Below are 72,089 nucleotides of genomic sequence, written 5' to 3' on the forward strand. Positions count from 1 at the left end.
TGGGACACTGAGACACTGAGACACTGGGGCACTGAGACACCGGGACACTGAGACACTGGGACACTGAGACACTGAGACACCGGGACACTGAGACACTGAGACACTGAGACACTGGGACACTGAGACACTGAGACACTGATACACTGAGACACTGAGACACTGGAACACTGAGACACTGAGACACTGGGACACTGGGACACTGAGACACTGAGACACTGGGACACTGAGACACTGAGACACTGGGACAATGAGACACTGAGACACTGAGACACTGGGACACTGAGACACTGAGACACTGGGACAATGAGACACGGAGACACAGAGACACTGAGAATCTGAGACACCGAGTCTCAGATACACTGAGACTCTGGGACACTGAGACACTGAGACACTGGGACACTGGGACAATGGGACACTAAGACACTGGGACACTGAGACACTGGGAAAATGAGACACTGAGACACTGGGACACTGAGACACTGAGACACTGGGACACTGAGACAATGGGACACTGGGACACTGGGACACTGAGACACTGGGACACTGAGACACTGAGACACTGGGACACTGAGACACTGAGACACTGGGACACTGAGACACTGGGACACTGAGACACTGAGACACTGGGACACTGAGACACTGAGACACTGGGACACTGAGACACTGAGACACTGGGACACTGAGACACTGAGACACTGGGACACTAAGACAATGAGACACTGAGACACTGGGCCACAGGGACACTGAGACACTGAGACACTGAGACACTGGGACACTGAGACACTGAGACACTGGGACACTGAGACACTGAGACACTAGGACACTGAGACACTGAGACACTGGGGCACTGAGACACCGGGACACTGAGACACTGGGACACTGAGACACTGAGACACTGGGACACTGCGACACTGAGACACTGAGACACTAGGACACTGAGACACTGAGACACTGGGGCACTGAGACACCGGGACACTGAGACACTGAGACACTGGGACACTGAGACACTGAGACACTGAGACACTGGGACACTGAGACACTGAGACACTGAGACACTGGGACACTGAGACACTGGGACACTGAAACACTGGGACACTTTGACACTGAGACACTGAGCCACTGGGACACTGAGACAATGAGACACTGAGACACTGGGACACTGAGACACTGGGACACTGAGACACTGAGGCACTGGGACACTGAGACATTGAGACACTGGGACACTGAGACACTGAGACACTAGAATACTGAGACACTGAGACACTGATACACTGGAGCACTGAGACACCGGGACACTGAGAAACTGAGACACCGAGACACTGGGGCACTGGGACACTGAGACAATGGGACACTGGGACACTGGGACACTGAGACACTGGGACACTGAGACACTGATACACTGGGACACTGAGACACTGAGACTCTGAGACACTGAGACACTGAGACAATGAGACACTGAGACACTGAGACACTGGGACATTGAGACACTGGGACACTGGGACACTGGGACACTGAGACACGGAGACACTGGGACACTGAGACACTGGGACACTGGGACACTGGGACACTGAGACACTGATACACTGGGAAACTGAGACACTGAGACTCTGAGATACTGAGACACTGAGACAATGAGACACTGAGACACTGGGACACTGGGACACTGAGACACTGGGACACTGGGACACTGAGACACTGGGACTCTGGGACACTGGGACACTGAGACACTGGGACACTGAGACACTGGGACACTGAGACACGGAGACACTGGGACACTGAGACAATTCGACACTGAGACACTGGGACCCTGAGACACTGAGACTCTGAGACACTGAGACATTGAGACACTGGGACACTGAGACACTGAGACACTGGGACAATGAGACAATGAGACACTGGGACAATGAGACACTGAGACACTGATACACTGGGACACTGAGACACTGAGACTCTGAGACACTGAGACACTGAGACAATGAGACACTGAGACACTGAGACAATGAGACACTGGGACACTGAGATACTGGGACACTGAGACACTGGGACACTGGGACACTGGGACACTGAGACACTGGGACACTGAGACACTGAGACACTGGGACACTGAGACACTGAGACACTGGGACACTGAGACAATGGGACACTGAGACACTGAGACACTGGGACACTGAGACACTGAGACACTGGGACACTGGGACACTGAGACACTGGGACACCGAGACACTGAGACACGGGGACACCGAGACACTGGGACACTGGGTCACTGAGACACTGGGACACTGAGACACTGAGACACTGGGACACTGAGACACTGAGACACTAGGACACTGAGACACTGAGACACTGAGACACAGGGACACTGAGACACTGAGACACTGGGACACTGAGACACTGAGACACTGGGACACTGACACACTGAGACATTGAGACACTAGGACACTGAGCCACTGATACACTGGAGCACTGAGACACCGGGACACTGAGAAACTGAGACACCGAGACACTGGGGCACTGGGACACTGGGACACTGGGACACTGAGACACTGGGACACTGAGACACTGATACACTGGGACACTGAGACACTGAGACTCTGAGACACTGGGACACTGAGACATTGGGACACTCGGACACTGGGACACTGAGACACTGATACACTGGGAAACTGAGACACTGAGACTCTGAGACACTGAGACACTGAGACAATGAGACACTGAGACACTGAGACACTGGGACACTGGGACACTGAGGCACTGGGACACTGGCACACTGAGACACTGGGACACTGGGACACTGGGACACTGAGACACTGGGACACTGAGACACTGAGACACTGGGACACTGAGACACTGAGACACTGGGACACTGAGACAATGAGACACTGAGACACTGGGACACTGGGACACTGAGACACTGAGACACTGAGACACTGAGACACTGAGACACTGGGACACGCGACACTGAGACACTGAGACCCTGGGACACTGAGACACTGAGACACTGGGACACTGAGACACTGCGCACTGAGACACTGGGACACTGAGACATTGGGACAATGGGACAGTGAGACACTGGGACACTGAGACACCGAGACACAGAGACACTGAGAATCTGAGACACCGAGTCTCAGAGACACTGAGACACTGGAACTCTGAGACAATGAGACACTGGGACACTGAGACACTGAGACACTGGGACACTGAGACACTGAGACACTGGGACACTGAGACACTGAGACACTGGGACACTGGGACACTGAGACACTGGGACACTGAGACACTGAGACACTGGGACACTGAGACACTGAGACACTGGGACACTGAGACACTGAGACACTGAGACACTGGGACACTGAGACACTGAGAAACTGGGACACTAAGACAATTAGACACTGAGACACTGGGCCACAGGGACACTGAGCCACTGAGACACTGAGACACTGAGACACTAGGACACTGAGACACTGAGACACTGGGGCACTGAGACACTGGGACACTGCGACACTGGGACACTGAGACACTGAGACACTGGGACACAGCGAAACTGAGACACTGAGACACTAGGACACTGAGACACTGAGACACTGGGGCACTGAGACACCGGGACACTGAGACACTGAGACACTGAGACACTGGGACACTGGGACACTGAGACACTGAGACACTGAGACACTGGGACACTGAGACACTGAGACACTGGGACACTGAGACACTGGGACACTGAAACACTGGGACACTTTGACACTGAGACACTGAGCCACTGGGACACTGAGACAATGAGACACTGAGACACTGGGACACTGAGACACTGAGACACTGGGACACTGAGACACTGAGGCACTGGGACACTGAGACACTGAGACACTCGGACACTGAGACACTGAGACACTAGAACACTGAGACACTGATACACTGGAGCACTGAGACACCGGGACACTGAGAAACTGAGACACCGAGACACTGGAGCACTGGGACACTGAGACAATGGGACACTGGGACACTGGGACACTGAGACACTGGGACACTGAGACACTGATACACTGGGACACTGAGACACTGAGACTCTGAGACACTGAGACACTGAGACAATGAGACACTGAGACACTGAGACACTGGGACATTGAGACACTGGGACACTGGGACACTGGGACACTGGGACACTGAGACACGGAGACACTGGGACACTGGGACACTGAGACACTGGGACACTGGGACACTGGGACACTGAGACACTGATACACTGGGAAACTGAGACACTGAGACTCTGAGATACTGAGACACTGAGACAATGAGACACTGAGACACTGGGACACTGGGACACTGAGACACTGGGACACTGGGACACTGAGACACTGGGACACTGGGACACTGGGACACTGAGACACTGGGACACTGAGACACTGGGACACTGAGACACGGAGACACTGGGACACTGAGACAATTAGACACTGAGACACTGGGACCCTGAGACACTGAGACTCTGAGACACTGAGACACTGAGACAATGAGACACTGAGACACTGGGACACTGGGACACTGGGACACTGGGACACTTAGACACTGGGACACTGAGACACTGGGACACTGAGACACTGAGACACTGGACACTGAGACGCTGGGACACTGAGACACTGAGACACTGGGACACTGGGACACGCGACACTGAGACACTGAGACCCTGGGACACTGAGACACTGAGAAACTGAGACACTGAGACACTGAGACACTGGGACACTGAGACACTGCGCACTGAGACACTGGGACACTGAGACATTGGGACACTGGGACAGTGAGGCACTGGGACACTGAGACACCGAGACACAGAGACACTGAGAATCTGAGACACCGAGTCTCAGAGACACTGAGACACTGGAACTCTGAGACAATGAGACACTGGGACACTGAGACACTGAGACACTGGGACACTGAGACACTGAGACAGTGGGACACTGAGACACTGAGACACTGGGACACTGGGACACTGAGACACTGGGACACTGAGACACTGGGACACTGAGACACTGGGACACTGGGACACTGAGACACTGAGACACTGAGACACTGGGACACTGGGGCACTGAGACACTGGGACACTGAGACACTGGGACACTGAGATACTGAGACACTGGGACACTGAGACACTGAGACACTGAGACACTGGGACACTGAGACACTGGGACACTGGGACACGCGCCCCTGAGACACTGAGACCCTGGGTCACTGAGACACTGAGACACTGGGACACTGAGACACTGCGCACTGAGACACTGGGACACTGAGACATTGGGACACTGGGACAGTGAGACACTGGGACACTGAGACACCGAGACACAGAGACACTGAGACACTGGGACACTGAGACACTAAGACACTGGGACACTGAGACACTGAGACACTGAGACACTGGGACACTAAGACACTGAGACACTGGGCCACAGGGACACTGAGACACTGAGACACTGAGACACTGGGACACTGAGACACTGAGACACTGGGACACTGAGACACTGAGACACTAGGACACTGAGACACTGAGACACTGGGGCACTGAGACACCGGGACACTGAGACACTGGGACACTGAGACACTGAGACACTGGGACACTGAGACACTGAGACACTAGGACACTGAGACACTGAGACACTGGGGCACTGAGACACCGGGACACTGAGACACTGAGACACTGAGACACTGGGACACTGAGACACTGGAACACTGAGACACTGAGACACTGGGACACTGGGACACTGAGACACTGAGACACTGGGACACTGAGACACTGAGACACTGGGACACTGAGACACTGTGACACTGAAACACTGGGACACTTTGACACTGAGACACTGGGACACTGAGACACTGGGACACTGGGACACGCGCCCCTGAGACACTGAGACCCTGGGCCACTGAGACACTGAGACACTGGGACACTGAGACACTGCGCACTGAGACACTGGGACACTGAGACATTGGGACACTGGGACAGTGAGACACTGGGACACTGAGACACCGAGACACAGAGACACTGAGACACTGGGACACTGAGACACTGAGACACTGGGACACTGAGACACTGAGACACTGAGACACTGGGACACTGAGACACTGAGACACTGGGACACTAAGACACTGAGACACTGAGACACTGGGCCACAGGGACACTGAGACACTGAGACACTGAGACACTGGGACACTGGGACACTGAGACACTGAGACACTGAGACACTGGGACACTGAGACACTGAGACACTGGGACAATGAGACAATGAGACACTGGGACAATGAGACACTGAGACACTGAGACACTGGGACACTGAGACACTGAGACACTGGGACAATGAGACACGGAGACACAGAGACACTGAGAATCTGAGACACCGAGTCTCAGATACACTGAGACACTGGAACTCTGAGACAATGAGACACTGGGACACTGAGACACTGAGACACTGGGACACTGAGACACTGAGACACTGGGACACTGAGACACTGAGACACTGGGACACTGGGACACTGAGACACTGGGACACTGAGACACTGAGACACTGGGACACTGAGACACTGAGACACTGGGACACTGAGACACTGAGACACTGAGACACTGGGACACTGAGACACTGAGAAACTGGGACACTAAGACAATTAGACACTGAGACACTGGGCCACAGGGACACTGAGCCACTGAGACACTGAGACACTGAGACACTAGGACACTGAGACACTGAGACACTGGGGCACTGAGACACTGGGACACTGCGACACTGGGACACTGAGACACTGAGACACTGGGACACAGCGAAACTGAGACACTGAGACACTAGGACACTGAGACACTGAGACACTGGGGCACTGAGACACCGGGACACTGAGACACTGAGACACTGAGACACTGGGACACTGGGACACTGAGACACTGAGACACTGAGACACTGGGACACTGAGACACTGAGACACTGGGACACTGAGACACTGGGACACTGAAACACTGGGACACTTTGACACTGAGACACTGAGCCACTGGGACACTGAGACAATGAGACACTGAGACACTGGGACACTGAGACACTGAGACACTGGGACACTGAGACACTGAGGCACTGGGACACTGAGACACTGAGACACTCGGACACTGAGACACTGAGACACTAGAACACTGAGACACTGATACACTGGAGCACTGAGACACCGGGACACTGAGAAACTGAGACACCGAGACACTGGAGCACTGGGACACTGAGACAATGGGACACTGGGACACTGGGACACTGAGACACTGGGACACTGAGACACTGATACACTGGGACACTGAGACACTGAGACTCTGAGACACTGAGACACTGAGACAATGAGACACTGAGACACTGAGACACTGGGACATTGAGACACTGGGACACTGGGACACTGGGACACTGGGACACTGAGACACGGAGACACTGGGACACTGGGACACTGAGACACTGGGACACTGGGACACTGGGACACTGAGACACTGATACACTGGGAAACTGAGACACTGAGACTCTGAGATACTGAGACACTGAGACAATGAGACACTGAGACACTGGGACACTGGGACACTGAGACACTGGGACACTGGGACACTGAGACACTGGGACACTGGGACACTGGGACACTGAGACACTGGGACACTGAGACACTGGGACACTGAGACACGGAGACACTGGGACACTGAGACAATTAGACACTGAGACACTGGGACCCTGAGACACTGAGACTCTGAGACACTGAGACACTGAGACAATGAGACACTGAGACACTGGGACACTGGGACACTGGGACACTGGGACACTTAGACACTGGGACACTGAGACACTGGGACACTGAGACACTGAGACACTGGACACTGAGACGCTGGGACACTGAGACACTGAGACACTGGGACACTGGGACACGCGACACTGAGACACTGAGACCCTGGGACACTGAGACACTGAGAAACTGAGACACTGAGACACTGAGACACTGGGACACTGAGACACTGCGCACTGAGACACTGGGACACTGAGACATTGGGACACTGGGACAGTGAGGCACTGGGACACTGAGACACCGAGACACAGAGACACTGAGAATCTGAGACACCGAGTCTCAGAGACACTGAGACACTGGAACTCTGAGACAATGAGACACTGGGACACTGAGACACTGAGACACTGGGACACTGAGACACTGAGACAGTGGGACACTGAGACACTGAGACACTGGGACACTGGGACACTGAGACACTGGGACACTGAGACACTGGGACACTGAGACACTGGGACACTGGGACACTGAGACACTGAGACACTGAGACACTGGGACACTGGGGCACTGAGACACTGGGACACTGAGACACTGGGACACTGAGATACTGAGACACTGGGACACTGAGACACTGAGACACTGAGACACTGGGACACTGAGACACTGGGACACTGGGACACGCGCCCCTGAGACACTGAGACCCTGGGTCACTGAGACACTGAGACACTGGGACACTGAGACACTGCGCACTGAGACACTGGGACACTGAGACATTGGGACACTGGGACAGTGAGACACTGGGACACTGAGACACCGAGACACAGAGACACTGAGACACTGGGACACTGAGACACTAAGACACTGGGACACTGAGACACTGAGACACTGAGACACTGGGACACTAAGACACTGAGACACTGGGCCACAGGGACACTGAGACACTGAGACACTGAGACACTGGGACACTGAGACACTGAGACACTGGGACACTGAGACACTGAGACACTAGGACACTGAGACACTGAGACACTGGGGCACTGAGACACCGGGACACTGAGACACTGGGACACTGAGACACTGAGACACTGGGACACTGAGACACTGAGACACTAGGACACTGAGACACTGAGACACTGGGGCACTGAGACACCGGGACACTGAGACACTGAGACACTGAGACACTGGGACACTGAGACACTGGAACACTGAGACACTGAGACACTGGGACACTGGGACACTGAGACACTGAGACACTGGGACACTGAGACACTGAGACACTGGGACACTGAGACACTGTGACACTGAAACACTGGGACACTTTGACACTGAGACACTGGGACACTGAGACACTGGGACACTGGGACACGCGCCCCTGAGACACTGAGACCCTGGGCCACTGAGACACTGAGACACTGGGACACTGAGACACTGCGCACTGAGACACTGGGACACTGAGACATTGGGACACTGGGACAGTGAGACACTGGGACACTGAGACACCGAGACACAGAGACACTGAGACACTGGGACACTGAGACACTGAGACACTGGGACACTGAGACACTGAGACACTGAGACACTGGGACACTGAGACACTGAGACACTGGGACACTAAGACACTGAGACACTGAGACACTGGGCCACAGGGACACTGAGACACTGAGACACTGAGACACTGGGACACTGGGACACTGAGACACTGAGACACTGAGACACTGGGACACTGAGACACTGAGACACTGGGACAATGAGACAATGAGACACTGGGACAATGAGACACTGAGACACTGAGACACTGGGACACTGAGACACTGAGACACTGGGACAATGAGACACGGAGACACAGAGACACTGAGAATCTGAGACACCGAGTCTCAGATACACTGAGACTCTGGGACACTGAGACACTGAGACACTGGGACACTGGGACAATGGGACACTGAGACACTGGGACACTGAGACACTGGGAAACTGAGACACTGAGACACTGGGACACTGAGACACTGAGACACTGGGACACTGAGACAATGGGACACTGGGACACTGGGACACTGAGACACTGGGACACTGAGACACTGAGACACTGGGACACTGAGACACTGAGACACTGGGACACTGAGACACTGAGACACTGGGGCACTGAGACACCGGGACACTGAGACACTGGGACACTGAGACACTGAGACACCGGGACACTGAGACACTGAGACACTGAGACACTGGGACACTGAGACACTGAGACACTGATACACTGAGACACTGAGACACTGGAACACTGAGACACTGAGACACTGGGACACTGGGACACTGAGACACTGAGACACTGGGACACTGAGACACTGAGACACTGGGACAATGAGACACTGAGACACTGAGACACTGGGACACTGAGACACTGAGACACTGGGACAATGAGACACGGAGACACAGAGACACTGAGAATCTGAGACACCGAGTCTCAGATACACTGAGACTCTGGGACACTGAGACACTGAGACACTGGGACACTGGGACAATGGGACACTAAGACACTGGGACACTGAGACACTGGGAAAATGAGACACTGAGACACTGGGACACTGAGACACTGAGACACTGGGACACTGAGACAATGGGACACTGGGACACTGGGACACTGAGACACTGGGACACTGAGACACTGAGACACTGGGACACTGAGACACTGAGACACTGGGACACTGAGACACTGGGACACTGAGACACTGAGACACTGGGACACTGAGACACTGAGACACTGGGACACTGAGACACTGAGACACTGGGACACTGAGACACTGAGACACTGGGACACTAAGACAATGAGACACTGAGACACTGGGCCACAGGGACACTGAGACACTGAGACACTGAGACACTGGGACACTGAGACACTGAGACACTGGGACACTGAGACACTGAGACACTAGGACACTGAGACACTGAGACACTGGGGCACTGAGACACCGGGACACTGAGACACTGGGACACTGAGACACTGAGACACTGGGACACTGCGACACTGAGACACTGAGACACTAGGACACTGAGACACTGAGACACTGGGGCACTGAGACACCGGGACACTGAGACACTGAGACACTGGGACACTGAGACACTGAGACACTGAGACACTGGGACACTGAGACACTGAGACACTGAGACACTGGGACACTGAGACACTGGGACACTGAAACACTGGGACACTTTGACACTGAGACACTGAGCCACTGGGACACTGAGACAATGAGACACTGAGACACTGGGACACTGAGACACTGGGACACTGAGACACTGAGGCACTGGGACACTGAGACATTGAGACACTGGGACACTGAGACACTGAGACACTAGAATACTGAGACACTGAGACACTGATACACTGGAGCACTGAGACACCGGGACACTGAGAAACTGAGACACCGAGACACTGGGGCACTGGGACACTGAGACAATGGGACACTGGGACACTGGGACACTGAGACACTGGGACACTGAGACACTGATACACTGGGACACTGAGACACTGAGACTCTGAGACACTGAGACACTGAGACAATGAGACACTGAGACACTGAGACACTGGGACATTGAGACACTGGGACACTGGGACACTGGGACACTGAGACACGGAGACACTGGGACACTGAGACACTGGGACACTGGGACACTGGGACACTGAGACACTGATACACTGGGAAACTGAGACACTGAGACTCTGAGATACTGAGACACTGAGACAATGAGACACTGAGACACTGGGACACTGGGACACTGAGACACTGGGACACTGGGACACTGAGACACTGGGACTCTGGGACACTGGGACACTGAGACACTGGGACACTGAGACACTGGGACACTGAGACACGGAGACACTGGGACACTGAGACAATTCGACACTGAGACACTGGGACCCTGAGACACTGAGACTCTGAGACACTGAGACACTGAGACACTGGGACACTGGGACACTGAGACACTGGGACACTGAGACACTGAGACACTTAGACACTGGGACACTGAGACACTGGGACACTGAGACACTGAGACACTGGGACACTGAGACGCTGGGACACTGAGACACTGAGACACTGGGACACTGGGACACGCGACACTGAGACACTGAGACCCTGGGACACTGAGACACTGAGACACTGGGACACTGAGACACTGCGCACTGAGACACTGGGACACTGAGACATTGGGACACTGGGACAGTGAGACACTGGGACACTGAGACACCGAGACACAGAGACACTGAGAATCTGAGACACCGAGTCTCAGAGACACTGAGACACTGGAACTCTGAGACAATGAGACACTGGGACACTGAGACACTGAGACACTGGGACACTGAGACACTGAGACAGTGGGACACTGAGACACTGAGACACTGGGACACTGGGACACTGAGACACTGAGACACTGGGACACTGAGACACTGGGACACTGGGACACGCGCCCCTGAGACACTGAGACCCTGGGCCACTGAGACACTGAGACACTGGGACACTGAGACACTGCGCACTGAGACACTGGGACACTGAGACATTGGGACACTGGGACAGTGAGACACTGGGACACTGAGACACCGAGACACAGAGACACTGAGACACTGGGACACTGAGACACTGAGACACTGGGACACTGAGACACTGAGACACTGAGAACCTGGGACACTAAGACACTGAGACACTGGGCCACAGGGACACTGAGACACTGAGACACTGAGACACTGGGACACTGAGACACTGAGACACTGGGACACTGAGACACTGAGACACTAGGACACTGAGACACTGAGACACTGGGGCACTGAGACACCGGGACACTGAGACACTGGGACACTGAGACACTGAGACACTGGGACACTGAGACACTGAGACACTGAGACACTAGGACACTGAGACACTGAGACACTGGGGCACTGAGACACCGGGACACTGAGACACTGAGACACTGAGACACTGGGACACTGAGACACTGAGAAACTGATACACTGAGACACTGAGACACTGGAACACTGAGACACTGAGACACTGGGACACTGGGACACTGAGACACTGAGACACTGGGACACTGAGACACTGAGACACTGGGACACTGAGACACTGGGACACTGAAACACTGGGACACTTTGACACTGAGACACTGGGACACTGAGACACTGTGACACTGGGACACGCGCCCCTGAGACACTGAGACCCTGGGCCACTGAGACACTGAGACACTGGGACACTGAGACACTGCGCACTGAGACACTGGGACACTGAGACATTGGGACACTGGGACAGTGAGACACTGGGACACTGAGACACCGAGACACAGAGACACTGAGACACTGGGACACTGAGACACTGAGACACTGGGACACTGAGACACTGAGACACTGAGACACTGGGACACTGAGACACTGAGACACTGGGACACTAAGACACTGAGACACTGAGACACTGGGCCACAGGGACACTGAGACACTGAGACACTGAGACACTGGGACACTGAGACACTGAGACACTGGGACACTGAGACACTGAGACACTAGGACACTGAGACACTGAGACACTGGGGCACTGAGACACCGGGACACTGAGACACTGGGACACTGAGACACTGAGACACTGGGACACTGAGACACTGAGACACTGAGACACTAGGACACTGAGACACTGGGGCACTGAGACACCGGTACACTGAGACACTGAGACACTGAGACACTGGGACACTGAGACACTGAGACACTGATACACTGAGACACTGAGACACTGGAACACTGAGACACTGAGACACTGGGACACTGGGACACTGAGACACTGAGACACTGGGACACTGAGACACTGCGCACTGAGACACTGGGACACTGAGACATTGGGACACTGGGACAGTGAGACACTGGGACACTGAGACACCGAGACACAGAGACACTGAGAATCTGAGACACCGAGTCTCAGAGACACTGAGACACTGGAACTCTGAGACAATGAGACACTGGGACACTGAGACACTGAGACACTGGGACACTGAGACACTGAGACAGTGGGACACTGAGACACTGAGACACTGGGACACTGGGACACTGAGACACTGAGACACTGGGACACTGAGACACTGGGACACTGGGACACGCGCCCCTGAGACACTGAGACCCTGGGCCACTGAGACACTGAGACACTGGGACACTGAGACACTGCGCACTGAGACACTGGGACACTGAGACATTGGGACACTGGGACAGTGAGACACTGGGACACTGAGACACCGAGACACAGAGACACTGAGACACTGGGACACTGAGACACTGAGACACTGGGACACTGAGACACTGAGACACTGAGAACCTGGGACACTAAGACACTGAGACACTGGGCCACAGGGACACTGAGACACTGAGACACTGAGACACTGGGACACTGAGACACTGAGACACTGGGACACTGAGACACTGAGACACTAGGACACTGAGACACTGAGACACTGGGGCACTGAGACACCGGGACACTGAGACACTGGGACACTGAGACACTGAGACACTGGGACACTGAGACACTGAGACACTGAGACACTAGGACACTGAGACACTGAGACACTGGGGCACTGAGACACCGGGACACTGAGACACTGAGACACTGAGACACTGGGACACTGAGACACTGAGAAACTGATACACTGAGACACTGAGACACTGGAACACTGAGACACTGAGACACTGGGACACTGGGACACTGAGACACTGAGACACTGGGACACTGAGACACTGAGACACTGGGACACTGAGACACTGGGACACTGAAACACTGGGACACTTTGACACTGAGACACTGGGACACTGAGACACTGTGACACTGGGACACGCGCCCCTGAGACACTGAGACCCTGGGCCACTGAGACACTGAGACACTGGGACACTGAGACACTGCGCACTGAGACACTGGGACACTGAGACATTGGGACACTGGGACAGTGAGACACTGGGACACTGAGACACCGAGACACAGAGACACTGAGACACTGGGACACTGAGACACTGAGACACTGGGACACTGAGACACTGAGACACTGAGACACTGGGACACTGAGACACTGAGACACTGGGACACTAAGACACTGAGACACTGAGACACTGGGCCACAGGGACACTGAGACACTGAGACACTGAGACACTGGGACACTGAGACACTGAGACACTGGGACACTGAGACACTGAGACACTAGGACACTGAGACACTGAGACACTGGGGCACTGAGACACCGGGACACTGAGACACTGGGACACTGAGACACTGAGACACTGGGACACTGAGACACTGAGACACTGAGACACTAGGACACTGAGACACTGGGGCACTGAGACACCGGTACACTGAGACACTGAGACACTGAGACACTGGGACACTGAGACACTGAGACACTGATACACTGAGACACTGAGACACTGGAACACTGAGACACTGAGACACTGGGACACTGGGACACTGAGACACTGAGACACTGGGACACTGAGACACTGAGACACTGGAACACTGAGACACTGGGACACTGAAACACTGGGACACTTTGACACTGAGACACTGAGACACTGGGACACTGAGACAATGAGACACTGAGACACTGGGACACTGAGACACTGAGACACTGGGACACTGAGACACTGAGGCACTGGGACACTGAGACACTGAGACACTGGGACACTGAGACACTGAGACACTGAGACACTGGGACACTGAGAGACTGAGACACTGAGACACTGGGACACTGAGACACTGAGACACTGAGACACTGAGACACTGGGACACTGAGACACTGAGACACTGGGACAATGAGACAATGAGACACTGGGACAATGAGACACTGAGACACTGAGACACTGGGACACTGAGACACTGAGACACTGGGACAATGAGACACGGAGACACAGAGACACTGAGAATCTGAGACACCGAGTCTCAGATACACTGAGACTCTGGGACACTGAGACACTGAGACACTGGGACACTGGGACAATGGGACACTGAGACACTGGGACACTGAGACACTGGGAAACTGAGACACTGAGACACTGGGACACTGAGACACTGAGACACTGGGACACTGAGACAATGGGACACTGGGACACTGGGACACTGAGACACTGGGACACTGAGACACTGAGACACTGGGACACTGAGACACTGAGACACTGGGACACTGAGACACTGGGACACTGAGACACTGAGACACTGGGACACTGAGACACTGAGACACTGGGACACTGAGACACTGAGACACTGAGACACTGGGACACTGAGACACTGAGACACTGGGACACTAAGACAATGAGACACTGAGACACTGGGCCACAGGGACACTGAGACACTGAGACACTGAGACACTGGGACACTGAGACACTGAGACACTGAGACACTGAGACACTAGGACACTGAGACACTGAGACACTGGGGCACTGAGACACCGGGACACTGAGACACTGGGACACTGAGACACTGAGACACTGGGACACTGCGACACTGAGACACTGAGACACTAGGACACTGAGACACTGAGACACTGGGGCACTGAGACACCGGGACACTGAGACACTGAGACACTGAGACACTGGGACACTGGGACACTGAGACACTGAGACACTGAGACACTGGGACACTGAGACACTAGGACACTGAGACACTGAGACACTGGGGCACTGAGACACCGGGACACTGAGACACTGAGACACTGAGACACTGGGACACTGCGACACTGAGACACTGAGACACTGAGACACTAGGACACTGAGACACTGAGACACTGGGGCACTGAGACACCGGGACACTGAGACACTGGGACACTGAGACACTGAGACACTGGGACACTGCGACACTGAGACACTGAGACACTAGGACACTGAGACACTGAGACACTGGGGCACTGAGACACCGGGACACTGAGACACTGAGACACTGAGACACTGGGACACTGGGACACTGAGACACTGAGACACTGAGACACTGGGACACTGAGACACTGAGACACTGGGACACTGGGACACTGAGACACTGGGACACTGAAACACTGGGACACTTTGACACTGAGACACTGAGCCACTGGGACACTGAGACAATGAGACACTGAGACACTGGGACACTGAGACACTGGGACACTGAGACACTGAGGCACTGGGACACTGAGACACTGAGACACTGGGACACTGAGACACTGAGACACTAGAACACTGAGACACTGATACACTGATACACTGGAGCACTGAGACACCGGGACACTGAGAAACTGAGACACCGAGACACTGGGGCACTGGGACACTGAGACAATGGGACACTGGGACACTGGGACACTGAGACACTGGGACACTGAGACACTGATACACTGGGACACTGAGACACTGAGACTCTGAGACACTGAGACACTGAGACAATGAGACACTGAGACACTGGGACATTGAGACACTGGGACACTGGGACACTGGGACACTGAGACACGGAGACACTGGGACACTGGGACACTGAGACACTGGGACACTGGGACACTGGGACACTGAGACACTGATACACTGGGAAACTGAGACACTGAGACTCTGAGATACTGAGACACTGAGACAATGAGACACTGAGACACTGGGACACTGGGACACTGAGACACTGGGACACTGGGACACTGAGACACTGGGACACTGGGACACTGGGACACTGAGACACTGGGACACTGAGACACTGGGACACTGAGACACGGAGACACTGGGACACTGAGACAATTCGACACTGAGACACTGGGACCCTGAGACACTGAGACTCTGAGACACTGAGACACTGAGACACTGGAACACTGGGACACTGGGACACTGGGACACTGAGACACTGGGACACTGAGACACTGAGACACTTAGACACTGGGACACTGAGACACTGGGACACTGAGACACTGAGACACTGGGACACTGAGACGCTGGGACACTGAGACACTGAGACACTGGGACACTGGGACACGCGACACTGAGACACTGAGACCCTGGGACACTGAGACACTGAGACACTGGGACACTGAGACACTGCGCACTGAGACACTGGGACACTGAGACATTGGGACACTGGGACAGTGAGACACTGGGACACTGAGACACCGAGACACAGAGACACTGAGAATCTGAGACACCGAGTCTCAGAGACACTGAGACACTGGAACTCTGAGACAATGAGACACTGGGACACTGAGACACTGACACACTGGGACACTGAGACACTGAGACAGTGGGACACTGAGACACTGAGACACTGGGACACTGGGACACTGAGACACTGGGACACTGAGACACTGAGACACTGGGACACTGAGACACTGAGACACTGGGACACTGAGACACTGAGACACTGAGACACTGGGACACTGGGACACTGAGACACTGGGACACTGAGACACTGGGACACTGAGATACTGAGACACTGGGACACTGAGACACTGAGACACTGGGACACTGAGACACTGGGACACTGGGACACGCGCCCCTGAGACACTGAGACCCTGGGCCACTGAGACACTGAGACACTGGGACACTGAGACACTGCGCACTGAGACACTGGGACACAGAGACACGGAGACACTGGGACACTGGGACACTGAGACACTGGGACACTGGGACACTGGGACAGTGAGACACTGGGACACTGAGACACGGAGACACTGGGACACTGGGACACTGGGACACTGAGACACTGATACACTGGGAAACTGAGACACTGAGACTCTGAGATACTGAGACACTGAGACAATGAGACACTGAGACACTGGGACACTGAGACACTGGGACACTGGGACACTGGGACACTGGGACACTGGGACACTGAGACACTGGGACACTGGGACACTGGGACACTGAGACACTGGGACACTGAGACACTGGGACACTGAGACACGGAGACACTGGGACACTGAGACAATTCGACACTGAGACACTGGGACCCTGAGACACTGAGACTCTGAGACACTGAGACACTGGGACACTGAGACACTGAGACACTTAGACACTGGGACACTGAGACACTGGGACACTGAGACACTGAGACACTGGGACACTGAGACGCTGGGACACTGAGACACTGAGACACTGGGACACTGGGACACGCGACACTGAGACACTGAGACCCTGGGACACTGAGACACTGAGACACTGGGACACTGAGACACTGCGCACTGAGACACTGGGACACTGAGACATTGGGACACTGGGACAGTGAGACACTGGGACACTGAGACACCGAGACACAGAGACACTGAGAATCTGAGACACCGAGTCTCAGAGACACTGAGACACTGGAACTCTGAGACAATGAGACACTGGGACACTGAGACACTGAGACACTGGGACACTGAGACACTGAGATAGTGGGACACTGAGACACTGAGACACTGGGACACTGGGACACTGAGACACTGGGACACTGAGACACTGAGACACTGGGACACTGAGACACTGAGACACTGGGACACTGAGACACTGAGACACTGAGACACTGGGACACTGGGACACTGAGACACTGGGACACTGAGACACTGGGACACTGAGATACTGAGACACTGGGACACTGAGACACTGAGACACTGGGACACTGAGACACTGGGACACTGGGACACGCGCCCCTGAGACACTGAGACCCTGGGCCACTGAGACACTGAGACACTGGGACACTGAGACACTGCACACTGAGACACTGGGACACTGAGACATTAGGACACTGGGACAGTGAGACACTGGGACACTGAGACACCGAGACACAGAGACACTGAGACACTGGGACACTGAGACACTGAGACACTGGGACACTGAGACACTGAGACACTGAGACACTGGGACACTGAGACACTGAGACACTGGGACACTAAGACACTGAGACACTGAGACACTGAGACATTGAGACACTGGGCCACAGGGACACTGAGACACTGAGACACTGAGACACTGGGACACTGAGACACTGAGACACTGGGACACTGAGACACTGAGACACTAGGACACTGAGACACTGAGACACTGGGGCACTGAGACACCGGGACACTGAGACACTGGGACACTGAGACACTGAGACACTGGGACACTGAGACACTGAGACACTGAGACACTAGGACACTGAGACACTGAGACACTGGGGCACTGAGACACCGGGACACTGAGACACTGAGACACTGAGACACTGGGACACTGAGACACTGAGACACTGATACACTGAGACACTGAGACACTGGAACACTGAGACACTGAGACACTGGGACACTGGGACACTGAGACACTGAGACACTGGGACACTGAGACACTGAGACACTGGGACACTGAGACACTGGGACACTGAAACACTGGGACACTTTGACACTGAGACACTGAGACACTGGGACACTGAGACAATGAGACACTGAGACACTGGGACACTGAGACACTGAGACACTGGGACACTGAGACACTGAGGCACTGGGACACTGAGACACTGAGACACTGGGACACTGAGACACTGAGACACTGAGACACTGGGACACTGAGACACTGAGACACTGAGACACAGGGACACTGAGACACTGGGACACGGAGACATTGAGACACTGAGACACTGGGACACTGAGACACTGAGACACTGGGACAATGAGACAATGAGACACTGGGACAATGAGACACTGAGACACTGAGACACTGGGACACTGAGACACTGAGACACTGGGACAATGAGACACCGAGACACAGAGACACTGATAATCTGAGACACCGAGTCTCAGATACACTGAGACTCTGGGACACTGAGACACTGAGACTCTGGGACACTGAGACACTGAGACACTGGGACAATGAGACACTGGGACACTGAGACACTGGGACACTGAGACACTGAGACACTGGGACACTGAGACAATGGGACACTGAGACACTGAGACACTGGGACACTGAGACACTGGGACACTGGGACACTGAGACACTGGGACACCGAGACACTGAGACACGGGGACACCGAGACACTGGGACACTGGGACACTGAGACACTGGGACACTGAGACACTGAGACACTGGGACACTGAGACACTGAGACACTAGGACACTGAGACACTGAGACACTGAGACACAGGGACACTGAGACACTGAGACACTGGGACACTGAGACACTGAGACACTGGGACACTGACACACTGAGACATTGAGACACTAGGACACTCAGACACTGAGACACTGATACACTGGAGCACTGAGACACCGGGACACTGAGAAACTGAGACACCGAGACACTGGGGCACTGGGACACTGAGACACTGGGACACTGGGACACTGAGACACTGGGACACTAAGACACTGATACACTGAGACACTGAGACACTGAAACTCTGAGACACTGAGACACTGAGACAATGAGACTCTGAGACACTGAGACACTGAGACACTGGGACACTGAGACATTGGGACACTGGGACACTGAGACACTGGGACACTGGGACACTGGGACACTGAGACACTGGGACACTGAGACACTGGGACACTGAGACACGGAGACACTGGGACACTGGGACACTGAGACACTGGGACACTGGGACACTGGGACACTGAGACACTGGGACACTGAGACACTGATACACTGGGACACTGAGACACTGAGACTCTGAGACACTGAGACACTGAGACAATGAGACACTGAGACACTGAGACACTGGGACACTGGGACACTGAGACACTGGGTCACTGGGACACTGAGACACTGGGACACTGGGACACTGGGACACTGGGACACTGAGACACTGGGACACTGAGACACTGGGACACTGAGACACGGAGACACTGGGACACTGAGACAATGAGACACTGAGACACTGGGACACTGAGACACTGAGACTCTGAGACACTGAGACAATGAGACACTGAGACACTGAGACACTGGAACACTGAGACACTGGGACACTGGGACACTGGGACACTGAGACACTGGGACACTGTGACACACACCACACCACACACACACCACACCACACACACACCACACCACACACACCACACCACACACACACCACACCACACACACACACCACGCCAAACACACACCACACGCACACCACACCACACACACACCACACCACACACACACACCACACCACACCACACACATATCACACCACACACACACCACACCACACACACACCACACCACACACACACCAAACCACACACACACCATACCACACACACCACACACCACATCACACACCACACCACACACACACCACACCACACACACACCACACACACACCACACACACACCACACCACACACACACCAAACCACACACACCACACCACACACACACCACACCACACACACACCACACCACACACACACCACACCACACACACACCACACCACACACACACCACACCACACACACCACACCACACACACCGCACACACACCACACCGCACACACACCACACCGCACACACACCACACCACACACACCACACCACACACACACCACACCACACACACACCACACCACACACACACCACACCACAGACACACCACACCACACACACCACACACACACCACACCACACACACATCACCCCACACACACATCACCCCACACACACACCACACCACACCACACACCACACACCACACCACACCACACACCACACACCACACCACACACCACACACCACACCACACACACACCACACCACACACATCGCACCACACACACACCACACACACACCACACCACACCACACACACCACACCACACCACACGCACACCACACCACACACACACCACACCACACACAAACCACACCACACACACACCACACCACACACACACCACACACACACCATACCACACACACACACCATACCACACACACACACCATACCACAAACACACACCATACCACACACACACCATACCACACACACACACACACCATACCACACACACACACCATGCCACACACACACCATACCACACACACACACCATACCACACACACACACCATACCACACACACACACCATACCACACACACACCATACCACACACACACACCATACCACACACACACACCATACCACACACACACACCATACCACACACACACACCATACCACACACACACACCATACCACACACACACCATACCACACACACACAACATACCACACACACACCATACCACACACACACCATACCACACACACACCATACCACACACACACCATACCACACACACACACCATACCACACACACACACACCATACCACACACACACACCATACCACACACACTCACCATACCACACACACCATACCACACACACACACACCATACCATACCACACACACACCATACCACACACGCACACACCATACCACACACGCACACACCATACCACACACACACACACCATACCACACACACACAAACACCATACCACACACACACACACCATACCATACCACACACACACACCATACCACACACACACCATACCACACACACACACCATACCACACACACACCATACCACACACACACACCATACCACACACACACCATACCACACACACCATACCACACACACACCATACCACACACACCATACCACACACACCATACCACACACACCATACCACACACACCATACCACACACACACACATCATACCATACCACACACACACACACACACCATACCACACACACCATACCACACACACCATACCACACACACCATACCACACACACCATACCACACACACCATACCACACACACACACACCATACCATACCACACACACACACCATACCACACACACACACACACACCATACCACACACACACACACCATACCACACACACACACACCACACCACACACACACCACACCACACACACACCACACCACACACACACCACACCACACACACACCACACACCACACCACACACACACCACACACACACCATACCATACCACACACACACACACCATACCACACACACACACCATACCACACACACCATACCACACACACACACCATACCACACACACACAAAGACAAAGACAAAGATCCCCCATATAGCCTTAACAGACTGTAGGGGCAAGTGCTGTTAGCGAGCACCTATGAAGGCCGGAACGGTACACGAGGGGGTGGGTTGCCAGCACCACGCTCGACCGCCTTTGTCTCCCTAGTGGCAATGTTTACACACCGCACCAGGTACTAATTTGAGGCTGAGTTGACCTAGGGGAGGCCCGGGACCGGTTCAGATAATCGTCACTGGTGTTGGCCGTGAGCCGGATTCGAACCCGAGTCGCCAGGTTCATAGCGCAGCGCGCTAACCGCTACACTATCGCTCCCCACCAATACCACACACACACACACACCATACCACACACACACACCATACCACACAAAGATAAACAAAGATCCCCCATATAGCCTTAACAGACTCTAGGGGCAAGTGCTGTTAGCGAGCACCTATGAAGGCCGGAACGGTACACGAGGGGGTGGGTGGCCAGCCCGCACTAGGTACTCATTTGAGGCTGAGTCGACCTAGGGGAGGCCCAGGACCGGTTCAGATAATCGTCACTGGTGTTGGCCGTGAGCGAGAATCGAACCCGGGTGGCCAGGTTCATAGCGCAGCGTAGCGCTAACCGCTACACTACCGCTCCCCCACACACTCACTATCACACACTAACACACACTCACTAACACACACTCACTAACACAAATCACTTACACACACTCACACACACTCACTATCACACACTAACACACACTCACTAACACACACTCACTAACACACACTCACTTACACATACTCACTAACACACACTCACTAACACACACTCACTAACACACACTCACTTACACACACTCACACACACTCACACACAACAACAACAACAACAACCGCCATTCGCCACTAAGTGGCGGTGACGTCACCACGACGCTTGTGCCAGGCTATGTGCACCCTGAGGCCACGTGAAGTGTCGAACGCCCGCTGGCAGGAGGTCACGGGGCAGACCCAGGTGCCACGGGTCGACTGACTGAGATGACTGGCTGATGCACCACCTGTGCCCCCTACTGTGCCAACCTGCTGTGCTTTAGCCACCCGGCGCTCCGCTCGCTGTTGTGAGCGTCGCTCCTCCGCCCTCCGTTGTTGTTGGAGGGCGACTGCCTCCAACTGCCCAGTAGCATCCTTCACGAGCCTCCTCCACAGAGGCCGATCTTGACACCGCTGGTACCAGTCATCGGCAAGTCCACTCAGCTCCACGTCCTCCTGTACCACATCACTCCATCTCTTCTCTAGCCCGTGCCGCGCCCGCTTAGCCCCCTCAATCCGGCCAAACAAAAGCTGTTTCGGCATGCGGTGGCTGGGCATGCGGGCTACATGACCCAGCCATCGCAGCCTTGCCTGCCGGAGGAGCTCACCAATGGGACCCTGCCCAGATCTTTCAAGGATTTGTGAGCTCCTCACACAATCCAGTCTGGTTAAACCCAGGATGGATCGTAGGCAGGCCAGCCTAAATGTTTCTAACCGGCGAAGATGTTCCATTAGGGGGGTCCACGTTTCGCAAGCGTAGAGAAGGGAGGGAATGACCGTGGCCGAGAAGACCTGAAGCTTAGTGCGGAGCGACAGACCAGGTAGCTTCCACACAGCGTTACGCAACCGATGAAAAGATATTGCCGCTCGACTGATTCGGAGTGAGACCTCTGCTGTTAAACTGGAGCCAGTCGTAAGCACACTGCCCAGGTATGGGAAACTCTCCACTCTCTCCACAACTGCCCCATCACCGATTGGGAGTTGTGGGGGTGGAGTGTCCGATGGTACAAAATACCCAGGCAGGTGCTTAGTTTTGGTGGGGCTGATGGTAAGGCCCCACCTCTTAGTGGCACGCTCAGCAGCAGCGTCTCCAACTCCTCCTCTGACTGAGCAGCTATTACCAAGTCATCAGCATACATAACGTGGTTGAGCAATAGGGAGCCATCCCTTGACCGCACCCGGGCATCGATTAGCCTCCCATTATATCTGTACCATATGGAGATTCCCCCGGTACAGCTATTGAAGGCTTCACGAACTACGTGGTCAAAATAGATGTTAAATAATGTGGGAGCCAGAGGACATCCCTGTCGCACCCCAAGGTGTACAGGGAATGGCTCTGACTCCCGGCCACGTAGTTTTACCCGGGCCTGCTCACCATCATGAAGGTTCTTAATGATCGTGAGCAGAGGGTCAGGTACTCCAAAAGCACGAAGAACGACCCAGAGCCCAGCACTACTGATGGTATCATAGGCCTTGACCAGGTCAATAAAGCAGAGATGTAGGTCTTGTTGGAATTCCCTACACCTCTGCTGTAGCAGACGGACAGAAAATATGGCATCTGTGCAGGACCGCCCTTTCCTGAAACCGCATTGGGGCTCCGCAAGCCTCTCCTCAGCGTGCCTGGCAAGGCGATGCTGAATAATCCTTGCCAGGACCTTTCCCGGCACACTGAGGAGTGAGATGCCCCTGTAGTTGTTACAGTCTGTGCGGTCCCCCTTATTAAAAAGGGGGACCACCAGGGCATCCTTCCAATCCTGCGGAACCCGTCCAGTGGTCCAGACTGTTGTTATGATGTCATATAGGGCAGTCTGTGCACAAACGCCACCCTCCCTCAGCATTTCGCTTGGGAGATCATCTCTGCCCGCTGCCTTTCCTGGTCTCAGACTCCGGATCGCCTTCAATACTTCATCAGCAGCTGGCACCTCAGCCAGCCACTCACAGGGGGTGACTTCATCCAATATTTGAGGCACCGCAGCCTCAGCAGGGTCATCCTCACTTTGTGCCACGATGTTTTCCTGGCTGAGGGATTTTCCCTCCCCCAGGACCTCACAGAAATGCTCAGCAAATCTGCGAACCTGTTCCTGGGGGTCGGAAATTGGATCACCGTTTTTTCCCCTAATGATGGTAATAGGTGTGGCGCTGCAGGTTACTTTTTTGATGGAGTTAAATAGAGATTTGTGATCACGGGCCACTGAGGCAGACTCCATCTCCTCAGCAACCCGCGACCACCACCCATCCTTGCAGCGCCTCACGGCTCTCCGAACCTCCGAGCGAAGGCTGCGGTAAGCCTCCTCATTCTCTGACGTGGGATTCTGTAGCCGATGACAGTGGGCCTGTCGCTTTTTCCCAACCATCTTGAACAACTCCTCTGTCATCCAGGGTGTCTGGGGAGGTCTGGACCGTGTACCCAAAGCAGCCATTGCAGCTGCATGAGTCACAGTCCTAAACCTCGCCCATTTACCCTCGACATCAGGAGGAGTCGGGGACGATGCCAATCCCAGCCGCAAGCGATGATGAAATTCTCGCTTGCAACTTTCATCAGATAACTGAGACCAGGCCACTTTAGGTTGGAATGGGGTCCTGGGTGTACACCCACCACCGGAGTGGAAGAATGGCAGGCGCATCTTACAGATGACTAGTCGATGGTCAGAGGGCAGATCAGCTCCACGGTAGGTCCTGGTGTCAAGGACATGGGCTCGCATTCGCTGGTCCGTCACTATGTAGTCCAGCAGATGTTCTTGCTTGGACCCGGCATGCATCCATGATGTTGTGTGGATGCGCCGATGCCGGAACAGCGTGTTGGTAATTACAAGCCCATGGGCTGCACAAAAATCTAGCAGCCTCCTACCGTTGTTATTGAGCTGATCTGGCCCATGCCCTCCAATCACTCCAGACCAGGTGCCAGTATCATGACCAACTCGGGCATTGAAGTCACCCAACATGATGACTCTATCCCGAGGGGCCACTTTAGCCAGCACCTGTGACAGGAGGTCATAGAAGGCATCTGACTCATCGGCTTTGCCTGCATCCCTCCACGGATGTTCATCTTCGGTGGGGGCATAAGTAACCACGACCACCATTCCTCGCCTCCGGTTGATGGGAAGGCGAGCCCAAAGTAGCCTGGGGCTTACAGCTTCCCACACCTCACCGCCACGCTCCCACGCCCCCTTCATTCTTTTGTTCAAAAGAAGACCCACACCCTGTTGTTTGGCAGTCTGCTGCCCCGAGTAGAGGACTGTCCACCCCTCATGGTGGCAGGAGCCAGAGCCGGTCCACCGGACCTCCTGAATGCCGCATAGATCCAGGCGGTACCGGTCCAGCTCCCGACAGAGGAGTGGCAGCCTCTCCTCTGCAGTGAGCGTTCGAACATTCCACGTGGCCAACCGTAGTGGCTTTTCGTTGTTTCTGGAGTAGCCCCGAGGGTAGGTATTCAATCTCCTGGCTCCGCCAATTGGGGTTTGGCCAGGAGACGTCATAGACGCCTGGCCCCCCGGGGCCTCCGGCACAAGCTTAGTTGTTACATATTTCAGTTTAATTCGTAGTTTCGTGGTAATTAATTGAAGGTGGAGGGGTTACCAGCCCCTCGCACCCGTCCAGAGCCCCCGTTTAGCCCCTGTGGTGGACACATATGCCATGAGGGGAGGAGCCAATCAAAATTGGATCTCCCCCCACAGCGCTGTCCACGACAGAGTTGCCCGTCCGGCACCGCGAGGAGGTAGGGGGATGTTTTGCCGGACTCACACACACACACTCCCACACACTCACTATCACACACTAACACACACTCACTATCACACACTCAATTACACACACTCACACACACTCACTAACACACAATCACTTACACACACTCCCACACACTCACTATCACACACTAACACACACTCACTAACACACACTCACTATCACACACTCAATTACAACAACAACAACAACAACCGCCATTCGCCACTAAGTGGCGGTGACGTCACCACGACGCTTGTGCCAGGCTATGTGCACCCTGAGGCCACGTGAAGTGTCGAACGCCCGCTGGCAGGAGGTCACGGGGCAGACCCAGGTGCCACGGGTCGACTGACTGAGATGACTGGCTGATGCACCACCTGTGCCCCCTACTGTGCCAACCTGCTGTGCTTTAGCCACCCGGCGCTCCGCTCGCTGTTGTGAGCGTCGCTCCTCCGCCCTCCGTTGTTGTTGGAGGGCGACTGCCTCCAACTGCCCAGTAGCATCCTTCACGAGCCTCCTCCACAGAGGCCGATCTTGACACCGCTGGTACCAGTCATCGGCAAGTCCACTCAGCTCCACGTCCTCCTGTACCACATCACTCCATCTCTTCTCTAGCCCGTGCCGCGCCCGCTTAGCCCCCTCAATCCGGCCAAACAAAAGCTGTTTCGGCATGCGGTGGCTGGGCATGCGGGCTACATGACCCAGCCATCGCAGCCTTGCCTGCCGGAGGAGCTCACCGATGGGACCCTGCCCAGATCTTTCAAGGATTTGTGAGCTCCTCACACAATCCAGTCTGGTTAAACCCAGGATGGATCGTAGGCAGGTCAGCCTAAATGTTTCTAACCGGCGAAGATGTTCCATTAGGGGGGTCCACGTTTCGCAAGCGTAGAGAAGGGAGGGAATGACCGTGGCCGAGAAGACCTGAAGCTTAGTGCGGAGCGACAGACCAGGTAGCTTCCACACAGCGTTACGCAACCGATGAAAAGATATTGCCGCTCGACTGATTCGGAGTGAGACCTCTGCTGTTAAACTGGAGCCAGTCATAAGCACACTGCCCAGGTATGGGAAACTCTCCACTCTCTCCACAACTGCCCCATCACCGATTGGGAGTTGTGGGGGTGGAGTGTCCGATGGTACAAAATACCCAGGCAGGTGCTTAGTTTTGGTGGGGCTGATGGTAAGGCCCCACCTCTTAGTGGCACGCTCCAGTCTCAGCAGCAGCGTCTCCAACTCCTCCTCTGACTGAGCAGCTATTACCAAGTCATCAGCATACATAACGTGGTTGAGCAATAGGGAGCCATCCCTTGACCGCACCCGGGCATCGATTAGCCTCCCATTATATCTGTACCATATGGAGATTCCCCCGGTACAGCTATTGAAGGCTTCACGAACTACGTGGTCAAAATAGATGTTAAATAATGTGGGAGCCAGAGGACATCCCTGTCGCACCCCAAGGTGTACAGGGAATGGCTCTGACTCCCGGCCACGTAGTTTTACCCGGGCCCGCTCACCATCATGAAGGTCCTTAATGATCGTGAGCAGAGGGTCAGGTACTCCAAAAGCACGAAGAACGACCCAGAGCCCAGGCCTACTGATGGTATCATAGGCCTTGACCAGGTCAATAAAGCAGAGATGTAGGTCTTGTTGGAATTCCCTACACCTCTGCTGTAGCAGACGGACAGAAAATATGGCATCTGTGCAGGACCGCCCTTTCCTGAAACCGCATTGGGGCTCCGCAAGCCTCTCCTCAGCGTGCCTGGCAAGGCGATGCTGAATAATCCTTGCCAGGACCTTTCCCGGCACACTGAGGAGTGAGATGCCCCTGTAGTTGTTACAGTCTGTGCGGTCCCCCTTCTTAAAAAGGGGGACCACCAGGGCATCCTTCCAATCCTGCGGAACCCGTCCAGTGGTCCAGACTGTTGTTATGATGTCATATAGGGCAGTCTGTGCACAAACGCCACCCTCCCTCAGCATTTCGCTTGGGAGATCATCTCTGCCCGCTGCCTTTCCTGGTCTCAGACTCCGGATCGCCTTCAATACTTCCTCAGCAGATGGCACCTCAGCCAGCCACTCACAGGGGGTGACTTCATCCAATATTTGAGGCACCGCAGCCTCAGCAGGGTCATCCTCACTTTGTGCCACGATGTTTTCCTGGCTGTGGGATTTTCCCTCCCCCAGGACCTCACAGAAATGCTCAGCAAATCTGCGAACCTGTTCCTGGGGGTCGGAAATTGGATCACCGTTTTTTCCCCTAATGATGGTAATAGGTGTGGCGCTGCAGGTTACTTTTTTGATGGAGTTAAATAGCGATTTGTGATCACGGGCCACTGAGGCAGACTCCATCTCCTCAGCAACCCGCGACCACCACCCATCCTTGCAGCGCCTCACGGCTCTCCGAACCTCCGAGCGAAGGCTGCGGTAAGCCTCCTCATTCTCTGACGTGGGATTCTGTAGCCGATGACAGTGGGCCTGTCGCTTTTTCTCAACCATCCTGAACAACTCCTCTGTCATCCAGGGTGTCTGGGGAGGTCTGGACCGCGTACCCAAAGCAGCCATTGCAGCTGCATGAGTCACAGTCCTAAACCTCGCCCATTTACCCTCGACATCAGGAGGAGTCGGGGACGATGCCAATCCCAGCCGCAAGCGATGATGAAATTCTCGCTTGCAACTTTCATCAGATAACTGAGACCAGGCCACTTTAGGTTGGAATGGGGTCCTGGGTGTACACCCACCACCGGAGTGGAAGAATGGCAGGCGCATCTTACAGATGACTAGTCGATGGTCAGAGGGCAGATCAGCTCCACGGTAGGTCCTGGTGTCAAGGACATGGGCTCGCATTCGCTGGTCCGTCACTATGTAGTCCAGCAGATGTTCTTGCTTGGACCCGGCATGCATCCATGATGTTGTGTGGATGCGCCGATGCCGGAACAGCGTGTTGGTAATTACAAGCCCATGGGCTGCACAAAAATCTAGCAGCCTCCTACCATTGTTATTGAGCTGATCTGGCCCATGCCCTCCAATCACTCCAGACCAGGTGCCAGTATCATGACCAACTCGGGCATTGAAGTCACCCAACATGATGACTCTATCCCGAGGGGCCACTTTAGCCAGCACCTGTGACAGGAGGTCATAGAAGGCATCTGACTCATCGGCTTTGCCTGCATCCCTCCACGGATGTTCATCTTCGGTGGGGGCATAAGTAACCACGACCACCATTCCTCGCCTCCGGTTGATGGGAAGGCGAGCCCAAAGTAGCCTGGGGCTTACAGCTTCCCACACCTCACCGCCACGCTCCCACGCCCCCTTCATTCTTTTGTTCAAAAGAAGACCCACACCCTGTTGTTTGGCAGTCTGCTGCCCCGAGTAGAGGACTGTCCACCCCTCATGGTGGCAGGAGCCAGAGCCGGTCCACCGGACCTCCTGAATGCCGCATAGATCCAATTACACACACTCACACACACTCACTAACACACAATCACTTACACACACTCACACACACTCACTATCACACACTAACACACACTCACTAACACACACTAACACACACTCACTATCACACACTCAATTACACACACTCACACACACTCACTAACACACAATCACTTACACACACTCCCACACACTCACTATCACACACTAACACACACTCACTAACACACACTCACTATCACACACTCAATTACACACACTCACACACACTCACTAACACACAATCACTTACACACACTCACACACACTCGCTATCACACACTAACACACACTCACTAACACACACTAACACACACTCACTATCACACACTCAATTACACACACTCACTAACACACAATCACTTACACACACTCCCACACACTAACACACACTCACTAACACACACTCACTATCACACACTCAATTACACACACTCACACACACTCACTAACACACAATCACTTACACACACTCACACACACTCACTATCACACACTAACACACACTCACTAACACACACTAACACACACTCACTATCACACACTCAATTACACACACTCACACACACTCACTAACACACAATCACTTACACACACTCACACACACTCACTATCACACACTAACACACACTCACTAACACACACTCACACACACTCACTAACACACACTCACTTACACACACTCACACACACTCACACACACTCACACACACTCACTAACACACACTAACACACACTCACTTACACACACTAACACACACTCACACACACTCACACACACTCACTATCACACACTAACACACACTCACTAACACACACTCACTTACACACACTTACACACACTCACACACACTCACTATCACACACTAACACACACTCACACACACTCACTAACTCACACACACTAACACACACTAACACACACTCACTAACACACACTTACACACACTCACACACACTCACTATCACACACTCACACACACTCACTTACACACACTCACTAACACACACTCACTATCACACACTTACACACACTCACTTACACACACTCACACACACTCACTTACACACACTCACACACACTCACTAACACACACTCACTTACACACACTAACACACACTCACTATCACACACTCACACACACTCACACACACTCACTTACACACACTCACACACACTCACTTACACACACTCACACACACTCACTTACACACACTAACACACACACACTTACACACACTCACACACACTCACTTACACACACTCACACACACTCACTTACACACACTCACACACACTCACTTACACACACTCACTATCACACACTAACACACACTCACACACACTCACTATCACTCACTATCACACACTCACACACACTCACACACACTCACTATCACTCACTAACACACACTCACACACACACTCACTATCACACACTCACACACACTCACTTACACACACTCACACACACTCACTTACACATACTCACACACATACACACATACAAGGAGGGGGTGGGTGGCCAGCACCACGCCCGCCCGGCCGCCTTTGTCTCTCCCACAGTGCTGGCGATGTTGACCACCGCGCACGTGGCACCGGCGTGCCCATTTGAGGCTGAGTCGACCTAGGGGGGGCGAGGAGGCGGAGACCTCGCGCCTGACAAACCGGAAGTAGCGGCGGGGGATGGGGGCGGGGCGGTAATTGGGGGCGTGGCGATGGGCGGTGGCTATTGGTGGGGGCGATGCTGGTGGGCGGGGGCGGTTGGATGGGGTGGTGGGGCGGGGCTGTTGGGCGGGACGGGGGCGGTTGGCTGTGGCGGTGGGCGGGGCTGGGGGGCGGTACGGGGGCGGTTGGCTGGGGTGGTGGGCGGGGCCGGTGGGCGTGGCGAGCATTGCGCCGTCATCGACTTGGGGGCGGGGTTACGTGACGTCGGGGGAAGTGTCGTCAGAGCCCTGGTCACGTGCGCAGCAAACGGCCGCTTCTTGAGATTGCTCCCCGTCGTGGTCGTCGTGATCCGAGCGTTACCACTCAGACAGGTGGGAGCGTGAGTCCGTGATGTGAGTCCGTGATGTGAGTCCGTGATGTGAGTCCGTGATGTGAGTCTGTGTTGTGAGTCTGTGTTGTGAGTCTGTGATGTGAGTCCGTGATGTGAGTCCGTGATGTGAGTCCGTGATGTGAGTCTGTGTTGTGAGTCTGTGTTGTGAGTCTGTGATGTGAGTCTGTGATGTGAGTCCGTGATGTGAGTCTGTGATGTGAGTCTGTGTTGTGAGTCTGTGATGTGAGTCTGTGATGTGAGTCTGTGTTGTGAGTCCGTGATGTGAGTCTGTGATGTGAGTCTGTGATGTGAGTCTGTGTTGTGAGTCCGTGATGTGAGTCCGTGATGTGAGTCTGTGATGTGAGTCTGTGTTGTGAGTCCGTGATGTGAGTCCGTGATGTGAGTCTGTGATGTGAGTCCGTGATGTGAGTCTGTGATGTGAGTCCGTGATGTGAGTCTGTGATGTGAGTCTGTGTAGATGATGTGAGTCTGTGGTTGGTGATGTGAGTCTGTGTTGATGATGTGAGTCTGTGTTGTGAGTCTGTGGTTGGTGTTGTGAGTCTGTGTTGTGAGTCTGTGTTGTGAGTCTGTGTTTGGTGATGTGAGTCTGTGTTGTGAGTCTGTGTTGTGAGTCTGTGATTGGTGATGTGAGTCTGTGATGTGAGTCTGTGATGTGAGTCTGTGTTGTGAGTCTATGTAGATGATGTGAGTCTGTGTAGATGATGTGAGTCTGTGTTGTGATTCTGTGTTGTGAGTCTGTGTTGTGATTCTGTGTTGTGAGTCCGTGTTGATGATCTTGAGTCCGTGATGTGAGTCTGTGGTTGGTGATGTGAGTCTGTGTTGTGAGTCTGTGGTTGGTGATGTGAGTCTGTGTTGTGACTCTGTGTTGTGAGTCCGTGATGTGAGTCTGTGGTTGGTGATGTGAGTCTGTGTTGTGAGTCTGTGTTGTGAGTCTGTGTTGTGAGTCTGTGTTGTGAGTCCGTGATGTGAGTCTGTGGTTGGTGATGTGAGTCTGTGTTGTGAGTCTGTGGTTGGTGATGTGAGTCTGTGTTGTGAGTCTGTGTTGTGAGTCCGTGATGTGAGTCCGTGATGTGAGTCTGTGGTTGGTGATGTGAGTCTGTGTTGTGAGTCTGTGGTTGGTGATGTGAGTCTGTGTTGTGAGTCTGTGTTGTGAGTCCGTGATGTGAGTCCGTGATGTGAGTCCGTGGTTGGTGATGTGAGTCTGTGTTGTGAGTCTGTGTTGATGATGTGAGTCCGTGATGTGAGTCTGTGGTTGGTGATGTGAGTCTGTGTTGTGAGTCTGTGTTGATGATGTGAGTCCGTGATGTGAGTCTGTGTAGATGATGTGAGTCTGTGTTGTGAGTCTGTGGTTGGTGATGTGAGTCTGTGTTGTGAGTCTGTGTAGATGATGTGAGTCCGTGATGTGAGTCTGTGATGTGAGTCTGTGGTTGGTGATGTGAGTCTGTGTTGTGAGTCTGTGATGTGAGTCTGTGTTGTGAGTCTGTGGTTGGTGATGTGAGTCTGTGTTGTCAGTCTGTGTAGATGATGTGAGTCTGTGTTGTGAGTCTGTGGTTGGTGATGTGAGTCTGTGTTGTGAGTCTGTGTTGTGAGTCTGTATTGTGAGTCTGTGGTTGGTGATGTGAGTCTGTGTTGTGAGTCTGTGTTGTGAGTCTGTGGTTGGTGATGTGAGTCTGTGGTTGGTGATGTGAGTCTGTGTTGTGAGTCTGTGGTTGGTGATGTGAGTCTGTGGTTGGTGATGTGACTCTGTGTTGTGAGTCTGTGTTGTGAGTCTGTGTTGTGAGTCTGTGTTGTGAGTCTGTGTAGATGATGTGAGTCTGTGGTTGGTGATGTGACTCTGTGTTGTGAGTCTGTGTTGTGAGTCTGTGGTTGGTGATGTGAGTCTGTGTCGTGAGTCTGTGGTTGGTGATGTGAGTCTGTGTAGATGATGTGAGTCTGTGGTTGGTGATGTGAGTCTGTGTTGTGAGTCTGTGTTGATGATGTGAGTCTGTGTTGATGATGTGAGTCTGTGTTGATGATGTGAGTCTGTGTTGTGAGTCTGTGGTTGGTGATGTGAGTCTGTGTTGTGAGTTCGTGTTGTGAGTCTGTGTTGTGAGTCTGTGTAGATGATGTGAGTCTGTGTTGATGATGTGAATCTGTGTTGATGATGTGAGTCTGTGTTGTGAGTCTGTTGTGAGTTTGTGTAGATGATGTGAGTCTGTGGTTGGTGATGTGAGTCTGTGTTGTGAGTCTGTGTTGTGAGTCTGTGGTTGGTGATGTGAGTCTGTGTTGTGAGTCTGTGGTTGGTGATGTGAGTCTGTGTTGTGAGTCTGTGTTGTGAGTCTGTGTAGATGATGTGAGTCTGTGGTTGGTGATGTGAGTCTGTGTTGTGAGTCTGTGTTGTGAGTCTGTGGTTGGTGATGTGAGTCTGTGGTTGGTGATGTGAGTCTGTGTTGTGAGTCTGTGGTTGGTGATGTGAGTCTGTGGTTGGTGATGTGAGTCTGTGTTGTGAGTCTGTGTTGTGAGTCTGTGTAGATGATGTGAGTCTGTGGTTGGTGATGTGACTCTGTGTTGTGAGTCTGTGTTGTGAGTCTGTGGTTGGTGATGTGAGTCTGTGTCGTGAGTCTGTGGTTGGCGATGTGAGTCTGTGTAGATGATGTGAGTCTGTGGTTGGTGATGTGAGTCTGTGTTGTGAGTCTGTGTTGATGATGTGAGTCTGTGTTGATGATGTGAGTCTGTGTTGATGATGTGAGTCTGTGTTGTGAGTCTGTGGTTGGTGATGTGAGTCTGTGTTGTGAGTCCGTGTTGTGAGTCTGTGTTGTGAGTCTGTGTAGATGATGTGAGTCTGTGTTGATGATGTGAATCTGTGTTGATGATGTTAGTCTGTGTTGTGAGTCTGTGTTGTGAGTTTGCGTAGATGATGTGAGTCTGTGGTTGGTGATGTGAGTCTGTGTTGTGAGTCTGTGTTGTGAGTCTGTGTTGTGAGTCCGTGTTGATGATGTGAATCTGTGATGTGAGTCTGTGTTGTGAATCTGTGATGTGAGTCTGTGTTGTCAGTCTGTGTTGTCAGTCTGTGTTGATGATGTGAGTCTGTGTTGTGAGTCTGTGTTGTGAGTCTGTGTTGATGATGTGAGTCTGTGTTGTGAGTCTGTGTTGTGAGTCCGTGTTGATGATGTGAGTCTGTGTTGTGAGTCTGTGTTGTGAGTCCGTGTTGATGATGTGAGTCTGTGTTGTGAGTCTGTGTTGATGATGTGAGTCTGTGTTGTGAGTCTGTGTTGTGAGTCCGTGTTGTGAGTCTGTGTTGATGTTGTGAGTCTGTGTTGATGATGTGAGTCTGTGTTGATGATGTGATTCTGTGTTGTCAGTCTGTGTTGATGATGTGAATCTGTGTTGATGATGTGAGTCTGTGTTGATGATGTGAGTCTGTGTTGATGATGTGAGTCTGTGTTGATGATGTGATTCTGTGTTGTCAGTCTGTGTTGATGATGTGAATCTGTGTTGATGATGTGAGTCTGTGTTGATGATGTGAGTCTGTGTTGATGATGTGAGTCTGTGTTGTCAGTCTGTGATGTCAGTCTGTGTTGATGATGTGAGTCTGTGTTGTCAGTCTGTGATGTCAGTCTGTGTTGATGATGTGAGTCTGTGTAGTGAGTCCGTGTTGATGATGTGAGTCTGTGTTGATGATGTGAGTCTGTGATGTGAGTCCGTGTTGATGATGTGAGTCTGTGATGTGAGTCTGTGTTGATGATGTGAGTCTGTGTTGATGATGTGAGTCTGTGTTGATGATGTGAGTCTGTGGTGTGAGTACGTGTTGATGATGTGAGTCTGTGTTGATGATGTGAGTCTGTGATGTGAGTACGTGTTGATGATGTGAGTCTGTGTTGATGATGTGAGTCTGTGTTGTCAGTCTGTAATGTCAGTCTGTGTTCATGATGTGAGTCTGTGTTGATGATGTGAGTCTGTGATGTGAGTCCGTGTTGATTGTGTGAGTCTGTGTTGATGATGTTAGTCTGTGTTGATGATGTGAGTCTGTGATGTGAGTCTGTGTTGATGATGTGAGTCTGTGTTGATGATGTGAGTCTGTGGTTGACGATGTGAGTCTGTGTTGATGTGAGTCTGTGTTGATGTGAGTCTGTGTAGATGATGTGAGTCTGTGTAGATGATGTGAGTCTTTGTTGATGATGTGAGTCTGTGTTGATGATGTGACTCTGTGCTGTGAGTCTGTGTTGATGATGTGAGTCTGTGTTGATGCACAGTCCGTGTTGTGAGTTTGTGTAGATGATGTGAGTCTGTGGTTGGTGATGTGAGTCTGTGTTGTCAGTCTGTGTTGTCAGTCTGTGTTGATTATGTGAGTCTGTGTTGTGAGTCTGTGTTGTGAGTCCGTGTTGATGATGTGAGTCTGTGTTGTGAGTCTGTGTTGTGAGTCCGTGTTGATGATGTGAGTCTGTGTTGTGAGTCTGTGTTGTGAGTCCGTGATGGTGATGTGAGTCTGTGTTGTGAGTCTGTGTTGTGAGTTCGTGTTGATGATGTGAGTCTGTGTTGTGAGTCTGTGTTGTGAGTCTGTGTTGATGATGTGAGTCTGTGTTGTGAGTCTGTGTTGTGAGTCCGTGTTGTGAATCTGTGTTGTGAGTCTGTGTTGATGTTGTGAGTCTGTGTTGATGATGTGAGTCTGTGTTGATGATGTTATTCTGTGTTGTCAGTCTGTGTTGATGATGTGAATCTGTGTTGATGATGTGAGTCTGTGTTGATGATGTGAGTCTGTGTTGATGATGTGAGTCTGTGTTGATGATGTGATTCTGTGTTGTCAGTCTGTGTTGACGATGTGAATCTGTGTTGATGATGTGAGTCTGTGTTGATGATGTGAGTCTGTGTTGATGATGTGATTCTGTGTTGTCAGTCTGTGTTGATGATGTGAATCTGTGTTGATGATGTGAGCCTGTGTTGTGAGTCTGTGTTGATGATGTGAGTCTGTGATGTGAGTCCGTGTTGATGATGTGAGTCTGTGTTGTCAGTCTGTGATGTCAGTCTGTGTTGATGATGTGAGTCTGTGTTGATGTGAGTCTGTGTTGATGTGAGTTTGTGTTGATGATGTGAGTCTGTGTTGATGTGTCTGTGTAGATGATGTGAGTCTTTGTTGATGATGTGAGTCTGTGTTGATGATGTGACTTTGTGTTGTGTGTCTGTGTAGATGGTGTGAGTCTGTGTTGATGATGTGAGTCCGTGTTGTCAGTCTGTGTTGATGAGGTGAGTTTGTGTTGTGGGTTTGTGTTGATGAGGTGAGTTTGTGTTATGGGTTTGTGGTGATGAGGTGAGTTTGTGTTGTGGGTTTGTGGTGACGAGGTGAGTTTGTGTTGTGAGTCTGTGGTGACGAGGTGAGTTTGTGTTGTGACCCTCTCCCCCCCCCCACCGCTCTCCACACAGAGACCCTGTGGATTACAGCGAGAGACGCCATGAACGCCGCACAACACAACGACGCTGCTCTGGGCATTCATGTCATGGGTGGGTGGGTCGGAGGGTGGGTGGGTGGGTGGGTCGGTGGGTGGGTCGGTGGGTGGGTGGGTGGGTCGGTGGGTGGGTCGGTGGGTGGGTGGGTTGGTGGGTGGGTGGGTCGGTGGGTGGGTGGGTCGGTGGGTGGGTGGGTGGGTGGGTCGGTGGGTGGGTGGGTGGGTGGGTCGGTGGGTGGGTGGGTGGGTGGGTCGGTGGGTGGGTGGGTCGGTGGGTGGGTGGGTGGGTGGGTCGGTGGGTGGGTGGGTCGGTGGGTGGGTGGGTCGGTGGGTGGGTGGGTGGGTGGGTCGGTGGGTGGGTGGGTCGGTGGGTGGGTGGGTCGGTGGGTGGGTGGGTCGGTGGGTGGGTGGGTGGGTCGGTGGGTGGGTGGGTCGGTGGGTGGGTGGGTGGGTCGGTGGGTGGGTCGGTGGGTGGGTGGGTGGGTTGGTGGGTGGCTGGGCTAGTTGGTGGGTGGGTGGGTGGGCTTGTGGCTGGGCTTGTGGGTGGGTGAATGTGCGAGTGGGTCGGTACGTGGGTGGGTTGGTAGGTGGGTGAATGGGCGAGTGGGTCGGTACGTGGGCGGGTCGGTAGGTGGGTGAATGGGCGAGTGGGTCGGCACGTGGGTGGGTTGGTAGGTGGGTGAATGGGCAAGTGGGTCGGTACGTGGGTGGGTAAGTGGGTCGGTGTCTGAGTCTTTCTGTCTCTCTGTCTCTCTACAGATCATCAGGTCCGCCACTGCTGCCTGAACAAGAAGGAAAAACCGAGATGCTTCATCCTGAAGCGCCCCCCAATCGGCACGGGCACCTTCACAAGCCAAAGGCTCAACCCCATGATCACCACCACCACCGCCGCCGCCGCCGCCGCCGCCGGCACCTCCAGGGAAGCCAATGTCGTCATCAGCACTGCTGGTGCTCTGCAGGCCTCTGGGGTTTCTGATCCACGGTGAGACTCCCTCTGTGTGCTCATAGGGCTGGGGGTGTTGGGGACGAGATGTCGACTCCCTTTCCCGGTACGCAGGAGTTCATGGGCTCGATCCCGACCGCTGACGACGCCTGCCGCTGCTGCTGTATATTTGAAGTCTGCGTCTGTCTGTCTCTCTGCCCGTGGTCGTACCTACGTGGGTTCTCTCCGGGTCCCTCCGGGTTTTCACCTCCACATTTAGAATCGACATCACCACGCGGTTAGAGTGTTTGGCTGCGATACATTTCTTACGTGGGGATGATGATCACGATGATATCAGCCACTGCCTTGAGCCATCATTTGCGATGGCGACGCTGCTTCTGATCAAGAGCTACAAAAATCAGTGGAAGCCTTAGACCTGGTGAAATAAAAAAAAGAGTTTAGTTTTTGCATGGGTCTCTGCGGGTCTCTGTGGGTGTCTATGCTTCTACACGAGTCTCTGCATCTCTATGGGTCTCTGTGCGGGCCTTCTGAAAGAGGGCTACACAGTAGCTCTGTGGAAGCCTTAGACCTGGTGAAATAAAAAAAAGAGTTTAGTTTTTGCATGGGTCTCTTCGGGTGTGTCTACATTTCCACGCGATGATGATGATGACCACGGTGATATCAGCCACTTGATCGAGCTGCTATCTCTCGTGGTGGCCAGGTCGCTTCTTACACCCGGTAAAATAGAGTGATAGTTTTAGATTTTGTTTTTAAATCCGCCACCGTGCGTTGAGTCCGTTAGTCCACCCACGGGAGGATCTGGTGGTGGTGGTGGTGGTGGTGGCGGTGGCGGTGATGATGCAGAGCGACTACGGCCTCTGGCTATTGTAGCGAGAGGCTAAAGTGGTGGCGCCGTGCTGCTGTGGTGCTGCTGCTACCTCCACAGAGCTGATCCGGAGGAGATGCCCCCATCAACATCATCCTCCTCCTCCTCCTCCTCATCATCCTCATCGTTCTCACCGCTCATCTACACCAATGTGGAGTGGACGGAGTTTGTGGGGGCGGAAGAGGTGGCGGTGAAGGAGGTGGAAGGGAAGGCAGAGTTGGGTACGGAGGAGGTGGAGAAGATGGAGGAGATGGAGGAGGAGGAGGAGGAGGTGGTGGTGGAGCCGGAGCAGGTGGTGGTGGAGTTGGACGAGGAGGTGAAGGAGCTTGAAGAGAAGGCGGAGGAGGTGGACGCGGAGGAGGTGCAGCATCCGCAGAGCAAGAAGAAGCAAGGGGCGTGCCTGGCGCAGGTGGCCAGCGCGCTCCGCTCGCTCCTCCGCCGCCTGCTGATTTGTGGTGGCCGGCCCATGGCGCATTAGCGGGGTCGTGGTGGTGGTGGTGGTGGCGTCGGTGCCAGCTGCCACCACAAGCAGCACCACCCAGCCACCCACCCACCCACCCCATTATGTATCGCGTTGTAAATAATTTCATAGCTTTGTAAATAATTATTGTAAATATTGTCATGGCAAATACAGACAGCAGGAAGTGAAATGACGTTGCAGACTTTGTGGTGTTTGGTGCCTTCGATTGTCAGTGCTGTGTGGGGTCTGGGATCATAATGGCCGTGTCAGGGGTGCACCTCCTCCACAACCTCTTCCACCTTCCGCCTCCTCCTCAGACTCATTCACCCACCCACTGATTCACTCACCAACCCATTGATTCTCTCACCCACCCACTGAATCACTCACCCACCCACTGATTCACTCACGTACCCACCGATTCACTCACCCCCCCCCACCGATGCACTCACCCACCGATTGATTCACTCACCAACCCACTGATTCTCTCACCCACCCACTGATTCACTCACCCACCCACTTATTCAATCACCCACCCACTGATTCACTTACCCACCCACTGATTCACTCACCCACCCACTAATTCACTCATCAACCCACTGATTCACTCACCCACCCACTGATTCACTCACCCACCCACTGATTCACTCATCCACCCACTGATTCACTCACCCACCCACTGATTCACTCACCCACCCACTGATTCACTCACCCACCCACTGATTCACTCACCCACCCACTGATTCACTCACCAACCCACTGATTCACTTACCCACCCACTGATTCACTCACCCACCCACTGATTCACTCACCAACCCACTGATTCACTCACCCAGCCACTGATTCACTCACCCACCCACTGATTCACTCACCAACCCACTGATTCACTTACCCAGCCACTGATTCACTCACCAACCCATTGATTCTCTCACCAACCCACTGATTCACTCACCCACCCACTGATTCACTCACCCACCCACTGATTCACTTACCCACCCACTGATTCACTCACCCACCCACTAATTCACTCATCCACCCACTGATTCACTCACCCACCCACTGATTCACTCACCCACCCACTGATTCACTCACCCACCCACTGATTCACTCACCCACCCACTGATTCACTCACCAACCCACTGATTCACTCACCCACCCACTGATTCACTCACCCACCCACTGATTCACTCACCAACCCACTGATTCACTCACCCACCCACTGATTCACTCACCCACTCACTGATTCACTCATCCACCCACTGATTCACTCACCCACCCACTGATTCACTCACCCACCCACTGATTCACTCACCCACCCACTGATTCAATCACCCCCCCACTGATTCACTCACCCACCCACTGATTCACATACCCACCGATGCACTCACCCACCCACTGATTCACTCACCCACCCACTAATTCACTCACCCAGCCGCTGATTCACTCACCCACCCACTGATTCACTCACCCACCCACCGATCCAATCACCCACCCACTCATGAATTCGTAGCGACTGAACCGGAGACACTTGAAGAGTTGGAGGCGCCCTGTTTATTAACGCCAACGGGTTAACACTTTCTAAATAATCCGTCTATAGTCGACTACGGTTGCCAGTCAGGACAGCTGGTAGGCTGCCTGTGTGCCGACGCCGAGATGGTGAAGACGGAGACGACGGTGAGGACTTAGCAGCACGACGCGGATCCCATTTCAAACGACAGCCCGGACCGAGGTCCTCTCTCGAGGGCCCCTCTTATACCGTCAGCGTGGCCTGGCCCCGCCCCCGGCCACGCCCCCTTTCTTGAACCTACCCGCGGGTTCCTGGTGGGTCCCTTCCGTTTCCTTTCCCCGAGATCCCCCTTTGGTCTGTCACCGGGCCTGCTGATGTCAGGGCTGCTGTAAGCTGCGGATCCCCGTCGCCGCCAGCAGTCAGCGCTACGCTGCTACATAGCGAATTCTATATCACTACACATTAATTCACTCACCCACGTGTTCGCTAACCCACTCGTTCACTCACCCACTCGTTCACTCACCCACGCGTTCACTCACCCACTCGTTCACTCACCCACTCGTTCACTAACCTACTCGTTCACTAACCCACTCGTTCACTCACCCACTAGTTCACTAACCCACTCGTTCACTCACCCACTCGTTCACTCACCCACTAGTTCACGAACCCACTTGTTCACTCACCCACTCGTTCACTAACCCACTCGTTCACTCACCCACTCGTTCACTCACCCACTCGTTCACTAACCCACTCGTTCACTCACCCACTTATTCACTCACCCACTCGTTCACTAACCCACTCGTTACTCACCCACTAGTTCACGAACCCACTTGTTCACTCACCCACTCGTTCACTAACCCACTCGTTCACTAACCCACTCGTTCACTCACCCACTCGTTCACTCACCCACTTGTTCACTCACCCACTCGTTCACTAACCCACTCGTTCACTCACACACTCGTTCACTCACCCACTCGTTCACTCACCCACTCGTTCACTAACCCACTCGTTCACTCACCCACTAGTTCACGAACCCACTTGTTCATGAACCCACTTGTTCACTAACCCACTCGTTCACTCACCCACTCGTTCACTCACCCCCTCGTTCACTCACCCACTCGTTCACTAACCCACTCGTTCACTCACCCACTCGTTCACTAACCCACTCGTTCACTCACCCACTCGTTCACTAACCCACTCGTTCACTAACCCACTCGTCCACTCACCCACTCGTTCACTCACCCACTCGTTCACTCACCCACTCGTTCATTAACCCACTCGTTCACTCAGCCACTTATTCACTAACCCACTCGTTCACTCAGCCACTTATTCACTCACCCACTCGTTCACTCACCCACTTATTCACTAACCCACTCGTTCACTCAGCCACTTATTCACTAACCCACTCGTTCACTCAGCCACTTATTCACTCACCCACTCGTTCACTCACCCACTTATTCACTAACCCACTCGTTCACTCAGCCACTTATTCACTAACCCACTCGTTTACTCACCCACTTATTCACTAACCCACTCGTTCACTAACCCACTCGTTCACTCACCCACTCGTTCACTCACCCACTCGTTCACTCACCCACTCGTTCATTAACCCACTCGTTCACTCAGCCACTTATTCACTAACCCACTCGTTCACTCAGCCACTTATTCACTCACCCACTCGTTCACTCACCCACTTATTCACTAACCCACTCGTTCACTCAGCCACTTATTCACTAACCCACTCGTTCACTCAGCCACTTATTCACTCACCCACTCGTTCACTCACCCACTTATTCACTAACCCACTCGTTCACTCAGCCACTTATTCACTAACCCACTCGTTCACTCACCCACTTATTCACTAACCCACTCGTTCACTCACCCACTTATTCACTAACCCACTCGTTCACTAACCCACTTATTCAGTAACCCACTCGTTCACTCACCCACTTATTCACTAACCCACTCGTTAACTCACCCATGTATTCACTAAACCACCCACTCGTTCACTCACCCACTTATTCACTAACCCACTCGTTCACTCAGCCACTTATTCACTAACCCACTCGTTCACTCACCCACTTATTCACTAACCCACTCGTTCACTCACCCACTTATTCACTAACCCACTCGTTCACTAACCCACTTATTCACTAACCCACTCTTTCACTCACCCACTTATTCACTAACCTACCCACTCGTCCACTCACCCACCTCGTTCACTCACCCACCTCGTGCCAATTTCAGGACCTCGTGCACCTAGCCTGGCACAGCAGTCACGTGACCTCCTCGTGCACCTACCCTGGCACAGCAGTCCCGTGACCTACTTGTGCACCTAGCCTGGGACAGCGGTCAACCCATGGCACCTGCTGGGTCTGTCCCGTGACCTCTTCCTCCTCCTGCACCTAGCCTGGCACAGCAGCCAACCCATGGCACCTGCTGGGTCTGTCCCGTGACCTCCTCCTCCTCCTGCACCTAGCCTGGCACAGCAGTCAACCCATGGCACCTGCTGGGTCTGTCCCGTGACGGAGAGACAGGTATGGAGGTAAGGAGAGAGATTCACGTCGGATCCCTTAGGACTGCGAGAAGGGCTGGGTGCAGATCCAGCACTTGTGTCGTGAACAAAATGAAAACTAAAAAAGATACATAATAATACAAATATTACATAGAAAACATAGCAGGAACATAAACATGGAGTAGGGAGAGAGGGGGTAGAGGGAGAGAGAGGGGGGGTAGGGAGAGAGGGGGGTAAAGAGAGAGGTGGAATGGGTAAGGAGAGCAGAGCGTGAAATCTTTCGTTAAATCTTCTTGTTTCCTCTGATCGTGCAAACCAAGAGGGAGAGACCTCAGAAGAGAGGCAAGGGGAGAGCGAGAGAGGTAAGGAGATAATGAGAGATGGAGAGAGAGAGAGAGAGACAATTGCGACCCGGTAACAAGGAGACGCAGGGTTAAGACGAATCCATCGTGGACCAGGTGATGACATTCGTGGAAACCGGCAGAGGCCCGACCTCATGGAGTTTCAGGAGATCGCATTGGCAACGGGCAATGGGCTTTGCCATCATGGGCTTCATCGGCTTCTTTGTGAAACTCATCCGTTGTGTGGAGCTTGCAGTCCGCCTTACCCCCCTACCCCACACCCGCACCCCCTCGATCACTCCTCCCTGGCTCCCCCCCCCCCCCCCCACTCTTACATACAAGTATATGTAGTGTTTATAATGACTAATACACTTCTTATAATAAGCGGGGTTTTTCCCCTTTTTTAAGGCAAACAAAACACATACTATGATAATATGATGCATTGTCCTTGAAACTGATTGGTCCACACCAAGGGACGGTTTTCTTTTGAGCCTCGACCCTAATTGGTGCTCGACCAGATGACGCCAAAAGGCGTCACACAGCTCAAAGACAACGCCGCTATCAAAGTAGTAATGAGGGCTCGGGGTGAGCATCTACATCATCATTAGACCTCCTTTGCCAGTACCACAATATAATGAAAGGGTTTTTCCTCCTTTTTTCTGGCAACAAAACTGAAACCGTTTTACAAGGATCCATGTCGCTGCATTGAGCACAACACCTGCAGTCAAAGTGCAAACAAAAACACACATACTATGATAATATATGATGCATTGTCCTTGAAACTGATTGGTCCACATCAAGGGACGGCTTTCTTTTGAGCCTCGACCCAATTGGTGCTCGACCAATCAGTTTCAAGGACAATGCATCATATATTATCAGAGTGTGTTTTTGTTTGCATTTTGACTGCAGGTATTGTGGTCAATGCAGTAACATAAATCCTCGTAAAAAGGTTTCAGTTTTGTTGAACTTAAAAAGGGGAAAAACCCCTATTATCATTATATTGTGGTACTGGCAAAGGAGGTCTAATGGCATACACTTCTTATGAGGCACACTCTGTTTATTGTAATACTTCTCTTACACAGTCCTTGACACACAGAGGGGGTATACGGTCCCCTCACCCGTCACCCTAAGGACGTACGGCCTCCTGTCCTGGCGGGACTTACACGTCTACCGCTAACCTGGAGTCCTCTGGCTGGGACCTAGGGGAGGCTATCTGACCCACCGCTGGCCCGGTGTAGATGCCACTGGTTCTTGACGTTCTGCAGATGTAGATGCCACTGGTTCTTGACGTTCTGTAGATGTAGATGCCACTGGTTCTTGACGTTCTGCAGATGTAGATGCCACTGGTTCTTGACGTTCTGCAGATGTAGATGCCACTAGTTCTTGACGTTCTGCAGATGTAAATGCTACTGGTTCTTCATGTTTTGTACATGTAGATGCCACTGGTTCTTCACGTTCTGCAGATGTAGATGCCACTGGTTCTTCACGTTCTGCAGATGTAGATGCCACTGGTTCTTCACGTTCTGTAGATGTAGATGCCACCGGTTCTTCACGTTCTACAGATGTAGATGCCACTGGTTCTTAACGTTCTACAGATGTAGATGCCACTGGTTCTTGACGTTCTGCAGATGTAAATGCCACTGGTTCTTCACGTTTTACATATGTAGAAACCACTGGTTCTTCAGGTTCTACAGATGTAGATGCCACTGGTTCTTTACTTTCTACGGATGTAGATGACACTGGTTCTTCACATTCTGCAGATGTAGATGACACTGGTTCTTTACTTTCTGCAGATGTAGATGCAACTGGTTCTTCACGTTCTGCAGATGTAGATACCACTGGTTCCTCACATTCTGCAGATGTAGATGCCACTGGTTCTTCACGTTATGCAGATGTAGATGACACTGGTTCTTAACGTCCTACAGATGTAGATGCCACTGGTTCTTGACATTCTGCAGATGTAAATGCCACTGGTTCTTCACGTTCCGTAGATGTAGATGCCGCTGGTTCTTCACGTTCTGTATATGTAGATGCCACTGGTTTTTCACGTTCTACAGATGTAGATGCCACTGGTTCTTCACGTTCTGCAGATGTAGATGACGCTAGTTCTTAACGTTCAACAGATGTAGATGCCACTGGTTCTTGACGTTCTGCAGATGTAAATGTCACTGGTTCTTCACGTTTTACAGATGTAGAAACCACTGGTTCTTCACGTTCTACAGATGTAGATGACACTGGTTCTTCACGTTATGCAGATGTAGATGCCGCTGGTTCTGCACGTTCTGCAGATGTAGATGCCACTGGTTCTTCACGTTTTACAGATGTAGATGCCACTGGTTCTTCACGTTCTGCAGATGTAGATGCCACTGGTTCCTCACGTTCTGCAGATGTAGATGCCACTGGTTCTTCACGTTCTGCAGATGTAGATGCCACTGGTTATTTACATTCTGTAGATGTAGATGCCACTGGTTATTCACGTTCTGCAGATGTAGATGCCACTGGTTCTTCATGTTCTGTAGATGTAGATGCCGCTGGTTCTTCACCTTCTGCAGATGTACATGCTACCACCGCCATCTATTGAGCGGGACTGTCGAACTTACACCTCTTTTTGTCCAATGGGCTTGCAGCTGAACCAAACGGTGAAAGGGGCTTCGTTCGTACCTCTTAAAGTTCGTAAGTCGAGTGTTCGTAAGTCGAGTGTTCGTAAGTAGGAGCCTCCCTTGCATTTGTTGTCTTTGAAACTGATTGGCCTACACAAGGGACAGCAGAAGCCTTCATTATGGCCTAGTCTCACCACACCAGCGTCAGTAGACCAGAGGAACCTAATAGTAATTTTAAAATCATAACAACAATCATCTTATCCACCATTCCTCTCATCAGGTAGCCCTCAAACAAAGACAAAGATCCTCCCGTGTAGCCTCTAACAGGACCGTTGGGGCAAGTGCTGTTAGTAGTGTAGTGGGTTTCCACGGAGACTGGAGACGCTTTCTTTCGAGGCAACACGGTTTATTTATAACTATAACAGAACTCCCCTTAACTCCCACTATCTATGGAGGTACAGCCTCCGGGCTAGCGTGCCCTCACATCTAGTAAACCTGGCTCTCAGCCCTCCGGCTCTCTGTGCCCTAGGGGAGGCTAACTGACCCGACCCAGCCAAGGTACGGGTCCTGACCACTGGTTCACGCTCAGGCCCGGGCCCTTGCAAGGACGTCGGGTCCTGGGGTCCCAGGGCCCTAGCTAGGCTGGTCTTCCTCCTTCGTCTTCGGAGCTCTGCCCTGAGCTGTGATCGAGGTGCCCCTTTTGTACACCTCCCAGGGACTCTCCGCCCCCCGGTACCGCCCCCTCTCTGGAACCTTCCAGGAGACTCTGGAAGAACCCCCCCAACCCCTCGCCTGGGGTCTGGGAGTGGGGGGGGGAGGTGGGGGAGAGAACCTGGCCCCTCAGTGGTCCGGCTCTCCCTGACCTTCCCCAGCTCGGGGGTGGCGCCCCCTAAGGGCCTGCGCCCGCAACTGCAGGCAAGTGTATGTGTACGGACGGCATACGGTGTGCATGCCCCGACGCTAAAAGTAGCGAGCAGCAGCAGCAGCGCCTACGAAGGCCGGAACACAGCGGGGGCTGCGGGGCCAGCGCCACACAGGCGCGCCGGGCAGACCCTCGTCTGTGCCTAGCGGCGATGCTTTACTACACCCGGGCACTCGTTTGAGGCCGAGTGGATCTGGGGGAGGCCCAGCACTCCCACGCCACTCAGGGAAAGATGGCAGGGGTTTGAGGTCCCTGTGTTATAGGCTGCGGGGCGGGCATCCCGGTGTGCATTGTTGTACCCTACTTCCATACCCCCCTAATGCCAGGTGTAATGCCAAAGCCGCACTGATTCAAGGGTGGTGAAGTATGGTCGGCACAATTCCTCAAGGGGCGCTTTGGGACATGGAGAGACTAGGGTTCTGTATGGGGTGGGACTAGGGTTCTGTGTGGGGTGGGACTTCATTATGGGGTGAGACTAGGGTTCTGTATGGGGTGGGACTAGGGATCTGTATGGGGTGTGACTAGGGTTCACTATGGGGTGGGACTAGGGTTCACTATGGGGTGGGACTAGGGTTCACTATGGGGTGGGACTAGGGTTCACTATGGGGTGGGACTAGGGTTCACTATGGGGAGGGACTTCACTATGGGGTGGGACTAGGGTTCACTATGGGGTGGGACTAGGGTTCACCATGGGGTGGGACTAGGGTTCGCTATGGGGTGGGACTAGGGTTCATTATGGGGTGGGACTAGGGTTCATTATGGGGTGGGACTAGGGTTCATTATGGGGTGGGACTTCACTATGGGGTGGGACTTGGGTTCACCATGGAGTGGGGCTAGGGTTCACCATGGGGTGGGACTAGGGTTCACTATGGGGTGGGACTAGGGTTCACCATGGGGTGTGACTAGGGTTCACTATGGGGTGGGACTAGGGTTCACCATGGGGTGGGACTTCACTATGGGGTGGGACTAGGGTTCACTATGGGGTGGGACTTCACTATGGGGTGGGACTTCAATATGGGATGGGACTAGGGTTCACCATGGGGTGGGACTTCACTATGGGGTGGGACTAGGGTTCACTATGGGGTGGGACTTCACTATGGGGTGGGACTAGGGTTCTGTATGGGGTGGGACTAGGGTTCACTATGGGGTGGGACTAGGGTTCACTATGGGGTGGGACTAGGGTTCACTATGGGGTGTGACTAGGGTTCACTATGGGGTGGGACTTCACTATGGGGTGGGACTTCACTATGGGGTGGGACTAGGGTTCACTATGGGGTCTGACTTCACTATGGGGTGGGACTAGGGTTCACTATGGGGTGGGACTAGGGTTCACCATGGAGTGGGACTTCACTATGGGTGGGACTAGGGTTCACTATGGGGTGGGACTTCACTATGGGGTGGGACTAGGGTTCACTATGGGGTGGGACTTCACTATGGGGTGGAACTAGGGTTCACTATGGGGTGGGACTAGGGTTCACTATGGGGTGGGACAAGGGTTCACTATGGGGTGGGACTAGGGTTCACTATGGGGTGGGACTAGGGTTCACTATGGGGTGGGAATAGGGTTCACTATGGGGTGGGACTAGGGTTCACTATGGGGTGGGACTAGGGTTCACCATGGGGTGGGACTAGGGTTCTGTATGGGGTGGGACTAGGGTTCACTATGGGGTGGGACTAGGGTTCACTATGGGGTGGGACTTCACTATGGGGTGGGACTAGGGTTCACTATGGGGTGGGACTTCACTATGGGGTGGGACTAGGGTTCACTATGGGGTTGGACTAGGGTTCACCATGGGGTGGGACTAGGGTTCACCATGGGGTGGGACTAGGGTTCACTATGGCGTGGGACTTCACTATGGGGTGGGACTTCACCATGGGGTGGGACTAGGGTTCACTATGGGGTCTGACTTCACTATGGAGTGGGACTTGGGTTCACTATGGGGTGGGACTAGGGTTCACCATGGGGTGGGACTAGGGTTCGCTATGGGGTGGGACTTCACTATGGGGTGGGACTAGGGTTCACTATGGGGTGGGACTAGGGTTCATTATGGGGTGGGACTAGGGTTCATTATGGGGTGGGACTAGGGTTCATTATGGGGTGGGACTTCACTATGGGGTGGGACTTGGGTTCACCATGGAGTGGGGCTAGGTTTCACCATGGGGTGGAACTAGGGTTCACTATGAGGTGGGACTAGGGTTCACCATGGGGTGTGACTAGGGTTCACTATGGGGTGGGACTAGGGTTCACCATGGGGTGGGACTTCACTATGGGGTGGGACTAGGGTTCACTATGGGGTGGGACTTCACTATGGGGTGGGACTTCAATATGGGATGGGACTAGGGTTCACCATGGGGTGGGACTTCACTATGGGGTGGGACTAGGGTTCACTATGGGGTGGGACTTCACTATGGGGTGGGACTAGGGTTCTGTATGGGGAGGGACTAGGGTTCACTATGGGGTGGGACTAGGGTTCACTATGGGGTGGGACTAGGGTTCACTATGGGGTGTGACTAGGGTTCACTATGGGGTGGGACTTCACTATGGGGTGGGACTTCACTATGGGGTGGGACTAGGGTTCACTATGGGGTCTGACTTCACTATGGGGTGGGACTAGGGTTCACTATGGGGTGGGACTAGGGTTCACCATGGAGTGGGACTTCACTATGGGTGGGACTAGGGTTCACTATGGGGTGGGACTTCACTATGGGGTGGGACTAGGGTTCACTATGGGGTGGGACTTCACTATGGGGTGGAACTAGGGTTCACTATGGGGTGGGACTAGGGTTCACTATGGGGTGGGACAAGGGTTCACTATGGGGTGGGACTAGGGTTCACTATGGGGTGGGACTAGGGTTCACTATGGGGTGGGAATAGGGTTCACTATGGGGTGGGACTAGGGTTCACTATGGGGTGGGACTAGGGTTCACTATGGGGTGGGACTTCACTATGGGGTGGAACTAGGGTTCACTATGGGGTGGGACTAGGGTTCACTATGGGGTGGGACAAGGGTTCACTATGGGGTGGGACTAGGGTTCACTATGGGGTGGGACTAGGGTTCACTATGGGGTGGGAATAGGGTTCACTATGGGGTGGGACTAGGGTTCACTATGGGGTGGGACTAGGGTTCACCATGGGGTGGGACTAGGGTTCTGTATGGGGTGGGACTAGGGTTCACTATGGGGTGGGACTAGGGTTCACTATGGGGTGGGACTTCACTATGGGGTGGGACTAGGGTTCACTATGGGGTGGGACTTCACTATGGGGTGGGACTAGGGTTCACTATGGGGTTGGACTAGGGTTCACCATGGGGTGGGACTAGGGTTCACCATGGGGTGGGACTAGGGTTCACTATGGCGTGGGACTTCACTATGGGGTGGGACTTCACCATGGGGTGGGACTAGGGTTCACTATGGGGTGGGACTAGGGTTCACCATGGGGTGGGACTTCACTATGGGGTGGGACTTCACCTTGGGGTGGGACTAGGGTTCACTATGGGGTGGGACTAGGGTTCACCATGGGGTGGGACTAGGGTTCACTATGGGGTGGAACTTCACTATGGGGTGGGACTAGGGTTCACTATGGGGTGGTACTAGGGTTCACTATGAGGTGGTACTAGGGTTCACTATGGGGTGGAACTTCACCATGGGGTGGGACTGGGGTTCACCATGGGGTGGGACTAGGGTTCACTATGGGGTGGTACTAGGGTTCTAAATGGGATGCTCCCATTCTGACCTCAGCAGCAACCAGTAGCACCTCTCTGTGTCCACCTCTCACGAGTCCTCCTCTTCCACCTCCACCTCCTCCACCTCCATCACCTCCACCACCTCCTCCACCACCTCCACCACCTCCACCTCCACCAACTCCACCACCTCCATCACCTCCTCCACCACCTCCTCCATCACCTCCACCACCTCCACCACCTCCATCACCTCCTCCACAACCTCCTCCACCTCCTCCATGCGCCTCCACGATGTCCCTTCTTCTCTTTCGCCGTCTTTTTCTTCCTCTTCTTCGTCTCTCGCCACCCTCCTCCTCCTCCCCCTCCTCCTCCACCTCCTCCACCTCCACCCTCTTCACTTCCTCCTCCCGCTCCACCTCTTCCACAGCTCCACCGACATCGTCCTCCTCCTCCTCCTCATCCTCTTTGCCCGTTCGTCTCTGGACGCTCCCTGAAAGAGTTCCACAGCACGCTCCACCTCCTTTCTCTCCATTACCTCCTCCTCCACTACCACCAACACCTCCTCCGCCACCTCCTCGATCAGAAGACGACGACGACGTGGAAAAGGAGCGGCAGAGGGCTCTGCGGAGGATCTCCCAGCCGGGGCAGACGGCGCTGGCGATCCGCCCGTACTCGCGACGGAAGTTGCCGTTGAGGACTCCGTAGACCACGGCGTTGAGGCAGCTGTTGAAGTAGGCCATGAGGTAGCTCGTCGTGAACAGCCAGTCCGCCACGGGAGACGGCACGGGACCAGCGACACTGGCGAGGCCGGTGGCAGCGGTGGCGGTGAAGTTGGCGGCGGCGGCGGTGGCGAAGGTGGCGGCGGTGGCCGTGGTGACGTTGGCGACGATGGCGACATCGGCGAGGCCGGCGGCGGCGGCGGTGGCGGCCGCGGCGATGAGGTTGCCGTCGCTGGTGGCAGCGGTGGCGAAGGCGGCGAGGCCGGTGGCAGCGGTGGCGGTGAAGTTGGCGGCGGCAGCGGTGGCCGTGGTGAGGTTGGCGACGTTGGCGACGTTGGCGAGGGCGGCGGCAGCGGTGGCGAGGTTGGCGACGTGGTTGGCGACGTGGTTGGCCAGGCTGGCGGTGGCGGCCGATCGAGGAGGGGCGGGAGGGGGGGAGAGGGGCTGGGAAGCGGCGCTGACGAGGCCGATGAGGTTGAGGGGGGCCCAGCACACGGCGAAGAGGGTGAACGCCACGAACATCGCCAGGAAGTTCCGGCGGTCGTGGCGCTGGAGGTGGCGGGCCGCCTCAGGCTTTACCCGCTGCCTCACCTGCGTTTGGGAGTGGACAGTGTGGGAGGGGGAGGAACGAACGAGCAAAAAGGAATGAGTTGAGCTGTCCGCGGAACATCACGGTGTCGCGAGGAGATGGTAACTACCTCGCCTGGTACGCAGGAGGTCGTGGATTCAATCCCAGACACTGAGAGATGTTGACTACCTCGCCTGGTACACAGGAGGTCGTGGGTTCAATCACAGACACTGAGAGATGTTGACTACCTCGCCTGGTACGCAGGAGGTCGTGGGTTCCATCCCGGACCCCTTACGATGCCTGCTGCTGCTGCTGCTGTACATTTGGAGTCTGCGTCTCTCTCTCTCTGCCCGTGGATTTGTCTCCGGGTCCTCCTCGTCGCCACGCGTTGAAGAGCATTTGGCTACACACGATGAGGACGACGATGATGACGATCATGATGATGATGACGACGATGATGCCGACGATGATGATGATGATGACGACGATGATGACGACGACAATGATGACGACGATGATGACGACGATGATGATGATGATGACGACGACAATGATGACGATGATGATGACGACGATGATGATGATGATGACGACGATGATGACGATGATGACGACGACAATGATGACGACGATGACGATCATGACAACGACGATGATGATGACGACAATGACGACGACGACGATGATGACGACGATGATGACGACGACGATGATGACGACGATGATGATGATGATGACGACAATGATGACGATGACGACGACAATGATGACGACGATGACGACAATGACGACGACGACGATGATGATGACGACTTTTTTTTACCTTTCCCTCGACGTTTTTTTTTTACTTTGACTTCTTTTTGCCAAAAACTTTTTTGTCACTTTGTTTTTACCTTTTTCTTAGACTTCTTTTTACTAAAAAAAAAAAAACTTGTTTCGCGACTTTTTTTCTTTTACCTCATTGTACTTTGACTCCTTTCACCTTGTCTCCAAACTTAGTGTTACGTCTCTCAACTTTATTTTTTTTGTTTTGGCGTCCCCCTTCAAACCTTTGAACCCCGAAACATTTTTGAACCGGCTCAGAATCTCTCACCACCACCCACCACCCACCACCCACCACCCCACTCCACACCTTGGCCACCACGACCCAGATGCGCAGGTAGCACGCGGACACCACGGCCACGGGGAGCAGGAAGTGGAGCACCACCACCGCCAGGGTGTACGCTGGGCTGGCCCCCTGGGCGAAGGTGCACGCGTACACACGGCCATCGTAGCGCAGGGAGCGTGCGGGCAGCGTGGGGAGGGTCGCGGCGAGCGCCAGGGCCCACACGGCCGCCACGTGGCAGGCGGACCGGGAGCCGCCGTAGGCCCGCCGGTAGAAGGCCGCCGACGAGCACACGAAGCAGCAGCGGTTGAGGGCGATGGCCGTGATGTTGAAGATGGAGCCCACCACGCTCAGGCCCATGAGGAAGCCGCTGGCCTGGGGAGGAGGAGGTGGGGGAGGAGGTCAGGAAGAGGTGAGGGACGAGGAGGTGAAGGAGGAGGTGAAGGAGTAGGAGGGAGGGAGGGAGGAGAGTGGAGCCTTGGAGGGTGGAGGGAGGAAGAGGAGGTGAAGGAGGTGAAGGAGGTGGAAGGAGGAGGGAGGAAGAGGAGGTGAAGGAGGAGGAGGGAGGAGGGGGGAGGGGGAGAGGCAAGGAGGAGGGGGTCAGGAGGAGGGGCCATGAGGAGGAGGGGCTAGGTGGAGGGGGGATCAGGAGGAGGGGCCAGGAGGAGGAGGGGCCAGCAAGAGGAGGGGCCAGGAGGAGGAGGGGCCAGGAGGAGGGGCCAGGAAGAGGAGGGGCCAGGAGGAGGGGCCAGGAGGAGGAGGGGCCAGGTGGAGGAGGGGCCAGGAGGAGGAGGAAGGGCCAGGAGGAGTAGGAGGGGCCAGGAGGAGTAGGAGGGGCCAGGAGGAGTAGGAGGGGCCAGGAGGAGGAGGGGCCAGGAGTAAGAGGGGCCAGGAGGAGGAGGAAGGGCCAGGAGGAGGAGCCAGGAGGAGGAGCCAGAAGGAGTAGGAGGGGCCAGGAGGAGTAGGAGGGGCCAGGAGGAGTAGGAGGGGCCAGGAGGAGGAGGGGCCAGGAGTAAGAGGGGCCAGGAGGAGGAGGAAGGGCCAGGAGGAGGAGCCAGGAGGAGGAGCCAGAAGGAGTAGGAGGGGCCAGGAGGAGTAGGAGGGGCCAGGAGGAGGAGGAGGGGCCAGAAGGAGTAGGAGGGGCCAGGAGGAGGAGGGGCCAGGAGGAGTAGGAGGGGCCAGGAGTAGTAAGAAGTGCCAGGAGTAAGAGGTGGAGGAGGAGGTGGAGGAGGAGGAGGTGGATGAGGAGGTGGAGGAGGAGGTGGAGGAGGAGGTGGGGGTGGAGGAGGAGGGGAGGAGGAGGTGGTGGGGGTGACCTGGCAGTGGTGGTCTCCGAGTGTCCACCCGCCGTGCAGGATCGCGTGCACCACCACGGGGTAGGGGTAGAGCGCCACCACGAGGTCGGCCACCGCCAGACTCACCACGAACATGTTTCCTGTGAGGGCACCTCGTCAACATCATCATCATCAGCAGCAGCAGCATCAGCAGCATCAACAGCATCATCATCATCAGCAGCAGCAGCAGCATCAACAGCATCAGCAGCATCGACAGCATCATCATCAGCAGCAGCATCAACAGCATCGACAGCATCATCATCAGCAGCAACATCAACAGCATCATCAGCAGCATCAGCAGCAGCATCATCAACAGCAGCATCATCAGCAGCAGCATCATCAGCAGCAGCATCAACAGCAGCATCAACAGCAGCATCATCAGCAGCAGCATCAACAGCAGCATCATCAGCATCATCATCATCAGCAGCAGCGTCACCATGATCGCTATGGTGGAATGTAAATAACGACGTAGACACGGGCACAGGATGTCTCACTCATCACATCAAACCCCACGGTTTCCACTTTCAGTGTCTCATCAGCAGAGCCAAGCTGTGAACTGTCCCTGGATGTTCATATTGGGCAAGGACGCTGTCTGTGATATACGAGTCCTAATTCGGCACAAAACCATCATTTAAATTGGCTCAAGCCTCCAGTAGACCACGTGGTTTGTGAGTGACCACGCCCACTCTAAACCCCGCCCCTTTCCTTCCCACCGCCACTGCCACCGCCCACTGTGAAAACGAACGCTGCTGCTCGACCTCCTCCTCCACCGCCCCCATCTCCTCCAAGGCCTCCTCCTCATCATCCACCTCCTCCACCTCCTCCATCTCCTCCACCTCCTCCATCTCCTCCAAGGCCTCCTCCTCATCATCCACCTCCTCCACCTCCTCCATCTCCTCCATCTCCTCCAAGGCCTCCTCCTCATCATCCACCTCCTCCACCTCCTCCATCTCCTCCACCGCCCCCATCTCCTCCAAGGCCTCCTCCTCATCATCCACCTCCTCCACCTCCTCCATCTCCTCCACCTCCTCCATCTCCTCCAAGGCCTCCTCCTCATCATCCACCTCCTCCACCTCCTCCATCTCCTCCATCTCCTCCAAGGCCTCCTCCTCATCATCCACCTCCTCCACCTCCTCCATCTCCTCCACCGCCCCCATCTCCTCCAAGGCCTCCTCCTCATCATCCACCTCCTCCACCTCCTCCATCTCCTCCATCTCCTCCAAGGCCTCCTCCTCATCATCCACCTCCTCCACCTCCTCCATCTCCTCCATCTCCTCCAAGGCCTCCTCCTCATCATCCACCTCCTCCACCTCCTCTATCTCCTCCACCACCTCCTCAATTTCGTCGACCTCCTTCTGCACCACCTCCTCCATCTCCTCCACCTCTTCCATCTCCTCCATCTGCTCCACCTCCTCCATCTCCTCCACCTCCTCCATCTCCTCCACCTCCTCCATCTCCTCCATCTCCTCCACCTCCATCTCCTGCACTGCCTCATCCTCCTCCATCTGCTCCACCTTCTCCATCTCCTCCACCTCCTCCATTACCTCCACCTCCTCCACCTCCTCCATCTCCTCCTCCATATCCTCCTGCACCAACTCCGTCATTTCCCCCACCTCCTCGGCTGCCATCTCCTCGTCATCCACCTCCTCCACGTCCTTGACCTCATCCTCCATCTCCTCCTCTACCTCCTTCACCTCTTACACCTCGTCCTCCACCTCCTCCATCACCTCCTCCACCTCCTGGGGGATAGAGGTGGAGGGGGGGGGGAGAGGTGGGGGGGGGGGGTGTCCGGTCCAGGCTCACCGGCATTGCGCAACCTCTTGTTCCGCATGACGGCTACGATGACCAGGACGTTGCCGATGATGTCGCTGGCCGTGGTGAACACCATGAAGGTGGCGAGCGCCAGCACGTGCCAGGGCCCTCGCGCGCCCACGTTGGACGCGGCGAGGGTGGACGACGAGGAGGATGAGGAGGTGGACGCGGCGAGGGTGGACGACGACGAGGAGGAGGAGGAGGAGGAGGTGGACGAGCTGAGGCCCGACAGGCCGAGCGCCGGAGACGACGGAGGGCACGGGGCGGACGGTTGGGGGGACGCGAGGTCGATGAGGGACACGGGGAAGTGAGGGACTGGTGGAGGAGACACGGAGACACGGAGACACGGAGACACTGGGAAGTGAGGGACTGGTGGAGACACGGAGACACGGAGACACGGAGACAATGGGGAAGTGAGGGACTGGTGGAGACATGGAGACACGGAGACACCGAGACACTGGGGAAGTGAGGGACTGGTGGAGACACGGAGACACCGAGACACGGAGACACTGGGAAGTGAGGGACTGGTGGAGACACGAAGACACGGAGACACGGACACACGGAGACACTGGGAAGTCAGGGACTGGTGAAGACACGGAGACACGGAGACAATGGGAAGTCACGGACAGGTGGAGACATGGAAACACGGAAACACGGAGACAATGGGAAGTCAGGGACTGGGGGAGACACGGAGACACGGAGACACTGGGAAGTGAGGGACTGGTGGAGACACAGAGACACGGAGACACTGGGACACTGAGACACTGAGACACTGGGACAATGGGACACTGAGACACTGAGACACTGGACCACTGGGACACTGAGACACTGGGACACTGAGACACTGAGACACTGGGACACTGAGACACTGGGACACTGGGACACTGAGACACTGGGACACTGGGACACTGAGACACTGGGACAATGTGACACTGGGACACTGAGACACTGGGACACTGAGACACTGAGACACTGGGACACTGGGACACTGGGACACTGAGACAATGGGACACTGACACACTGAGACACTGGGACACTGAGACACTCGGACACTGAGACACTGAGACACTGGGTCACTGAGGCACAGAGACACTGGGACATTGAGACACTGAGACACTGGGACACTGAGACACTGGGACACTGGGACACTGAGACACTCGGACACTGAGACACTGAGACACTTAGACGCTGGGACACTGGGACACTGGGACACTGAGACACTGATACACTGAGACAATGGGAAGTCAGGGACTGATGGAGACAGGGAGACACTGAGATACGGAGACACTGGGACACTGAGACACTGGGACACTGAGACACTGAGACACTGGGACAATGGGACACTGAGACACTGAGACACTGGGCCACTGGGACACTGAGACACTGGGACACTGAGACACTGAGACACTGGGACACTGAGACACTGAGACACTGGGGCACTGAGACACTGGGACAATGGGACACTGAGACACTGGGACAATGGGACACTGAGACAATCGGACACTGAGACACGGTGACACTGGGACACTGAGACACTGAGACACTGGGACAATGGGACACTGAGACACTGAGACACTGGGCCACTGGGACACTGAGACACTGGGACACTGAGACACTGAGACACTGGGATACTGAGACACTGGGACTCTGGGACACTGAGACACTGGGACACTGAGACACTGGGACAATGGGACACTGGGACACTGAGACACAGGGACACTGAGACACTAGGACACTGGGACACTGGGACACTGAGACACTGGGGCACTGAGACACTCTGACACTGAGAAACTGAGACACTGGGTCACTGAGACAATGAGACACTGGGACACTGAGACACTGGGACACTGGGACACTGAGACACTCGGACACTGAGACACTGAGACACTTAGACACTGGGACGCTGGGACACTGGGACACTGAGACACTGGGACACTGGGACACTGAGACACTAGGACAATGGGACACTGGGACACTGAGACACTGGGACACTGATACACTGAGACACTGGGACACTGGGACACTGGGACACTGAGACACTGGGACACTGAGACACTGGGGCACTGAGACACTCGGACACTGAGACACTGGGACACTGGGTCACTGAGACAATGAGACACTAGGACACTGAGACACTAGGACACTGGGACACTGAGACACTCGGACACTGAGACACTGAGACACTTAGACACTGGGACGCTGGGACACTGGGACACTGGGACACTGAGACACTGGGAAGTCAGGGACCGGTGGAGACACGGAGACACGGAGACACGGAGACACTGGGACACTGAGACACTGGGCCACTGGGACACTGAGACACTGGGACACTGAGACACTAAGACACTGGGACACTGAGACACTGAGACACTGGGACACTGGGACACTAGGACACTGAGACACTGGGACACTGGGACACTAATACACTGGGACAATGGGACACTGAGACACTCGGACACTGAGACACGGAGACACTGGGACACTGAGACACTGAGACACTGGGACAATGGGACACTGAGACACTGAGACACTGGGCCACTGGGACACTGAGACACTGTGACACTGAGACACTGAGACACTGGGACACTGAGACACTGAGACACTGGACACTGGGACACTGGGACACTGAGACACTGGGACACTGCGACACTGAGACACTGGGACACTGAGACACTGAGACACTGGGACACTGGGACACTGAGACACTGAAACACTGGGACACTGAGACACTCGGACACTGAGACACTGAGACACTGGGTCACTGAGACACTGAGACACTGGGACACTGAGACACTGAGACACTGGGACACTGAGACACTGGGACACTGGGACACTGAGACACTGGGTCACTGAAACACTGAGACACTGGGACACTGAGACACTGAGACAATGGGACACTGAGACACTGAGACACTGGGACGCTGGGACACGGGGACACTGGGACACTGGGACACTGAGACACTGATACACTGGGACACTGGGACACTGGGACACTGAGACACTGAGACACTGAGACACTGGGACACTGGGACACTGAGACACTGGGACACTGGGACACTGAGACACTGGGACAATGGGACACTGAGACACTGAGACACTGGGCCACTGGGACACTGAGACACTGGGACACTGAGACACTGAGACACTGGGACACTGGGACACTGTGACACTGAGACACTGAGACACTGAGACACTGGGACACTGAGACACTGAGACACTGGGACACTGGGACACTGAGACACTGTGACACTGAGACACTGAGACACTGGGACACTGAGACACTGAGACACTGAGACACTGAGACACTGGGACACTGAGACACTGAGACACTGGGACACTGAGATACTGGGACACTGAGACACTGGGACACTGAGACACTGAGACACTGAGACACTGGGACACTGAGACACTGAGACACTGAGACACTGGGACACTGAGACACTGAGACACTGAGACACTGGGACACTGAGACACTGAGACACTGGGACACTAGGACAATGGGACACAGAGACACTGAGACACTGAGACACTGGGACCCTGGGACACTGAGACACTGAGACACTGGGACACTGAGACACTGAGACACTGTGACACTGAGACACTGAGACACTGAGACACTGGGACACTGAGACACTGAGACACTGGGACACTGGGACTCTGAGACACTGTGACACTGAGACACTGAGACACTGGGACACTGAGACACTGAGACACTGAGACACTGAGACACTGGGACACTGAGACACTGGGACACTGAGATACTGGGACACTGAGACACTGGGACACTGAGACACTGAGACACTGAGACACTGGGACACTGAGACACTGAGACACTGAGACACTGGGACACTGAGACACTGAGACACTGAGACACTGGGACACTGAGACACTGAGACACTGGGACACTAGGACAATGGGACACAGAGACACTGAGACACTGAGACACTGGGACACTGAGACACTGAGACACTGAGACACTGTGACACTGAGACACTGGGACACTGGGACACTGAGACACTGAGACACTGGGACACTGAGACACTGAGACACTGAGACGCTGAGACGCTGAGACACTGAGACACTGGGACACTGAGACACTGAGACACTGAGACACTGGGACACTGGGACACTGAGACACTGAGACACTGGGACACTGAGACACTGGGACACTGAGACAATGGGACACTGGGACACTGAGACACTGATACACTGAGACACTGGGACACTGGGACATTGAGACACTGAGACACTGAGACACTGGGACACTGGGACACTGAGACACTGAGACACTGAGACACTGAGACACTGAGACGCTGAGACGCTGAGACACTGAGACACTGGGACACTGAGACACTGAGACACTGAGACACTGGGACACTGGGACACTGAGACTCTGAGACACTGTGACACTGGGACACTGGGACACTGAAACACTGGGACACTGAGACACTGAGACACTGGGACACTGGGACACTGAGACACTGAGACACTGAGACACTGGGACACTGGGACACTGAGACACTGGGACACTGAGACACTGAGAGACTGAGACACTGAGACACTGAGACACTGAGACACTGGGACACTGGGACACTGAGACACTGAGACACTGGGACACTGGGACACTGGGACACTGGGACACTGAGACACTGAGACACCGAGACACCGGGACACTGAGACACCGAGACACCGAGACACTGGGACACTGAGACACTGAGACACTGAGACGCTGAGAAGCTGAGACACTGAGACACTGAGACACTGGGACACTGAGACACTGAGACACTGAGACACTGAGACACCGAGACACTGGGACACTGAGACACAGAGAGACTGAGACAATGGGAAGTGAGGGACTGGTGGAGACACGGAGACACGGAGACACGGAGACACTGAGACACTGGGACAATGTGACACTGAGACACTGAGACACTGGGCCATTGGGACACTGAGACACTGGGACACTGAGACACTAAGTCACTGGGACACTGAGACACTGAGACACTCGGACACTGGGACACTGGGACACTGAGACACTGGGACACTGGGACACTAATACACTGGGACAATGGGACACTGAGACACTCGGACACTGAGACACGGAGACACTGGGACACTGAGACACTGAGACACTGGGACAATGGGACACTGAGACACTGAGACACTGGGCCACTGGGACACTGAGACACTGGGACACTGAGACACTGAGACACTGGGACACTGAGACACTGGGACACTGGGACACTGGGACACTGAGACACTGGGACACTGCGACACTGAGACACTGGGACAATGGGACACTGGGACACTGAGACACTGGGACACTGAGACAATGAGACACTGGGAGACTGGGACACTGGGACACTGAGACACTGGGACACTGAGACACTGAGACACTGGGACACTGAGACACTCGGACACTGAGACACTGAGACACTGGGTCACTGAGACACTGAGACACTGAGACACTGGGACACTGAGACACTGAGACACTGGGACTCTGAGACACTGGGACACTGGGACACTGAGACACTGAGACACTGAGACACTGAGACACTGGGTCACTGAGACACTGAGACACTGGGACACTGAGACACTGAGACAATGGGACACTGAGACACTGAGACACTGGGACACTGGGACACTGAGACACTGAGACACTGTGACACTGGGACACTGGGACACTAGGACACTGAGACACTGAGACACTGAGACACTGGGACACTGAGACATTGAGACACTGAGACACTGGGACACTGAGACACTGGGACACTGAGACACTGAGACACTGAGACACTGGGACACTGAGACACTGAGACACTGGGACACTGGGACACTGAGACACTGAGACACTGAGACACTGAGACACTGGGACACTGAGACACTGAGACACTGGGACACTGAGACACTGAGACACTGAGACACTGGGACACTGAGACACTGGGACACTGAGACACTGGGACACTGGGACACTGAGACACTGATACACTGAGACACTGGGACACTGGGACACTGAGACACTGAGACACTGAGACACTGGGACACTGGGACACTGAAACGCTGAGACGCTGAGACGCTGAGACACTGAGACACTGAGACACTGAGACACTGAGACACTGGGACACTGGGACACTGAGACACTGAGACATTGGGACACTGGGACACTGGGACACTGAGACACTGAGACACTGAGACACTGGGACACTGAGACACTGGGACACTGAGACACTGGGACACTGGGACACTGAGACACTGATACACTGAGACACTGGGACACTGGGACACTGAGACACTGAGACACTGAGACACTGGGACACTGGGACACTGAGACGCTGAGACGCTGAGACGCTGAGACACTGGGACACTGAGACACTGAGACACTGAGACACTGGGACACTGGGACACTGAGACACTGAGACACTGAGACACTGAGACATTGGGACACTGGGACACTGGGACACTGAGACACTGAGACACTGGGACACTGGGACACTGAGACACTGAGACACTGAGACACTGGGACACTGAGACACTGGGACACTGAGACACTGAGAGACTGGGACACTGAGACACTGAGACACTGAGACACTGGGACACTGGGACACTGAGACACTGAGACACTGAGACACCGGGACACTGAGACACCGAGACACCGAGACACTGGGACACTGAGACACTGAGACACTGAGACGCTGAGACACTGAGACACTGAGACACTGAGACACTGGGACACTGAGACACTGAGACACTGAGACACTGAGACACAGAGACACCGAGACACTGGGACACTGAGACACTGAGACACTGGGAAGTCAGGGACTGGTGGAGACACGGAGACACGGAGACACGGAGACACTGAGACAATGGGAAAATGTGACACTGAGACACTGAGACACTGGGCCACTGGGACACTGAGACACTGGGTCACTGAGACACTAAGACACTGGGACACTGAGACACTGAGACACTCGGACACTGGGACACTGGGACACTGAGACACTGGGACACTAATACACTGGGACAATGGGACATTGAGACACTCGGACACTGAGACACGGAGACACTGGGACACTGAGACACTGAGACACTGGGACAATGGGACACTGAGACACTGAGACACTGGGCCACTGGGACACTGAGACACTGGGACACTGAGACACTGAGACACTGAGACACTGGGACACTGGGACACTGGGACACTGAGACACTGAGACACCGAGACACCGGGACACTGAGACACCGAGACACCGAGACACTGGGACACTGAGACACTGAGACACTGAGACGCTGAGAAACTGAGACACTGAGACACTGAGACACTGGGACACTGAGACACTGAGACACTGAGACACTGAGACACCGAGACACCGAGACACTGGGACACTGAGACACTGAGACACTGAGACACTGGGAAGTCAGGGACTGGTGGAGACACGGAGACACGGAGACACGGAGACACTGAGACACTGGGAAAATGTGACACTGAGACACTGAGACACTGGGCCACTGGGACACTGAGACACTGGGACACTGAGACACTAAGACACTGAGACACTGAGACACTGAGACACTGAGACGCTGAGACGCTGAGACACTGGGACACTGAGACACTGCGACACTGAGACACTGGGACACTGGGACACTGAGACACTGAGACACTGAGACATTGGGACACTGGGACACTGAGACACTGAGACACTGAGACACTGGGACACTGAGACACTGGGACACTGGGACACTGAGACACTGAGACACTGGGACACTGAGACACTGGGACACTGAGACACTGAGAGACTGGGACACTGAGACACTGAGACACTGAGACACTGGGACACTGGGACACTGAGACACTGGGACACTGGGACACTGGGACACTGAGACACCGAGACACCGGGACACTGAGACACCGAGACACCGAGACACTGGGACACTGAGACACTGAGACACTGAGACGCTGAGAAGCTGAGACACTGAGACACTGAGACACTGAAACACTGGGACACTGAGACACTGAGACACTGAGACACCGAGACACCGAGACACTGGGACACTGAGACACTGAGACACTGAGACACTGGGAAGTCAGGGACCGGTGGAGACACGGAGACACGGAGACACGGAGACACTGAGACACTGGGAAAATGTGACACTGAGACACTGAGACACTGGGCCACAGGGACACTGAGACACTGGGACACTGAGACACTAAGACACTGGGACACTGAGACACTGAGACACTCGGACACTGGGACACTGGGACACTGAGACACTGGGACACTGGGACACTAATACACTGGGACAATGGGACACTGAGACACTCGGACACTGAGACACGGAGACACTGGGACACTGAGACACTGAGACACTGGGACAATGGGACACTGAGACACTGAGACACTGGGCCACTGGGACACTGAGACACTGGGACACTGAGACACTGAGACACTGAGACACTGGGACACTGGGACACTGGGACACCGAGACACCGGGACACTGAGTCACCGAGACACCGAGACACTGGGACACTGAGACACTGAGACACTGAGACGCTGAGAAACTGAGACACTGGGACACTGAGACACTGAGACACTGAGACACTGAGACACCGAGACACTGGGACACTGAGACACTGAGACACTGAGACACTGGGAAGTCAGGGACTGGTGGAGACACGGAGACACGGAGACACTGAGACACTGGGAAAATGTTACACTGAGACACTGAGACACTGGGCCACTGGGACACTGAGACACTGGGACACTGAGACACTAAGACACTGGGACACTGAGACACTGAGACACTCGGACACTGGGACACCTGGACACTGAGACACTGGGACACTGGAACACTAATACACTGGGACAATGGGACACTGAGAGACTGAGACACGGAGACACTGGGACACTGAGACACTGAGACACTGGGACAATGGGACACTGAGACACTGAGACACTGGGCCACTGGGACACTGAGACACTGAACACTGGGACACTGGGACACTGAGACACTGGGACACTGCGACACTGAGACACTGGGACACTGGGACACTGGGACAATGGGACACTGAGACACTGAGACACTAGGACACTGGGACACTGGGACACTGAGACACTGGGACACTGAGACACTGAGACACTGGGACACTGAGACACTCGGACACTGAGACACTGAGACACTGGGTCACTGAGACACTGGGACACTGAGACACTGAGACACTGGGACACTGAGACACTGGGACACTGGGACACTGAGACACTGAGACACTGAGACACTGGGTCACTGAGACACTGAGACACTGGGACACTGAGACACTGAGACAATGGGACACTGAGACACTGAGACACTGGGACGCTGGGACACTGGGACACTGGGACACTGAGACACTGATACACTGGGACACTGGGACACTGGGACACTGAGACACTGAGACACTGGGACACTGGGACACTGAGACACTGGGACACTGGGACACTGAGACACTGGGACACAGGGACACTGAGAAACTGGAACACTGGGACATTGGGACACTGAGACACTGGGACACTGAGACACTGAGAAAATGGGACACTGGGACACTGAGACACTGGGATACTGGGACACTGGGTCACTGGGACACTGAGACATTGGGGCACTTGGACAGTGAGACACTGAGACAATGGGACGCTGGGACACTTAGACACTGGGACACTGAGACACTGGGACACTGGGACACTGAGACACTGAGACACTGGGACACTGGGACACTGGGACACTGAGACACTGGGACACTGAGACACTGAGACACTGGGACACTGAGAAACTGGGAGAGTGAGACACTGAGACACTGGGACACTGAGACACGCGGACGCTGAGACACTGGGAAACTGAGACACTGGGTCACTGAGACACTGAGACACTGAGACACTGGGACACTGAGACACTGAGACACTGGGACACTGAGACACTGGGACACTGGGACACTGAGACACTGAGACACTTGGTCACTGAGACACTGAGACACTTAGACACTGTGACGCTGGGACACTGGGACACTGAGACACTGGGACATTGGGACACTGAGACACTGGGACACTGGGACACTGAGACACTGAGACACTCGGTCACTGAGACACTGAGACACTTAGACACTTGGACACTGGGACACTGGGACACTGAGACACTGAGACACTGGGACACTGAGACACTGAGACATTGAGACACTGGGACATTGGGACACTGAGACACTGGGACACTGAGACACTGAGACACTGGGACACTGAGACACTGAGACACTGAGACACTGATACACTGAGACACTGAGACACTGGGACACTGGGACACTGAGACACTGAGACACTGGGACACTGAGACACTGTGACACTGAAACACTGGGACACTGAGACACTGAGACACTGAGACACTGGGACACTGAGACACTGAGACACTGAGACACTGGGACACTGAGACACTGAGACACTGAGACCCTGAGACGCTGAGACACTGGGACACTGAGACACTGAGACACTAGGACACTGGGACACTGAGACACTGAGACACTGAGACACTGGGACACTGGGACACTGGGACACTGAGACACTGAGACACTGGGACACTGGGACACTGAGATACTGGGACACTGAGACACTGGGACACTGAGACACTGGGACACTGAGACACTGGGACACTGAGACACTGAGACACTGAGACACTGGGACACTGAGATACTGAGACACTGAGACACTGAGACACTGGGACACTGAGACACTGAGACACTGGGACACTGAGATACTGGGACACTGAGACACTGGGACACTGAGACACTGAGACACCGAGACACTGAGACACTGGGACACTGAGACACTGGGACACTGAGACACTGAGACACTGAGACACTGGGTCACTGAGACACTGAGACACTGGGACACTGAGACACTGGGTCACTGAGACACTGAGACAATGGGACACTGAGACACTGAGACACTGGGACGCTGGGACACTGAGACACTGATACACTGGGACACTGGGACACTGAGACACTGAGACACTGGGACACTGGGACACTGAGACACTGGGACACTGGGACACTGAGACACTGGGACACTGGGACACTGAGAAACTGGAGCACTGGGACATTGGGACACTGAGACACTGGGACACTGAGACACTGAGAAAATGGGACACTGGGACACTGAGACACTGGGATACTGGGACACTGGGTCACTGGGACACTGAGACACTGGGACACCTGGACAGTGAGACACTGAGACAATGGGACGCTGGGACACTGAGACACTGGGACACTGAGACACTGGGACACTGGGACACTGAGACACTGGGACACTGGGACACTGGGACACTGAGACACTGGGACACTGAGACACTGAGACACTGGGACACTGAGACACTGGGACAGTGAGACACTGAGACACTGGGACACTGAGACACGCGGACACTGAGACACTGGGAAACTGAGACACTGGGTCACTGAGACACTGAGACACTGAGACACTGGGACACTGAGACACTGAGACACTGGGACACTGAGACACTGGGACACTGGGACACTGAGACACTGAGACACTTGGTCACTGAGACACTGAGACACTTAGACACTGTGACGCTGGGACACTGGGACACTGAGACACTGGGACATTGGGACACTGAGACACTGGGACACTGGGACACTGAGACACTGAGACTCTCGGTCACTGAGACACTGAGACCCTTAGACACTTGGACACTGGGACACTGGGACACTGGTACACTGAGACACTGGGACACTGAGACACTGAGACATTGGGACACTGGGACATTGGGACACTGAGACACTGGGACACTGAGACACTGAGACACTGAGATACTGGGACACTGAGACACTGAGACACTGAGACACTGAAACACTGAGACACTGGGACACTGGGTCACTGGGACACTGAGACACTGGGACACCTGGACAGTGAGACACTGAGACAATGGGACGCTGGGACACTGAGACACTGGGACACTGAGACACTGGGACACTGGGACACTGAGACACTGGGACACTGGGACACTGGGACACTGAGACACTGGGACACTGAGACACTGAGACACTGGGACACTGAGACACTGGGACAGTGAGACACTGAGACACTGGGACACTGAGACACGCGGACACTGAGACACTGGGAAACTGAGACACTGGGTCACTGAGACACTGAGACACTGAGACACTGGGACACTGAGACACTGAGACACTGGGACACTGAGACACTGGGACACTGGGACACTGAGACACTGAGACACTTGGTCACTGAGACACTGAGACACTTAGACACTGTGACGCTGGGACACTGGGACACTGAGACACTGGGACATTGGGACACTGAGACACTGGGACACTGGGACACTGAGACACTGAGACTCTCGGTCACTGAGACACTGAGACCCTTAGACACTTGGACACTGGGACACTGGGACACTGGTACACTGAGACACTGGGACACTGAGACACTGAGACATTGGGACACTGGGACATTGGGACACTGAGACACTGGGACACTGAGACACTGAGACACTGAGATACTGGGACACTGAGACACTGAGACACTGAGACACTGAGACACTGGGACACTGAGACACTGAGACACTGAGACACTGGGACACTGAGACACTGTGACACTGGGACACTGGGACACTGAGACACTGAGACACTGAGACACTGGGACACTGAGACACTGAGACACTGAGACACTGGGACACTGAGACACTGAGACACTGAGACGCTGAGACGCTGAGACGCTGAGACACTGGGACACTGAGACACTGAGACACTGAGACACTAGGACACTGGGACACTGAGACACTGAGACACTGGGACACTGGGACACTGGGACACTGAGACACTGAGACACTGGGACACTGGGACACTGAGATACTGGGACACTGAGACACTGGGACACTGAGACACTGGGACACTGAGACACTGGGACACTGAGACACTGAGACACTGAGACACTGGGACACTGAGATACTGAGACACTGAGACACTGAGACACTGGGACACTAAGACACTGAGACACTGGGACACTGAGATACTGGGACACTGAGACACTGGGACACTGAGACACCGAGACACCGAGACACTGAGACACTGGGACACTGAGATACTGGGACACTGAGACACTGGGACACTGAGACAATGTGACACTGGGACACTGAGACACTGAGACACTGAGACACTGGGACACTGAGACACTGGGACACTGAGACACTGAGACACTGGGACACTGGGACACTGGGACAATGAGACACTGAGACACTGGGACACTGGGACACTGAGACACTGAGACACTGGGACACTGAAACACTGAGACACTGGGACACTGGGACACTGAGACACTGAGACACTGAGACACTGAGACACTGAGACACTGGGACACTGTGACACTGAGACACTGAGACATTGAGACACTGGGACACTGGGACAC

The 72,089-nt window shown here is 54.3% G+C and overlaps 2 protein-coding genes across 2 annotated transcripts; one reads left to right on the forward strand and one right to left on the reverse strand.

The window, feature by feature from the left end:
- Positions 1-33,740: 33,740 nt before the first annotated feature.
- On the forward strand, positions 33,741-41,743 carry LOC142908186 (uncharacterized). The gene is made up of 4 exons (XM_076058506.1): positions 33,741-33,833; positions 39,251-39,328; positions 40,033-40,255; positions 41,142-41,743. The coding sequence occupies exons 2-4, from the start codon at positions 39,280-39,282 to the stop codon at positions 41,557-41,559; spliced, it is 690 nt and encodes a 229-aa protein (XP_075914621.1). The 5' UTR covers positions 33,741-33,833; positions 39,251-39,279; the 3' UTR covers positions 41,560-41,743.
- A 7,747-nt stretch (positions 41,744-49,490) lies between these two features.
- LOC142908190 (melatonin receptor type 1B-A-like) lies at positions 49,491-59,280 on the reverse strand. Its single transcript, XM_076058509.1, has 7 exons — positions 59,265-59,280; positions 58,633-58,956; positions 56,812-56,930; positions 55,523-55,870; positions 54,269-54,413; positions 53,450-53,920; positions 49,491-49,516 (listed from the first exon to the last, which is right to left on the reverse strand). Exons 1-7 carry the CDS (start codon positions 59,278-59,280, stop codon positions 49,491-49,493), a joined length of 1,449 nt encoding a protein of 482 aa, XP_075914624.1.
- Positions 59,281-72,089: the final 12,809 nt, after the last annotated feature.

Source organism: Petromyzon marinus (genome assembly GCF_048934315.1).
Source record: "Petromyzon marinus isolate PM22_M1 ecotype Great Lakes invasive population chromosome 76 unlocalized genomic scaffold, UKy_Petmar_22M1.pri1.0 chr76_unloc.1, whole genome shotgun sequence".
Classification (NCBI taxonomy): Eukaryota; Metazoa; Chordata; class Hyperoartia; order Petromyzontiformes; family Petromyzontidae; genus Petromyzon; species Petromyzon marinus.

Excerpts from the sequence above, each read along its gene's own strand:
- LOC142908186 (XM_076058506.1), top strand. The coding sequence starts at position 39,280 with ATGAACGCCGCACAACACAACGACGCTGCTCTGGGCATTCATGTCATG. Across the intron at positions 39,329-40,032 it reads TCTGGGCATTCATGTCATGG|ATCATCAGGTCCGCCACTGC; the intron begins GTGGGTGGGTCG and ends GTCTCTCTACAG. Across the intron at positions 40,256-41,141 it reads TCTGGGGTTTCTGATCCACG|AGCTGATCCGGAGGAGATGC; the intron begins GTGAGACTCCCT and ends CTACCTCCACAG.
- LOC142908190 (XM_076058509.1), bottom strand. Across the intron at positions 55,871-56,811 it reads TCGGAGACCACCACTGCCAG|GCCAGCGGCTTCCTCATGGG; the intron begins GTCACCCCCACC and ends CCTCCTCCCCAG. Across the intron at positions 53,921-54,268 it reads CCTCGTCAGCGCCGCTTCCC|CTGCCACCGGCCTCGCCAGT; the intron begins AGCCCCTCTCCC and ends TCACCGCCACCG.